At 33.0% G+C, this 72,089-nt stretch overlaps 5 protein-coding genes and 1 pseudogene across 6 annotated transcripts; 3 read left to right on the plus strand and 3 right to left on the minus strand.

The window, feature by feature from the left end:
* Nucleotides 1-11,603: 11,603 nt before the first annotated feature.
* Nucleotides 11,604-18,088, minus strand: LOC122584852 (zinc finger CCCH domain-containing protein 11-like). Its single transcript, XM_043756923.1, has 8 exons — nucleotides 17,706-18,088; nucleotides 17,480-17,564; nucleotides 16,287-16,427; nucleotides 16,086-16,174; nucleotides 15,340-15,528; nucleotides 14,642-14,772; nucleotides 14,439-14,541; nucleotides 11,604-12,106 (listed from the first exon to the last, which is right to left on the minus strand). Exons 1-8 carry the CDS (start codon nucleotides 17,871-17,873, stop codon nucleotides 11,927-11,929), a joined length of 1,086 nt encoding a protein of 361 aa, XP_043612858.1. The 5' UTR covers nucleotides 17,874-18,088; the 3' UTR covers nucleotides 11,604-11,926.
* Nucleotides 18,089-29,329: 11,241 nt separating this feature from the next.
* Nucleotides 29,330-35,705, plus strand: LOC122579206 (probable serine/threonine-protein kinase PBL28). 2 transcript variants are annotated; one of them, XM_043751331.1, is made up of 3 exons: nucleotides 29,336-29,608; nucleotides 30,080-30,339; nucleotides 35,066-35,705. In XM_043751331.1, the coding sequence occupies exons 1-3, from the start codon at nucleotides 29,410-29,412 to the stop codon at nucleotides 35,567-35,569; spliced, it is 963 nt and encodes a 320-aa protein (XP_043607266.1). In that variant the 5' UTR covers nucleotides 29,336-29,409; the 3' UTR covers nucleotides 35,570-35,705. The 2 variants fall into 2 exon arrangements, with proteins under 2 accessions (XP_043607260.1, XP_043607266.1); XM_043751325.1 differs by having other exon boundaries at nucleotides 29,330-30,339.
* Nucleotides 35,706-38,359: 2,654 nt separating this feature from the next.
* Nucleotides 38,360-42,668, plus strand: LOC122610491 (uncharacterized protein YKR070W). Its single transcript, XM_043783477.1, has 12 exons — nucleotides 38,360-38,546; nucleotides 38,694-38,815; nucleotides 39,613-39,648; nucleotides 39,738-39,811; nucleotides 39,926-39,966; nucleotides 40,045-40,116; nucleotides 40,238-40,439; nucleotides 40,537-40,632; nucleotides 40,979-41,046; nucleotides 41,486-41,693; nucleotides 41,776-41,859; nucleotides 42,248-42,668. Exons 1-12 carry the CDS (start codon nucleotides 38,434-38,436, stop codon nucleotides 42,305-42,307), a joined length of 1,176 nt encoding a protein of 391 aa, XP_043639412.1. The 5' UTR covers nucleotides 38,360-38,433; the 3' UTR covers nucleotides 42,308-42,668.
* Nucleotides 42,669-51,528: 8,860 nt separating this feature from the next.
* On the minus strand, nucleotides 51,529-53,386 carry LOC122589662 (annotated as a pseudogene).
* Nucleotides 53,387-55,925: 2,539 nt separating this feature from the next.
* Nucleotides 55,926-57,252, minus strand: LOC122589672 (protein ACCELERATED CELL DEATH 6-like). Its single transcript, XM_043761991.1, has 2 exons — nucleotides 56,866-57,252; nucleotides 55,926-56,546 (listed from the first exon to the last, which is right to left on the minus strand). The coding sequence occupies exons 1-2, from the start codon at nucleotides 57,250-57,252 to the stop codon at nucleotides 55,926-55,928; spliced, it is 1,008 nt and encodes a 335-aa protein (XP_043617926.1).
* A 6,579-nt stretch (nucleotides 57,253-63,831) lies between these two features.
* LOC122589678 lies at nucleotides 63,832-64,266 on the plus strand. Its single transcript, XM_043762004.1, has one exon. It carries the CDS (start codon nucleotides 63,832-63,834, stop codon nucleotides 64,264-64,266), a length of 435 nt encoding a protein of 144 aa, XP_043617939.1.
* Nucleotides 64,267-72,089: the final 7,823 nt, after the last annotated feature.

Below are 72,089 nucleotides of genomic sequence, written 5' to 3' on the forward strand. Positions count from 1 at the left end.
CTAAACTAATTCATAGATCTAAAAAATTTCAAATTTAAAACTAGTTTTCGTTCCATCCAAACAATACAACTTAAAATGTAAAAACATTCATCAATTCATACTATGTACACAATAAGAAATCAAAATAATAAGCTAACTAACATATGTGCAAAAATCATGTAAACTATGCTCCTATAAAACCTTCGAATCCATCATAAGCCGAAAATCCAACAATGACATATGGGAAAATGAGTATGAATCTTCTTGCTCCATATATTCTCAAACAAATAGACTAAAAAAAATCAAAGAAAACATTCACAACTTTAAAGTTCCTACAAAATAAAAATAAAAACAAAAATAAGATTAGATGATATACGAGTATTTATATAAAGTAAATAGAGATAAGATATTTATATATGTGGTATGGTATATAATAACTTCATAAGTATAGGTCTAACCCTTTTTTTCTTCCTAATCTTGCTGGTAACGGTAATCCATCAAAGACAACAAAATCTCTATCTCCAACCATACTAGGTAAATTTGAATCTTGATCACCAAATCTAAAGTATTACAACTTGTGAATAACGAATAATTATAATCTTAAAGGTAGCCATGTATAATAACTTAATAAATAATAAAAGAGATGATGAACAAAATAAAGACCATCCGATCTACAAATATAAATCTGGCTTGATGAAGTGAAGTAATGGGTAAGATTTAATTTGTATGAGATATTAGGGGAGGGTGGGGTGGGGTTGGTTGGTTGTTTTTGACACTGATTAGAGCACTAGTGAGATAGTGAAAATGAGTGTAAGTTTTAAAGTAAAAGTTACACGATTGGAATAGTATAGAGACCACCCAATTAGAAAAGCTTAAACTTTTTAAGTTTAGAGACCTGTTTTATTATAGTTAACCGGTCTCTATCTTTAATTTTTAAGTGAGAGCTATTAATTTCACCGGTCTCTATACTTGTATGTGTATAGAGACCAGTTGTATAAGTTTAGAGACCACACTTTTATAAAATAACCGGTCTCTATTTTAAAAACCGGTCTCTATTACATTATATTTGTAGTAGTGATCCATCACTATCAAAGCAATGTTGTGTTGCCCTAATTCCTCCCCAATATATATAAAGCAACACAACCGCAACTAAAACACTTTGTGTTTGTCACCATAAAGTGTGTGTCACTTATATTTTCTCTCTTAATTGTGTGTTCATTTGTTTTCTTGTAAGTCAAATTGTAATATCGACCATGTATTCACTATTTTATCAATCATATGATTAGACTTACATAGATTTTTGAACTTGAATTTTACTCTTGTTTTTGTTCTTTATCTTCTATTATTTACTTTCTTGTCTAGATAATAATATAAGTTAAGCAAATCATATACTGTCACAATTCATATAAGGACCGTAGGCATGATCATATACCTGAACCTGACTGTCGAATATGAGAAACTGCGCAACCTTCACTCGCGAGAAGAAGTCACCTTAAATGTTTTGCCTATTTAAATGCTACGAATAGTTTAAGCAACCACGAAGGTTAACATGCTAGAGTTTTCAAGTGGGCACCACTTGTTTCAAGAGATAGGTTAAGTTGCATGGAGCCTCTTTTATGGATATCAGGATATGATTTAAGTTTTCACCAGGATCTAATGTTGCACCATCGAGTACCATCTCGCCACTACAAGAAAAAACTGGGAGGGCTATTTAATTAGTTGTAGATAACAGGTCACTGAGTCGATCGAGTTAGTGAGCAAAATAGGTCACCCTAGCTTCGTCATAAATCATAATACATGTGTCACAAAAACACAATTAGAGACGAAAATACTAAAAATATTGTTCAATGTTTTTTTTTTAATTATATATGGTCATAGGGATATCAGTGACAAAAGTATGAGAAGTGATATTAGTACCACTTATTTTGATAGATTTACAACGACTGTGCATTACTGGTTTATACACTCAAGCTGTAAAACTTGTACGTTATTGTACATACATCAAAAATCATGGTAGGAATATCATCTATATCTATATATATATATAAAAAAGTTCTATCAAGGTAGTGGAAAAATTAGCGCATTCTTAACGTTTTATCAATGTGTACTTAATAAGGTTAATTAGGGTACTTAATAGGGTTAATTACTTTAGTAGGGTTCTTTAGTGTGTACGTATGAATTGTGTATATATATATATATGTTGCATTGATATTGGGATGGTAGTTAATGAGGTTAATGACCATGTTGATGAAGAGTCTCTTGTGAATTGTAGAGGTTAGGGCTTTTATTAATCTTTTTTGTTATTCTCTCTGTCCCATTTTAATTGTTATATTTTGACTGGTCAAGTCTTTTTCTTCTAACTTTGACCGTAAATATCTTTGTTTCTGTCATATATTAATTGATGAAAGTTATATCAATGAAAAGTACATTCAAATGTCAATCAATTCATATATGTTATAATAAGTGTTATATAACACAAATATTTACGGTCAAAGTTGAAAAAAAAAGACTCGAAAAGTCAAACTAGGACACTTGATATGGGACGGAGGAGTATTATTTATGATATGTTATATCTAATAAAAAAGTTAAGGTATAAATCAATTCTAAACCAATATCATCTCTCTTTATAATGATATCTTATTCATATCTTATTTTGTCTGTTAATAATGTGTTAACGTTAATGGGTATTAATAATATGATTTATATGGGGCTAATGTCTTATGTATTTGTTACCGAAGACCTTTGGGCTATCTCATTCCATTTAACTGGTATGTTTTATGTGATTGAATGTTAATAAGTCACCTGAGTGTAACTGACATACAATTTATAGGTGGACTGTTCGATAGAGTGTATAAAAAGGGTCCCGGGTTATTGTGTTGCTTTTGCTCTCATATTTCAGTTTTATCTACGACATTGTTTTTTTTTCATGCCACCTGCAATAGTATTTCACATTGCCTATTTACTATTATGTAAAGGTGTGATATTTGTTTGTTTATTATAGTGTATTGCTTTGTATGTACCTCTTCTGGTACCAAACATGAGATTGAGATAAGAAGCCACACCTGTGGTGGATGGTGCTAGCGTTGTCGCGGTTCATGGTAGCCCGATAGAAAATACCAACACTTGACACACATCATCATCAAGTGTAGTGAAGACCGATGCACCAGTATCACCTCCTGCGATGCCGGTGAACGCAAGATGCGGCGATTGTAAGTTTTGCATGTGCATGTTTGCGTATATAAGATACGTTATTGATTTTAATACTATGTTGTTGTATATTACTTTTTCGCAAATTTATACATGTTTGATATTATCTGTCTATCACGGTATTTTGTATTAGCACGTGGATGATTACGACAATGAAGATTCGTCTGTTGGTAGCGTTGACAACAACACTACCACTGCAACACGATCAACAAAGAGATGATATTATTAATGTGAATTAAGTATTTCCTGTCGCATTTTCTGAATTAATTGCAATATTGATTGGCTACTGTGTTATCAGGTTTTTTTATAAAGCGTGAAGTGGGTTTAGTATTTCTAGACGCATTTTCTGTATTCGTACAAAAATGTTGATTGGTTGCTCTCAACCGTTCTTGAAGTAGTATAATTCAAGTGCTTTAGTTATTTGTTTACTTTTGTTCTTGCCATGACTTAAGAGAGCATTTCCTTTTGAGTTTTGAAATTTACGTGATAATGGATTACTTAAATTGCATTGGATTGGATTGTACAACATGTTTGTGAATTGAAGTTGAATACGGTTATGTTATTTGGCAAATAGTTGGATTTGTAGGTGGATTTGACACTACATATGTTGGTGCAGAATAACCAACATGTAAGATTGTAAGCTTTACTTCCAGCATAGCATCTTATTTTTGAACTTCGTTGGATACTTTCACGTACATTGCCATGTCAATGTTTTCTAAATAATTAGGGGTTATGACAAAGCTGCTATTAAATGCAATGGAAAAGCCGTTCTAAAAAAAATGCAATGGAAAAGAAGCAATATTTTTCTCTCTTTCAACTGAAGTCAGCAAAGGAATGTTGTGATCGGGTCATGCATATATCATAGATTTGGCAATATGGGCGAGGTGGTCACTCTTGGATTTCAAAAGGTTACATTTTTTTAACAATGGGAAGTGAGTCGGGTTGGGTTTGTTCTGTCAACACATGGTTCTTCATTTTTTAGTCATAGGTATCGATGTATAGCATAAGTTATAAAACCTATACCGTAATAATAAATCAATGTATCCAATCAATTTTTGGTGTTTTAAGCATTTGAAATTTTTTTAGATGACTTTTGGCTAGGTTTGGTTGTGTGATATTTTCATGTTTTTGGAACAATTGTACAAGTTATTAAACTAATCGTGTAAAACTTTTTTTTCATGTTTGTTGTCTTAGATTAGGATTTGTGGGTTTATGGGTCAAAAGTTCCTTTTAAGTTTTGAATTAAAAGTGTTTTTCATTTATGTTTTATATATGTGTTTCTAAGTTGAAATTTAATAAAGTTGTCCACGTTCCTACATATAGTGTTTGATAAAGAAATACTCAAGCCGTGCATCGCACAGGATTTCACTCTAGTTTTTCCAAAAGTATTTGTCAAACATATAACCCGGCCCTTAATAGGTTGACCATAGGTTCTGAGTCAATTAAATTTTCACTTATCATCAAGACTTAATCCTTGAAAACATGCAATTAATGCAAGTGTGATCTGATGACTTAACAACCCAAGTTAATTAACGAGCGTTATTCTTAGGGACGAACCATGCAACGATGATGAAAAATGTTATACAATCGAGACAAGTATGTAAATTTATAAAGTTAAGACTCAAGAACGAAAACGCACGTATTATATATAGACCAAACCACATACATGAACTAATTTTTTCTTTTGAAATTAACTAAATGACCGGAAACCCTTATGCGCATCTAATTTAGTTGCAATTGATTATGATTACTCTCTTGATCCTTACAACAAATTTGTTGTTTGTACATACTTCTTCTACACACTACTCTTTAAAAATGTGTAAAGTTTTGTTAAGTTATTCACACTTATAAATGCGTACAGCTAGTCTACGTTAAAAAGTACGAAAAAGTTACAAGTTTCACATTTAAAAGTGTGAAAGAAAATGTTTACACACTAATAACTATGTACAATGATTAGATTTGTACACGTTTTTAAATGTATAGATCATTTTCTTCGCGGTGATTCGTACGCACTAAAATATTATTTTTCGCGGATTATTTCTATGCAAGTGCGTAAAAATCATTCGCGAATAAATGATCTCCATACTTATAAGTACATAAATTATAAATTTTGTATACACGTACTTATTAGTGTGAACAATTTTCTTCACACGTTTAAATGTGAAATTTTGAATTTATATGTAGAAATTTTATACTCATTTATAAGTACAAACAATTCAACATATTTTATGCATAAAATAAACTAATAAAGTGTGTACAATTATTGTTATAGTGTATTTTTTAAAAGTGACCGAAGTGAATAGTATTCACCGGCCAGTCTCAATTGAACTCCAACACATCGCATTCAAAGTAATGTTCTGATTTTGCAACGTTAGTAGTGTCCGCTACTCCGCTTTAAGTTTTTTCTCGGGTTTCATTCTTAGAATTTTGTAAATTTTTTTTTTTATGGATTTACGTACAAATAATACTCGTATATTGTAAACTTTCATCAATAATTCTTTTTTGTCGTACCCGTCCAGAATTTGCCAAATTTTATTTTTGGGTTTTGTTCTTGACTTCTTTCACAGTTTTTTTTTATTTTGGTTTCAAACTAACATATCAAAAACTTTAGTTTAACTTTTCTTTCTTTTATATTTGGTTTTATTTTTGAAAACTAAATATTCTATGAAAACGAAAATTGGCCAAAACACACTGTAAACTGAATTTAACACAGTTCGTTTTACTTGTGTTTTTTAAATACACAATGTGTTTATATTGTGTAATTGAAAAACACATTGTGTTAAGTTTTAAATCACAGTGTGTTTTTGATAGTACATGAAAATCAAAAAATTGTTCAAACACACTCTGATATGAACTTAACACAATGTGTTTTCTAAAAAAATAAATTAAAATACATTGTCTTAAATTCAGATCACAATGTGTTTTTACCAGTTTTTTAGTTTTCACGAAAATTTGAGTTTTAAATAATCACAACCCTTTTTAACCGCAAACTTTCGAATTTTGAATGTGGTTGTGAGTTTGTGATATCGACCACAAGTCCACAATATTATTAACATAACGGTGTGTTATTGAAGTAAACTTCGGCGTTATCCTTTTTATGCATTGTTTTGCTCTATTCTTCAATATATATGATTTTCATTAAACTTTTAAACGAACATAGCTTTAAAGAGTAGATACCTGCAACAACACCAATATACAAACAAACGTCGCCCTTCGGGCTGCACAAACCCGCTAGTTTTACCCAAAGTCAATTGTCTAACTGGCATGTTGACCGGACCGCATGTAGTTCTCTAGCTACATAAGAAATATAACTATATAAGCATAAACCTTGTACTCCATCTTCCTTAAGCTACACACAAAAATGATTTAAATTAATTAAAAGCCTCTTCCGTTCACCTAGCTATATATCTTTGATCAATACAACACCGAAATATATATATATGGCCGGTTTATTATCACAACCTCCTCCTGATGCTTCAACGACTCGAATTCAAGATCTCGAGTACTTGTATGCATCAAATGCTAATGTTTCCAACTTCCTTTCGGTGAAGCTTTCCGGCAATTCCAACTACAATGTTTGGGAGGCGCAAATGATTTGCCTTATGGAATCTCACAATATGCATGGCATCGTGGATTCCGATTCCGTTGGTCCACGATATTCGAACAAGGAGATTGATAGACAATATGAGTATCTGCTCAAAGGCTGGATTTTCAGTTCAATAAGCGAACACTTGCTTGTTTCTGTCATCAACATCCGTTCCGTGAAAGATGTCTGGGACAAGCTGAAATCCTTATGCCACCCAGCTGCTAAGATTTCTCAACCAGCAGGTATATATGATATATGGTTATATATCCCACATTTGAAGTTGAGTGCATATAATGTTTTTTTTAGTTCAATTAAATCAGACATCAGAATTTAGGTATATCATGAAATGAAATATCTCCTTTATAAAATATAGTTTTAGGTAGAATAAAACTAAGTATTGAAGTAAAACAAATAAACAATGTCAATATGTATCTCTTTACAGAAAATCATTGTGCATAAATTGATTCGTGAATCTTCGTGCATCAATTTAACCAAGGGTCAGGATTTTGTCCTATTTATTTTACTTTAATACTTGTTTTACAATACTCAACTCATATATCAATTATCTTACATAACTTACCCAAAATAAACCAGAATAACATAAATAACTGATTTGCAGATTACAAAATACAGAAGAAAGAACCTCTACAAAGAGGTGGTCTTTGATTTGTTCAATATGCAGGAGTTTGAGTGATCGAAACCTAGCTCCACCCTCCCAATCTTTTTGGTTTCATTTTTTTAATGGATTTTGAAATTTACATTTTAGTTAACCTCCCCTGGCTTTTTTTTTTTTTTTTTTTTTTTTTGTGCTGACCATCAAAATATATGTTGATTTGTGTGTTGATAAATGTTTTTCAAAAATTAAAAGAACCCATCTTGAATCGAATTTATCTTTAAACCTCAATATATGCAGATTCAAGAGAAACAAAAAAATATAAACACAAAGGAAAATTTCAGAAAGCTTGGGATGACATGTTATTTGGAACATGTAAAAAATTGTTGCAGGATGGAAAATGTCACGAGGAAGTAGAAATCGGTCATCTTCTTATGGCAATATCTCTAAAACAATACGGTGAGTACGTAGCCGATATACTAATTACCATAACCTTGAGATGTAATTAACTAATCACTAATCTTCTTATTAATATTCGCACTATCGAATATATATGCTTGCAGAATTAGCAATAGAATTGCTCAAGGCTAATCCTCGTAATGTAGATATTCATACTTCAAATAGAATGTCACTGGAGGCTATAGCTACAACTTTTCCAAGTGGGCTACTCTACTTGGAAACACTCATCTATCCATCATGTAAGTAATATTAATATTTATAGTAAGTTTTTAGTTAATTGTCTCACCGTTTGCAAATCAAGCTTAATTGATTGATGAACAACTTGTATATGTGTTATTTTCTATCTTCAAACATTTATATTGGAAGTGCAAGCTAGTAAAACAATGCATGAACATATCCTCAATAATACTGTATGTGTTTTCGACTTGTGTAAAAAAAAAGTTAAAACCAAATTGACAACTTTTTATGAATTTTGTCACTGTCTATTTTTCAGCTTTCGACAAGATTCAAGAAATGATAGTCAAAGAAGTAAAGTCATTGCTCCGTTCAGCACCATCTTTCTACAAAGATGGCTTGGCCAATTCTGGTGATAATGTGTTTTCAAGATTAATCCTGGTGTTGAAAGGTGAACCGTAAATCTTTTAATCTAATAAAATACAGTTGCTCTAATGACTTATCGACTAATCACACTCTCAATTTCTTTTGGTTGACTTTTGTTTCAACTTTTACTTTAATTTTTTTTTTTTTTTCGATCTATAATTATAATATGAATTGTTTGACTTTAATTGTTTGGGAGTTTTCCTTTTGTAGTTCCATTTGTCTAATCTATCATTTACTACGCTTCCTCATTGCAAATTTTTACTACTTATTTCTTGTGGTTTATCGACTCATGTGGGAGGCTGGAGCGAGCCTCGGTAAGACCATATGTCTTTCCCATTCAATTCAATTTATAATATATAACTCTTATCCTTTATCAACTAATAGTTTTCTAACTTACAGTTGCACCAATTAACCATATAGAGACGAAATACAAAGAATGGGAAGAAGCAAAAAAACTTCTAACAAACATATGTGATAAAATAGACAAGTCTGATCATCCTACCGATCATGACTTATATAAAAAACCAATTCTTGAAGCTGCACGTAATAATGCTTATGATGTTGCTGATGAGATTTTATCTAGAAACCGTGAAGCAATTCGGTGCGTAGATGATGAAGGGCATGACATTATTCAATTAGCAATAATAAACCGTTCTGAAAAAATCTACAACCTGGTACATCATACTGGGGGGTATAAGAGTCCTTATCGAATGTTAGAAGATTCCTCTAAAAACAATATGTTGCACTTGGCTGGATTATTGGCACCTTCAAGTAAGCTCAAACGAAGAACAGGTGCGGTGCTACAACTACAACAAGAGCTTCAATGGCGTGAGGTATATATATATATATATACACACATATGGGAAAGGTTCATGTGAGAACCATTCATATATGAACGTGATGATATTAAGTATAACTTCATCTGTTTATATGTGCATGAATTTGTTCACATATGTCATTCCCATAAAAACATCAAGTTATAATTTGGAGGTTCTCATGGTTCTTCCAATTCAAATGGTTCTCACATGAACCTTTTCTACATATTGTTAAATATTGTAACATATGTGCATTGCTTTTTTCATTAGCCAGTCAGTCTAAAAAAGTTGGGCAATTTTTATAGGAAATGAAGAAATTAGTGTGTCCTACGGTCACTACCAAAGAAAACAACTTTAAGGAGACCCCAGATATGTTGTTCACAAGGGAACACGAAAGTTTGGTGAAGGAAGGGGAAGAGTGGATGAAAACTACGGCGGAATCATGTAGTATCACTGCTGCACTAATTATAACAATTGTGTTTGCAGCAGCAATTACTATACCGGGTGGAAACAATGAAGAAGGCACTCCATTGTTTACAAAAGACATTGCCTTCACTATCTTTGCTATATCAGATGCAATCTCCCTCTTTACATCCAGCACCTCATTACTAGTGTTCTTATCGGTCCTTACTGCACGCTTTGCCGAGCAAGATTTTTTAGTCAGTTTGCCCAGGCGATTGATTATTGGTCTTTGCACTTTGTTTATCTCCACAACTGCGATGATGGTGGCCTTTGGTGCGACCTTGTTCCTTGTATTTTGTCGTCAAAAACCATGGATGCTTGCTCCATTATGTGGATTAGCTTTCCTCCCAATTGTGGTTTTTGTTTCTTTACAGTTCCCCCTCATAGCAGATCTCATCTCGTCGACAAATGTAAAGACATTTGGCAAGATAAGCAAAAGTGATCACCTTAAATTTGATCCGGATAACTTGGAGTCGGAATTTGCATCATGAATTCCATGTTTAATAAAGTTCTTTTCACATGTTCTGTCTTCAACCTCTTTGAGTTTTACGTATCAAGTAAATCACAAAACCCATTTATTTCATGAACAATGTACTATTATGCTTTTTGTATTATTTTTAATTTAATGTTTTCTGTTAATGATTCAGCAATTTTAGTAAAAATATACACAAGCCTGTTGCTAAACTCATCATCTCGTTAATATATGACTATTTGAATTTCATACATAAATTAAGTCACTATTATAAATCATTGTGTAGATTCAATGGCCAAATATCAATTTTCAGCTCATTGTATAAATGCATCACACACAAAAAAATAAAAAATAAAAAAATCCAAATAATAGTTTTAGACTTCCTACTGGTAATCCAAAGGAAGGAAATTAAGTAGCTTAAGGCCATCATCGAGGACACAAGAACATGGCTTAACAGTGCAAGTTGACATGGTTTCGTTATTAAACTTCCAAAGCCCTGGGAAGGATCTAGGATGCGTGGCATTGTTCGAAGATTTGATCATCATCATCGGTAAGATTTGCTGTAAGTAATGTTACAAATCTTGATGATGTTTACAATTCGTCTTACCCATAAATTTTTACAGAGCAGTAGGGCTCGATGTTTGGTGAAAAGAAAAGATAAATATGGCTTAGGGAAGGACCGAAGGAGAAAAACCAATGCATATGGATTCTTTAATTTTGTCTGAATTTATTCAACAATTGGTCAACACTCATCAGATTAATACATACAATGAAAATGACAATTTACCACTATAGCCTTGCAATCCAAAAAAGAAAGATTAATTGAAGATCGGATGGGATCATGATGTCGAAAAACAAGATCAACTTTTGGATCGACACAACTCATCATGCAAATTCTATACCTGTAGGTTATACATTCTAAGTTTCTAACTCATGGCTAACATCATGGCATACAGTTTGTTTTACAACATTAACCGACCATACAAGTAACCACTTGCATGCTATGCTTACATATGGTTTACTGCATACTTTCTTCTAATGTTGGGAGCCTTAGAAGTAATGTTGACATCAACAGGGGTATCACAACCCTGTTGATGTCAACATTATAGGACTCGAAAGAGAGGGGATCAGTAACATTTCATTTAAGAAATTTCATCATATATTTGAAATGAAATGTACTAAATTCGTCTATGCATTTTAAACTTGGGAACTTTACCTGACTTTCTGTAAACTTTAAATACATTTCAAGGACCATCTGATTCTGTAAGGCTCAGTATAATTTTTGGTCTAGTCTCATACTCTCATATATGAAGAAAAAATAACTAATATCGAACCCATGAGCATGCCCAAGTGAAACTGTGATTCTTTCAAGCAGCAGAGAACAAGAGCAAGAAACTTAAGCATATCAAATTTCAGAAATATGGATAGTGATCCCCTTAAAAAAAAAGAAAATTAAAACAGATTTTGGTACAAGTATGTCTGGCTGACTGGCTCGTGATATTGGTGCTTTTAACAAAACCTCTAAAAACAGATATCCGAACCAGCTAAATCATGCAAAACAAATTCAAAACTTGCATTCTACATCCCATCATATTGGACTATGAACTAAGAGAAGGGGCAAATTACAGTATAGCCGAATTACCTCCATACTAATGAAAAGGGTAGATGATGATCTCTCTTCAAATTATGTTCACTTCTCCACATGAGTGATCATGAACCTCTCAAAAAGTGACTTATTTTACCGGCTCTTTAATTTGAATAGATGTTTTGGCCAAGCTTGCTTCGAGTTCATTCAACTCATCCAAATCTAGATCATCATCATCATCATCATCAATCTCAGAATTACCTTCTTCTGAAACAGTGGGAACACTTGTTGATGTACTCGGCCCACCATTTGATGAACTTTCTGGTGCCTGGAAACAAACAGATGTGCATATTTAACAGTAACGGTATAAGTTGCAACTTCAACCAGTTTGCTCATGTATGGGATAATTTGGGTTACGTTATCTCTAGCAGACTAACATACAAAATAAAAATGTTACCAAAAAGGAATCATGTCAAATGGGTTGAATATGCCAAAAGTAGCAAAACTATATATACCATTATGCATCAAAATTCCCACGTCATTGTATCCACAAACTCATACTACTTTTTAAATTACTTAACGCCTGACCTATTATCATAATATAAAAATAAATAAATTAACCCCAGTTTGTGATCATCAGTATAATAAAAAAATACTTGTTTGGAGACTGTTCCTCGTGTGATCAACCTTGACACCCTATGCCATGCCTACTGTCCTGGAAACACTTAGCACTTCCTGACATATATGCTCTTATGAGCATTAGAGCCGCCAAAAATGACCCATATGCATATCATTGGGCATATTTGGGTGATTTTTAAAAACGTTTGGGTATGTTTGGACGGCTTTAACTATCTTAACGGGTTCAAATGGGCAGATAGAAACCACAAGTTTAGTATCTCCGGGTCCAATTGGGTGATGACGTGATGTTGTTACAAACTTTTTAGTGAACATGAAAGGAAACATACAATTAATTGTCTGCTACTGCTTGCTACCAGCATACCATATATCTATGGTGATGATATAGAAAGAGAAAGTTATGGCGGTGTGAAAGAGAGAGAGAAGATCACGTTATGACTTTATCTATGCTATCTATTAACTTATTATTATTATTTTAATCAATACTAATTACAGGTTGTTATTCTTCTTATTTAATAATCAAATATTATTATTATCATTATAAACGGTAGGAGTATCGTTTTGTAGTTTGTATGTATCGGTCTTATACATTATACAGTAATAAATTATTATTATTATAATAAATTATTATATATATAATAATATATAACATATGTATATTATACAACATCAAAAAAAACTAACCACACAATTTAAAAAGTTAAATTAACAGTTTTTTAAAAACGTCATTTGAAAATAACGATGAAGAGTCTTACAAAAAGTGTATAATTAAGCTCATTTAAAAAATGACCCGTTTTGACCTGTTTCCAAAACTATCCATTTTGACCCGAACCCGTTTTGACCCGGAGCCCAACCTGATCCGACCCGTACATTTTGCCACCTCTAATGAGCATTAACATTATTTCAAGTAAAGACCAACCATTTTTGTCACCTCCATTTTTTATTCTAGCATAGAGGCGACGCTAACCCTTTTCCTTTTCTACATTATGAACTTCAAACAGACCTGTATGGGCTAGTTAAGAGCTCTTTCGGTTCTCATTAGCGAAACAAATTCCAAACTGCTTATTACTTATATATAGGCCGATACGGGCCAGGTTGTATCTCTAGCGGACAAGTGGGCAGAATATAAGAAAGATTAACTCAAGGACAAAAGCCGCCCAAGTGTATTTAATGCAAAGAAATTAGACACTTCTAACCATTTGTCAATTTTATTAGATTACCTTACATAGTTATTGAAGTTCTGTAAGTTTTGCACTCATATGTGACAACAATTATTGAAGCTTAATAGAACTGGCAGTAACTGTTGCAAATCAACAAGGCCAGACTCGAACCATATGAAAAATTACCATTTTGACTCGTTACCCAACCTACCCATTTTGCCATCTCGGGTATCAAATTTAGATGCAAACTGAGGGAAGTCATCAGAATTGTAAAACTGTATTAAGTTATGCTAATCCTATGATTAAATGTATTAATTTCACCACCTAATATCAATATGATATGCAGACTACGTTTTGCTAATCCTACGAGTAAATCGTCCAAGCCAAAATCAATTTTCACCTTATTACATTAATCTTAGATTTTTAATCATAACGCTAAGGACAGGTGGTGTTCAAAAAACTCAGTTATAGAAGCAGAAAGCAGGAGTGGTAGAAAGAAATCCAGCGGGACATGAGTTAGCTTAGCCCATTATATAACGTTAGTTGTGGGTGATTAAAAAGCGTGTTACTACATGATACGATAGGCATGAAAAATTTTAGGAAATAAATTCCAGATTAACTTAATAAATTAAGTTGGTGATTATATGACGTGTTACTACATGATACAATAGCCAAAAAAAATTTTCTCAGATATAAATTCCGTATTAACTTAATAAATTCAGTTACTTGTATAAAGGTGAACAGTGTCTGTCTATATAAGGAGTGAATGATGTCAGAAAATCTAAAGCAACATTTCAAATAAGTAATAGAATAGGAGCAATTTGTAAATGTTTCACATATAAAATTTGGAACATCAAGGACTACCTTCTGGGCGGTATCATCAGGTTCTTCTTCTCTGTTGTACTTCTCATATGCCTCGGCATCATCCACAAACAAACTAGCATCAGAAAGAAACAGCTCACGACCACTGCATAGCCAAAAACAAGAGGAAAATAAAATGTCAGAAAATGTCCAACTGAAATTGCCAACACCTATAACTTATTCACCATATACACAAACAGACGAACCTCATTCGATCATTTTTAGCCCTCTCTGCTCTCTGAGCAGCCAGGCCAGCTTCTTTTTCATCCATCTTCTTCTTCTTCCATCCCATAAACAGATCAGTAGTCATTGGAGTTGTTGTTTTCACTTTAGAACGCTGAAGATATAAGAAAGCCAAAACTTATAAGAAATAAAGGGTTCCAATATGGAAAGGCAGTGGATGGGATACATAAAGCATGTGAAGGGTAAATTTGTTTATAAAGAAAAGTTAGACAAAATACAGATGAAAACTGGTAATTAGAAACTCTATTTCTTTTAAAAGAAAAAAGAGAGAGACTCCAAATTATTCCAACTACTTAAATGCATAAACACCTAACCAATCTTGATTTGAAATCTGTTGTGATAACCATCTTATAAAAATCAATATAATTTAATCTTCAATCTTATTAGCAAGTGCTGATTTTTTCAATGTTAGTCAACATGGTCAACTTAACAAAGGTCATCATATCATCTGACATCAATCAATTTTGACATGATAAATCTGCATATATTATCTTAAATTGGAATTTTGAAAGTTTGAGGGTTCATATTAACTTTTACTTGAGTTTAATAATTTTGTCACAGATTAAAAAAAGGTTACCAAAGCAGAAGTCAGACAAAAGTTGGTTATTCACTTATGTAGCTAATCAAAGGAAAGTATCCACTTGGTGAAAAAGGTAATCACCTGATCCTCAATCTCATCCTCTATAGCTAACTTGTTAGCCTCTTCTTCCAAAAGCGCCTTCATTTGGGACTTTAAAATGTATCCTGGAGGGAGAGCATGTCTGTAATGGCACTCTTTATTACCATTGGGACAAACCCAGAACCAACCGTATTGCTTTTTCTCCACTGCATCAAGGAAGTGTTTGCAAACCTATTGAAGATTCATAAGTTAAATGAGAAATTGCCAAGCGATTACCAAAGAAAACCTAATACTACTTCTGAATAAACATAGCTTCAATGCCAATAAACAAAATAATAGAACAGAATGTAAAAGTCCCAGGCAATAATGATCTGAAATTAAAAACCATGAATAGTCTTCTTAGCACTAGATAGATTTCCCATGAATGCTACTGCAAGTACTGTTACATACATAAGGGTTTCAATATGAAGATTTTCTCCATGTTGATACTTGATTAAGAGGACTTGAATACAACAATTTCACAAAACTATGCAAAACCAAATCATAGCTACGCTGATGGATTGCAGGATGGTTACTTATCACTTGTTTTCATGTGTTAACAAGTGTTCGCATATAACATTCAAAATATTTTGATGAAGAACAATCATAGCAACCCAGATATATCTCCAAAGTTACTTTATCATGCCATTTCACAAACATAACTGAAGGTAAAATTGGCATCATTGGTCTTAAATAAACGATTAATAACATGATGGGTTACTAGAAAATAAGAGGTTAAGAAAGTATACAATGTCAGTTGGTTTATTCTGGTTATACTCCTTTCCTTTCGATTCCACAACTTTTTCCAACGTCTCCAGATCCCAGTCCTCCATCGTTCCTAAAGTTCCAAGTGAAGAAATTGGTTACACTTTACATCATATCACTTGCAAAAAAAAGAAAACTAATAAATAGATTAAAAGTGAAGACATATAAAACCACTGGTGTATCACCTTCATCACGCTTATCACTGAAAATGTCAATCTTCTCACCCTTCCTTTGTACATTAAGATCATGAGAGAACTTGCATTTGAAACCTTTCGCACACTGGCCAGCCTTGAAAAACTCACACAATATAGACTTTGGATCCACCCCTGACCATAACCAAAACTCATGAGATTCACAAACAAGTTAATGACGTGATTTAAATCGCCATCCTCCATACAAAATAAATGCTCCAATAAGATAGTAATACAGCGAATGATAACCAGTCAACAAGATATATGGCTTAACATTATAATTTAAGCAGTTTTACAAATACCGAAAATCGAGACCAAAAGTTGCAGCTAGTTAAGAATTTGTAACGTCAACTAAGGGCAAAAATACAAAGTTGTTGTATCGATGTGCGTATATAGCATGTGTGAAAACAAAACCAAATAACCAATATTTTCCTAAAACTGATCATCAATTTACAATTTTAGATTCATCAAGCCAAATGATACTGTACCACCATGATCTTCCATTCCGTAATAGTAAAATTAATCAAATATCAGTTATCAGTGCCATAACAATTTATGATGGTTACAATGTGAAGCATGACAGATCATATGAACAAAATAACTTCTCCATAACTTTCAAAGACAAAACTAAGGATACAAAGTAATTTTGACGTGTTAACACTGTTTTTATGCTTCGTTCATCAAAAACAAAAAGATCTTTCAGATGATACTTGATTTCAGTCTCATAACTATTCAGTTCCAAGATAAAAGTACGCACCTTTATGTAAAAAAATAGCAAAACTGATCAACTTTAAACACACCCCACTTGAAAAACTGTGACCTTTACCTTAAACTGGTAACAAATCAGATTAAACGTCCTATACAGAGCACCACTAAAAAATATCAACAATTCGCAAAGATAACTTAAACGGTGTTAAGAGTGCATAGTTTTAGCGCAGGTAGCTAAAACGTTGTCTTCAAAATACTTCCAAAGCACCATGTAGCCTAACACTTCAAAGCGTGTTCTGCCAATAACCTATAAGCACTCAGTAACAGCTAAGGTAGTGTTTGAACTAAGCAGCTTTGAATAAACAGCTCGATTTTTTTACACCTTTACTTACAGTCTTAAATAACCCGAAAACACAATCAGCTTAAATAACAAAATCCAAAAAAAAAAACACACACACACAGAGAAAAAAAAAACATACCAGGGGGTACTTTAGGTTGAACAACAGCAATCTTAAACAAATCATTCAATTCTTTCTCTCTTGCTTTCTCTTCATCTTTCTTTTTCTATACATTCATTACACATAAAACCAAAATCAATATAACATATTTCAATTTAATAAAAAAAAGTAATCAACTTTATTAAATTAAACAAAAACCCAGAAGAAATATATTAAAAAACAAAAGAAATATATAAAAAGGTAAAACCTTGGCAGCAAGTTTAGCAGGATCAGGCTTGGGGACAACATTCTGTTGAAGAGCTTGAACATATTTTTGGACACTTTTACTCTTGGTTTTGTTCTTAAGACCAAATGTTTTGTCTTCAACAACTTTCTGTTTCTTTGCTACCTCGGCTTTCGATTGTTTAGGTGGCATTCTTGATTCCTTTTATTTAATTCCAAATTGAAACTAAAATTTAAAAATCAAAATTCGGGTTTGTGACTAAAAGAATTGGATTGAATCGATGATGATGATGATGATGTTTGAGTTGAGTGAGGTGGGGATTTGGGGATTAGGGTTTTGGGGAAGTGGGAAGTAGAGGCGAAATATGGTGAAGAAGAGGGTTTGTTTGGTTTATTTTGGATTTGGATGTGATGTCATGTTTTCGTATAGCTAAATTATACAGTATTAGCACAATAATTTTGGAAGGTGATATTTGTAACATCACTATTTTTAAAGGTTCAATTTTAATTTTTCGAAGTTTTTTTATTTCAATTTTGATCGTAAATATCTTTGTTTTCGTTATATAATAGTTGATGAAAGTTATATCATTAGAAAGTGTATTAAATCTCAATCCGTCCATATATTTTATATGAAGTGTTATATAATACAAACGAAAATTTTTACGGTCAAAGTTGAAAGCATAAAACTTGACAAATCAAAATTGGACATTTAATATGAGACGGAAGGAGTACTAGATTTTAGACTCGTGTCAAATACACGCATTTTACGATATCATCAATATAAGAATTAATACATGGAACAAAAGATTATTTATACATTAAATGTAAAATTATATTTAATAAGAAATTGGGATATTCAAATGTAAATATTGTATGATAAATCATGTCAAGACTGGATGGTGTAATAGAGTTTCTTTTATACAAACTATTCTATATAAGCAAAATCTTTAACTTTGATTACACAATTGACCGAGTTCTTATTGATGTCTTGCAAAAAAGTAATGTAACTTTCATTAGTCATGATTATTAAGAACAATAATAGTAGCTGATTTGTGGGTCTTAAATGATTTCTTGTATTGTGATTTTATTTGTGGGTTCAGTTTATATAAGGAAAATTTGTATCCTAATAATAATTTGATTTCAATACTAATAACAACAATGCTTATCTTGATTATAGTCTGATTACAATTATTAATAAAAATTAACTAATGATTAAGGATAGCTTAATTTGATGAAATTGAGTAATTAATTAGTCATAAATTAAACTGTTTGTATAAATATGTCATCTAAAAAACGATAAGTTAATTATATACGATCATTTAGATGAAAGCTCTTTAAAAATTTCAATAATTTGTAAATCATATAAAACTTCTTTTAATGGATGGTATGAAAAAATATACTAAAAAAAGTGTTATGTAATATGTATACATGCATAGATTATTACTAGTTTTAATACCCGTACACGATGCACGGTGGGTGCAAATTTATTTTTATATATACTCGTAAAACTTTTCATTAAACATAAATTGTAATACCATCAATTATGAGTTTTAAGAAAAAAAAAGTGTTGAGGGAATTATATAACCGGCACTACATTGAATAAGCATCATGAGTTCTTATAAGATTTTTTATGTCGTGGAATTCCTTTAGTTAATTTCCACATGATTAGGGCACTACTAAGAGTCGATGGCTTGCCATTTAATTCTTCCCAGTATGCCTTCAGTTTAATTGGTGATGGATACAACTCCATCTAGTATTAATAAGTCAAGAGTTAGAATTTAACTATAAGTCTAAAAAACAATTAAATCTATATATAATTAAAAAGCTAATTCAATAAAACAAAAAAATTAAAAAGACACATGTCAATGAAGTTTTACGCCACATGTGGTTTCAAGAATATTTCAATCATGTTTTGATTTATTGGTAGATAATATCATATGAAAATACGTATGTAAATTTATTAACTTACTAGATTATTTTCTCGCGTAATACGCGAGATAAATATATTAACTTTCTATAAAGGGATAAGTGCCTATAAATGCTGTCAACTAATGCTCAAAAGTTATTGTGTGCACAAACTCTAGGTCAGCTTTATTGTGTTCAAATTAGACCACGAAATTAAAAAACAATAACTTTTGAGTGTATAAACTAATCCCAAAAAGTTATTGTGTGCATAAACTAATCCCAAAAAGTTATTGTGTGCATGTCACGTAAGCAGTCAATGGGTCAACGTGAAAGTGGTGACCGACTAACTTTTGACCCGGTCACTTTTGCATGCTATAGGACTATTGAACAAGTTTCCTGAATACAATAAAGTTGACCTAAAGTTCGTGCGCACAATAACTTTTGAGCATTAGTTGACTGCATTTCTGGGTACTTATCCCTAAAAAACATAATTAATAATTATATATAAGATATCTATATTATAAAGTTGATGATATTATTATTATTCAAAAAATATTTTATATTGGCTACGATTAATAAAAAAAAATAAAAATACGGATAGATAGTTTTAACTAAGATAATATAGTTAATAAAAATAAATAAAATAATTCAATAAACAAAAGGTATGTCAAACAAATAAAATTTCAATATGATTGGTATAAATTAATAAAATCTAACATATTAAATGTTAATCATTTGTATTTAAAGTGTATAACAACACTTTAATGCATTGAAATTGAATAAAACTAACATTTTACATATTAGAAAATGTTAAATTAAACCTTTAATATTTCATTTAACGCGGATAAAAAAATTATACCTTTCCGTATTAAAAGTTTAGCCCCGATAAGTGTATAACTATTTAATCCACTATAATGAAATCCCTTAGGACTTCGTTTTGCAAAATCTTTATATTTTATACATATATCTCAAGTGTATCAGCATCATATTATTCATCCAACGAAAATATTTATATTTATATGGACGTTTAGTAAATAGTTCAATAACAAAAAAATATATCAAACAAATAAATTTTCAGTTTGAATGTTATAAATTAATAAAATCTAACATATTGGATGTTAGTTATCATTATTTAAAGTGTATACCACCACTCTAAAGCATTCAAACCGAATAAAGCTAACATTTTATATTTTAGAATATGCTAGATGAAACTTTTGGGACTTGTGTATAAAAATAGTTATACAATTCTATATTAAAATTTTACCTATAACTATTTAATTCACTTTGACGAAATCCTTTAAAACTTTATTTAGCAAAATTCATATATTTTTTTTCATATCACCTTATATGCCTTAAATTTACAGATGAGTGGGATATCTTGAATGTATCAGCGTCATATTTATTTATTTATTTATTTTTAATCATAATGAAAATATGTGTAGTACTTATTTAATATACAAATACATTAATTATTGATACATAAGTAACTATTTATAACAAAAATTTACATATGTCGGTTTGAATATAAGTTTTATATACGTGTACATGTGTAATTCACTTTTCATGGTTTTTGCAACTAATATAGCCTTTATTAAATTTTTGTAATAATCATTGAAATCTATGTGTACATAACATGTTAATTGTGTTGATTATGGACAATCTATTTATGTGTATATTAGTTTTGTACCCGCGCGATGCGGCGGGGCATAGGAAAAAAAAACTGGTTAATTAGCGGTACCCGTGCGATTACCAAATCACCATACCTATGGCTATGTGTGTTTTAGACGGCGGAGACGACGACGGTTTTGGAGGACGGTGGTTATATGTGTTTTAGAGGGAGGTGGTTATAAGGGAATGTATGTGTGTCTTTTGTTGTTCCGGGGGGGGGGGGTGTATGAGTGTGTTTTTTGGTATAATATGTGAGCAACTTCAGGGGAAGGGATGAGAGACAAATTGGGCGTAAGGTTTTCTTAAGGGTATTTTTGATATTTCAGGATTAAAGTGTTTGGTGGTAGTGTAAATTAAAAAGGTAAAATAGATAATTTAAAGGTAGAGTGTTTAATTTGGAGATGAGTAGTTTGTTTATATGGAGTATAGATCTCTACTACCTAATAGAAGAAATTACCCCCTTCCTTAATAAATTTTTCTGCCTTTAAAATTACTTATTTACCTTTGGACTTACCTTTTTTGTTTTTTTTCCTTTATTTTTTAATATTTCACTATTTATGAGAAAGACATTACTAATGGTCAACATCCTCACATGCCACAACAAATTGGCCATTAAATTCATTCATTCAATTCCTACGCCTACGTACAAAATATTTAGAATATAATATATTGTTTTACACTTTACTTTTTACTTTTTAATTAGTCTTCATGATCATTTTGATTACGTAATACGAGTACTAATATAATCTATATCTATATCTATACTCCCTATTTAAACAAATCCCCCCTATTAATTATTTTATGTCTTTAAAATACCTTATTTGCCCTTGGATATTTTTTATTCCCATAATACCCTTTCCACCCTAAATTAGTCACGCTATTGTCCCTCTTTTGTAACCCGCAATTTTGTGGACGCTTATATGGAAATTACTACCATCAATCGCTGTCACTTCTGCCCAGCGCCGCAGTATACCGTCGCTGCATCGTGCGGGTATCCGTCTAGTTTTATATTGAATTATACATCATCGTATTTATGAAAGTATGATGATATTTAAGGTAAATAACAAAATATATATTTGGATACAAATGTTGTTTACTTAATTGAAGATCGACATCATATGTTTTCATTAACTATCAAAAGTGTATATGTGTTATTATCATAATTCTTAAGGATTATTCTGACTAATTTTATAAAGTATAAGTATCAATGTTGTCATTGTTAAATATGAGATAATTAAATTTGATCCAACGATTTTAAATCAAAGATAGAATTCATCAAAGGGTTCTTGTTTGTTTAGGAATGAATTTAGCACCTTTTATATATAGATCGGTAGATAAGTTCATAATGCATCTTTTAACATCAATGATCAATCGGCGCTTCCTTCCCATCATTAATATGGACATATTTATATTGAAAAATTAAATTTATCAACTTATAAATATCATAGTCAAATACGTACGAATATAAATGTAAATAAGATAAGGAATTTATTAAATAGGTTTTTTTTAATGATTATATCTAAAATAACACTTGTCGTTTTAATATAGCGCTACGTGTTAATTAAAAAATACTACAATCATGTTTTAGTTTATTGATAGATAAACAAAAGTTATTTTTAAGACTTTTATTGCAACATGGATAGCTTTTAGGATATGGTTTTTTTTATATATAAATATTGAATATTTTAATTATAAAAAACATAAGTATTTAATTAGTTGTAATTGTATTAATCTAGAGGTTTTTATCGGCAATTAATTTTAGTTTTAAATAACATAACTTAATTTTAATAAATTGAATTAAGTCACGTGTTTATTTTGAAAATTTAGAGAAATCGATAATTGTGATTGGTGAATTAAGGTTTGGTTAGTTGTCTTTTAGTATATATTAAGATATCACATTCATGCATTACTGACTTGTATAGTTAACTGTAAAACATATACATTGTGTTACATTCATCAAAAGTGGTGGTAGTAATTAATATCAATACTCTTAGTTATTGGATATGAATAAACTTCATAGGTAAAATTGAATCATCTTTGTCCTTAAATTAAGATCAAAAATCAAGATTTAAATTGGATTTTTGAAACCTAACCAATGATTATAATCCAACGGTTAAAGTTGCTTTAATTTAAAAGATTTTAAAGGATCTATATTTTTTTTGGATAATATATGCAACAAACTGCATAAAGGGTCCTTATCTATACTCTATTAATAAGCAAACTACCTCACCCCCTTTTAACACCTCTACCTTTAAAATGTCTTCTATGCCCTCCTAATTTACACTACCCTATTTTTTCTCCATCACGCTCATTACACACGCATACGTTCATCCGATTTTCTCTCCCTCCCCCCTTCTCTAATTTTCTCCCCCCATAAACACCATCCACCACCACCCCAAATACCACCATCCACCGCCACAATTTACCTTCTATGTACGCTATCTCTCATAAACACCATCCACCACCGCCCCAAAAACCACCATCAAACCACCATCCACTGCCGCCGGCTTATTTTTTTTTTTCCTTTTCATCGCCGCCGCCCCACAAACCACCATCAAACCACCGGCGTTTTTTTCTTATTCTCCGCTGCATCGCACGAGTACAACGCTAGTAGAGTTATAGTTACAAAGAGTTTTCAGAAAACAATTTTCATATGAACCTTTCAAGTTTCAAAATATAGTTGATTGTTCTTTTCATAACAACACAAGTGCAGTTGCAGGGATGATTTTCCCATTTTTAATTTATTACTATAAAATATAAATTTAAATAATGGTTACAATACGTAAAATGTCATAAAATTAATAATACTTTTATTATTTTTTTAAGTGTTTTTTTTTTTTTTTTTTTTTTTTTTTTTTTTTTTTTTGTCAAACACAACATATAATTTAGTTAGATATATCTTTCTACTTAACTAGAGGAGGATTGGTGATGACTTTTTATATACAAATTTGGCAAGATATTACGATAAAGCTTTTTGATGACTTAAACATGTTTTTTAAAACGATAAACAAAACACCAATTTTCTTAATCACAAAAAAAGGCTAGCAAGTAACTATCTAAGATCCACCAAATGAAAACATATAAATACGGATTAAAAAAAACAGAAGATATTAACATAAACATAAACATAATAATCCTCCTACCAACCAATCTGGTGGAGATAAATTATGGAGAAGTTCTCCATACATCCCACAACAATCCCGTTTGCCAAAAGTCCTTTGCAACGAGCATACTTTATTCTCAAAAACTGATTCGTTTTCCGTCTTCCAAATGGACCATAAGGTCGTAAGACACACCGCATGAATAACTTTTTTTCGCTTGTCCGAAACACCCATATATTTATATAGATCCAGAATATTTCTAATATCAAATGCAAAAATTGACTTAAACATTTAGTTAGGGAGATTGGTTAACATGTAGTTGTAATTTAAGGATGTTGTTGTAATGTAATTTTTTTTTTTTTTTTGAAAGATAGAATTTCGTTTGAGAACTTCGTGTCGCGATTCGATAGCGGAAGGTCTAGCATACGTTGTCTTAACCGGGTCCGCGCTAGAGAGCTCCCTCAAAGTAGAAATGCCTATTTCAAATACCCGATGGGGAGAAAACCCCCTACTAATCCGCCCGAAGGCACGATGATCAATAGGGGTAAACCCTGCCCCTCAGACTTAAACCTTGGGTATATCCAAGCCAAGCCTTCATAGAAAGGACTTACTATGTACTTCCCAAGTCTTGAACCCAAAACCTCTTACTTGTAAGGCATGCTCTCAACCACTTGAGCTAACTATGAAGTACTATTATAATGTAACTATATATGTTTGTATTTTGAGATGTTTGCAGGAAAATGGTCATGAAATCAGAGATACATTAAATTAGAGACTTTTTCCCATGCAACCAGCCATTTATCTAAGGGTTTGTATCTCCATTTTGAGACAAAAGCAAGAATTTCTTTTAGTGAGGGTAACACTTCAACACCTAATCTCATACTGAGTCAAAGGATTTTGAAATCTTAATCTTGTTCAGCAAGACAGATTTGGTCTATACATACACATCCTATGCCCATTTCATTCATCAGTTCATCCATCTCTTGTTAGAAAGTGTGGGATCAAAGCTTAAAGCCCGTAACAAGAGAATCGGTCCAGAAAAGGTTCAAGTCCAAGAAATAGAGTTGGTCATGTTGACCTAAGTTACCATAATTTAATTTCAATTCTTGTATAAATACAAACCTTTTGTATGTCAATTTTTATCTATCAAATACCCTAAATTAATTCTATTCCTTAATATATCTCTCATATATACATACATATCCTATCCAATCTTTTTTCATCATGGAAGAAATTCCACTTCATTATATCATAGATCTTTACCTCTGCTCGTGAATTCTGGAACATGAAAGCACAGGATTATTCGTGTTTGGAAGCAAAGCTATAGGTTATTATTAGTTTATAAAAATACACTATCGATAACTATACATCGACGGATCGCCCAAGCAATTTTACAAAAAATACACTCCTATCCAATCTTCTATCATCAAAGAAATTCCACTTCATTATATCACACATCTTTACCCCTGCTTGTAAATTCTGGAACATGAAAGCGCGGGATTATTCGTGTTCGGAAGCAAAGCTATAGGTTGTTATTAGTTTATAAAAATACACTATCGATAACTATACATCGACGGATTAACCAAGCAATTTTATAAAAAATACACTATTGTAAGCCCATATTTTCACACGGGTTTTACATCTAGTAATTTATGTAGGTAAGATTTATTTAATGGTTTTTAACATAATAAAAATGCAATTATTTTGACGGAAACAAAAGTTTGTTATTAGTTTGATCAGTTTTTAATTCTATCATACTAGTCTTTTCTTCATCAAATTACTTAAAGCTTTTTGAAGCGAACCATAGATATCATGTCATTGTGTTAACACCCAATTTTATTTTTTTTTTATCAATGTTATAAATAAATTTGTTTGTAATGAATTTATGAATACGACCATATCGAATACCAAAAAATATATACTTAAAAAAATAAAATAATAACTAATGCATATCTAAACAAAAAGTGTTTCTTCAATATTGTCACTAATTATCGATGAGTAATATGACATTGTGATCTGCATGTAACTAAATATATACTTTTGATAGCTAAAAATCATTAATATTCATTTTATTAATAAAAGATCGATCGATATATACTCTATCCTAGCTAGCACGCGAACATCCTTAAGACTTAACGTACATTAGTTGCTTTTCTTATTAATTCACGTACAAGATATATCGAGCAACTACAACTTCTGGTATATATATGTTGTAAAGGACATGTCTCTTGGGTTTAAATGGATACCTAGAATTATATGTATGATTCTAGCTAATTAACCCGAATTTAACCCATGCATATTAATAAAGGTTTGTAAATAAGTATTTTCGTCATTGAAATTGTGATACAGTCTCTAGGTACTCATAATGTAAGTTTCGCTAAGTTTCAGTTTTACTCTAATCAGTTACATGTATCCCTGTTTATAAGCACCATTTGGGTACATCACATTATATCACAGTCGGCAGGTCTTATAGCTTAGAATTGTAGTTTAAGATACATTATGTTATGGCCTACACGTACGGCAACACCCCCCATTTCATAATACTATTAGCATGGTACTCACGCGTTGCATCGGATACAGAGTGTAAATGAAATAAAGAGAGAGGGATCGATATTGAGAGAGAATTTGTGTGTAAATGTCTGCAAATGAAAAAAAGATGTTTTCATACAAAGGTATTTTAGATAAATCCAGAGAGTGTATACTTTTTTATTAATTAATATAGATATAGATAGCTAGTACTGGATGTCAAGCCATGTTTACTTAGTTCTATTATCTATATCTATATCTATACTGTTTTATAATAATTATATTAACCCCCAACTTTAAAAAGCCCAACTTCAAAAAGTGTTTGAAAATGGTTCAATGCAAAAGTACTAAATTATCCCTAATAAACACCTCATATGGAAAGGGTTGTTAAAGATTACCATATTTGCTTTAATAAATTAATTTACACTTTAAACCCTTATTTTGTTAATTTACACTCTAAGTCATTATCTTCTAAAATACTTCCACTATCACCATTACATCAACTTACATGGTTACACCACTCGAAACCAATTGTCGATGTCATAACCACCCGTCACCGACACCACTATCACCATCACATCAACTTACACAGTATACACCACTCGACACCAATTGTCGATGTTATCACTACCCGTCACCGACACCACTAAACCACCTCATCGTCACCGCCACGTAATTGTGCGGGTACAATGCTAGTGACACTCTAAGGAAGCGATGTCATACTAACAGGTTCCTTAATAAACTTTTGTTCCCGTAATGCTTAGTCCTCTATTTGATGATAAAATATAATAAAGAATATTATTGCTAACATTGACTCAAGTACTTTTAGACATAGTGCACATAATGTTTGCAAAGGTAAAGTGAGTTAGTTGATTGATTTGATATTTTTAGCATGAGAACAAGGAGGAAAGTAATTCAATTATAGTATTTAGGTTTTAAAGGGGTGGGGGTTAGATTTTTCCTATATATGCAAGAGAACTAGAATTTGTTTAAGAGTGAAAATTTTTTAAAAAATATAAAATTTGTGTGTTTGGATTGATTTTTTATAGAAGTTTTCGAGTTCTCTCAATGAAACCTTCCCCTATTATTATATATGAGAAAAATGAATATATAAAGTTGTTTAGAACTTAAGTTTAACATTTGTTGTATCAATAAAAAATGACATGAGTATCATGAATTTAATGGTGTAAAAATTGATATGTAAGAAATTTAATACCTAAGCTTACGTATTGGTATGATACAATTTTATATTTACGGGGAAAAATGAATATGAGGTTGTTCTCCATTTAAGTTTAGATGACGAATCCTCACATTCAAATATTTTGATAATTTTTTGTATTTTAAATAAAACTATAGACACTTATGAATTTTATGATTAGAAAAACAAAATGTGAGTTATTTAAGCTTAGATGAGAGACAACCCCATATTCACTTCCTCTATATAGATAGGGAAGTGATATCCATACCATACAATTTGATAAATCTACCACACTGTACGCATTTTGTAGCATACTTTACAAGTATGCAGTGCACATAAGTGGTAGATTTATCAAATTATGTAGTACGGATATCATTTTTCATATATGTATATATAATAAAATACTCGATGAAATTAGAACTCATCTATACTACATTATAAAAAGAATAACTTTTTATTTATGGAAATGTTGAAACTTGTGTAATATTTACACATAACATCTTTTAAAATGTTTTATTACACTATCCACTTAACAGTACTAATTAATTTATAATATTAATCATTTATCTTACAAAATATCACAATTAACCATTTAGATCAATTACATTTACATCAATAACTTACACCACCCGACACCGCCTTCGTCAGTAACAATCGACCCCACTACCACATCGTCGCCGCATCGTGCGGGTGCCGTGCTAGTATATTTCTTAAAAACTTAGAGAATTTGAGTCAAACTAACTCCTATTCATAGAAATCCGCCGGTAAAGGGGATGAATCTCCAAGAACACAGAAGATATTCAAACACAACAAACTAAAAATAAATTCATTTCTTTCTATATGGTTTAAATAATGGTATTTAAACAAAAAGATAGTTGAATTAAAAAAAAAATAAATTAAAAACTAACCAGCTAAAGTAATTCAACTTGCATGAGAACATGGAGGAAAGTGTCAATCTAAATGTGCTCTTCGTGAATCATCAAGAAGGAATGGGGGAGATTAGGTAAAAAAACTTGTTTAGAATATTGGTGGGTCTTAACGGGGAACGTAGTCAGAATCACGTACATTCAAGGAGAAACAGAACGTAGCATAGGAAAACCCCACTGATATTATTGTCAACTCAGTGTAAATATCACCACTACGGCACTACCCCATCTCCTGGAAAATGAAAAAGCAATATATGGTACGTGTGGGATCCACGCATATGCAATTATTGATTTTAAAGCAGAATAAATGTAGGAGTAGATTGATTGGGTTTCATTTTCATTAATTTCATCATCTCCAATCCTTAATTTCCTGTTGTGCGTACGTCAATCTCATCTCGATCGATCATGTCTCTCAATAATTCAAAACCAGATCACCTCAAAAAAATCTCACTAGAGCAAATCCAATTGGCTACCAACAACTTTTCCGATGACAATGTCATCGGTCGGGGTGGATTTGGGTTGGTCTATAAAGGCCAACTCTGCCCCTCCACCAAATTAGTTGCAATAAAACGGCTGGACGAGAAGCTCGGCGGACAAGGACAAGGTGAGTTCTTGATGGAGATCAACATGCTCTCTAGATACAAACACGATAATCTAGTCTCTCTTGTTGGATTCTGTGACCAAAGTAATGAGAAAATCCTTGTTTACGAGTACGAGGCTCGTGGAAGCCTTGATAGACACTTGGCGGCCACCACGGATCTCACATGGGTGAAACGGCTCCATGTATGTCTTGGTGCGGCCCGTGGACTAAACTACCTTAATAACGGTCTGGGTGACGGACACAGGGTGTTCCATCGTGACATAAAGAGTCCTAATATCTTGTTAGATGAGAATTGGAATGCCAAAATATCTGATTTTGGATTATCTAAAATACTTGTCACCAATAAGGAGATTAATTCATATGTTAAATCGTATGCTTGTGGCACAATTGGTTATATTGATCCACAGTATCAAACAACTAATGTGCTTACAAAAGAATCTGATGTGTACGCTTTTGGTGTTGTTTTGTTTGAAGTCTTATGTGGAAGGCTAGGAGTGATCTATAAGTACAAGGCTGACGACGATCGTCGATTTCTGTCTCAATTGGCAAGACGTCACTACAAAGACGGAACGTTGGAGGATATCATCAACCAAGATCTACGAAAACAAATTAAACCCAAGTCGTTACGAGCATTCTCGAGAATTGCTTACCAGTGCTTGAAAAAAGACCGAAAACGACGCCCGACAATGGAGTTAGTCATCGAAGAACTACAAAACTCATTGGAATTTCAAATTGTAAGTTACCGTTTTTGTTAATCAAACTTAAGTTAACTAATATTGGGGATTTGTTAGACCATGTGTCGTCGTAAAATCCCTTGTGTGGCGTTATACGATATGTCAGTCATGTCAGTAAATTAAAGGGCTCTCTCTCTGACGTCTTAAATGGCGTGTAGCGGTTAGCCGTGCACAAAAACCGAGTTCGGTACGACCTGGACTCGAACCGGGTTTGACCCATGAATTGAAATCGAAACCGGGTTTGACCAAAACCCGGACCGGTTTGAAACCGGTTTTCGGGTCGAAGAACCGAACCCATAAATCGGTTTTTTTGAAACTGGGTTCAAAACTGGTTTGGATAAAAAACAGTGTTTTTTAACTACGTAATTCGACTTTTGGCCACCTAAGGGCTAATGATTCAACACTTGTCCCAAATATACTTCACAACTGGTAATATTAAGGGTATGTTTGTCACAAAAGCTTGGAGCTGAGACTGTAGTTAAAGGCTTGGGGCTGGAGCTTGACGTTGGGGCTAGGGGCTGGGGCTTTTTTTCCAACTCTCATCCTACGAGCTTTTATTTTAAAGACCTTTTGTGGCTTTTAGGAGTTTTTCAGGGCTGAAGCTTTTAATTTTTTATGTATTGCCAAACAGGGCTATAATTTTCAAATGAGCTTATTTTTAAAAGCTAAGGGCTTTTAAGCCTTTAAAAGCCCCTAAAAAGCCTTTACCAAACAGTCCCTAAGTGAATTGACGAAAAAATAGATGTAATTACTAATTAGTCACTTAAATATGGCTAAAAATTCACTAATAATTCAAAAGATTCAATTTTCTAACTACGTAATTCAATTTTTGGTCACCTAATTGCTAATAATTCAAACTTGTCCCCAATATGCCTCACAACTAATAATATTTAGTGAATTGACAAAAAAGGAAAAAAAAATATTCAAGGTAATTGCTAATAAGTCACCTAAAAATGGCTAAAAATTCACTAAAAATTCAACTTTCTAACTACGTAATTTGCTTTTGGGCCACATAATTGCTAATGATTCAACGCTTGGCCCAAATATACCTTATAGCTGGTAATATTGAGTGAATTGAAAAAAAAAAAGATTCAATGTATAGATCAAACATAAAAATCGTTAAAAGTTCACTAGAAATTCAAAAAATCCAATTTCCTAACTATGTAATTCGAATTTTGGCCACCTAATTGTTAATGATTCAACACTTGGCCCATATATAACTCAAAATTGGTAATATTTAGTAAATTGGCAATGACAAATCTATAATATTCCATTTACAACAAATGTACATATTATATTGTATATAGTATAACTCTTAGTAAATATACAAGGAAATATTCAATGTATTATTGTAGATCAAACATAAAAATGCTTAAAAATTCACTTAAAAATTCAAAGAAATTCACTTAAACATTCACACTTTTATTATTGATTAAAACTTTCAAGCAAATACAGTCTTCAATCAAATATATTGTCTTCCAAAAAATAAATAGTTTTTAGAGATACATCTTAAACATCTTCAAATAAACTAAATTGTCTTCAAGCAAATAAAATTAAATCTACATTGTTTATCATTGTTCTTCTTTGGTCTTCAACGTCTACATTCAATTCTTCATCTCTGCCGGTTCATGGAAAACCCGAGTTGGGTTTAACCAAACCGGTCTTTTTCTGGTCGGTTTTTGGTTTTTACGAACCGGGTTTGGCCAATCCGGCTTTTTTTTTGCATGTTTAGTAGTGATTAGTTATATAATTAAAGACCCCAAAATGTATGTGTATATTTGCATGTGAGAGTAAATCTTAGGTGTGTATATGCAATTGGTTAATGGAAGTCTAGTAGTCTACATACGACATGATTTTCCCTATTCAACACAAAAACAACCCATAGCGACTGGAGGAGGTGTTTGCATCAAGTAAAATATTTTTTAACATGTTAAAAATTAATATATTCAACATGTTTTCAGTTGATATTCTCCAGTATCTAGAGTAATACTCTAGTATCTAGAGTAATGATATAAGACCATCCGCAACGGTTTAGCATATTCTTCCTATAAACATCCTAATCATCATGTCACGTTATCTTTCCACTTATCTTTTTCACAAACACATTTTACCCACAACAATAACAAATTCATCTTTCCTACAAACAACCAAATAATTTCCAAATCACCAAATTAAAAAGAACATAATTACATTAATAAATAAAAATTTGATGCAGACTATTTATTAAAAGACAAACACCTACGTAATTTATATAAATAAAAGCCTTAATATAACATCTTAATCTTAATCTTAATATATACTATAAGACAGTTAAACTAATGACTTATTAGTCAATCAAATCGTTTAATTTCATCAAATTGACTTTCGCTTATGTCATCATTTGGATTAACTATAAATTAAAAATTCTAATAATCATTATCCAAATCTATTATTATATTAATATTTATATTAACTTGTAGAAAAAGTCTCATTAATTTACATTTTTTTATTTTCCATCAATAATTTACACTTTTTAACCATGAATCTTTAATTTGTATTTATTTTTAGCCATCAACTTGAGATTATTTTCTTAATTGTTTTTTAAAAGTTACAAATAGTATTTATATTTAATTTTTTAAAGTTACAATTGTAACTCAAATCAAGATTCCTAATTGTTATAAAGTAATAAGAAAACAATCGTAATTGTTATCTAATTATCATAGGGTATGTGATTGAAGATAAATCTATTCGTGTTATTGACCCGCATCGTGGTCAAATACATATATTTGAATGCCAAGTACAAGTTTAAAAGTATGTTTATAATTTAATTCTTAATTATCTTTCAGAATAATATCACATTATGAGTACAACTGGTTTCAAAAAAATCTATAATAAAGAACCTATTATAACAAGTGTCTTGTGGAATGACTACGACAAACAATTCCATCAATATGTCTCAACTAATAATGACAGTGACGAATGTGTGATTATTGTACTACAACTTGCAAAGTATAACAGTTAGAGCCGTATATCTTTAAAATTATAAGCATTTATAAATTAAATGTATGAAGATTTAAAATTAATAAATTGTAAATCCTGTGTCCAGTGTTTGGATACGGGTCTAAAATCTAGTATTATATTATACTACATTTTCTGAATATATATAAATATAACAATATTACATTAATGCCCCAACAATAAAGAATAATGAATTTAAAAAAAAAAAAATCAAAAATCCATTGAAAAGATAATTGTGGTAGCTGACATCTAAAATAAAGGTCACGTATTAGTCTCGAGTATAATAAAAGAATTTCTACTCCTACCTTTTTCTATCTTCTTCCTCCATCGCCTCCTGCAATAAAACAATGGCCCAGATTAACAGCAATGGAATTACCATTAGAAACTCAGGGAAGAAGAGAGATAAAAAAGAAAAAAGATAAAAAAGAAGAAAATTAAACAAAACAAGAAACCTCATATTCTTCATCCGTTTGAATCCTTCTCCACAGATGGACATCCTCCACATCATCACTCACAATGACATCTATATCATGGACAACCGCTAGGTAAACTTGTTTTTCCCACGGACATCCCTGTTGCGGGCAGTCTAATTGCTCTAATGGAGTAATCATACAATAAAAATCTATACGAGTAATATATATATGTAAAAAATATTTTAAGAACCCTTAAAAAGGCAAAAGCTTTTGAGAACCTTTTTTCATCATCACAAATAAGGGTAGTATTGTAATACACTAGTTAACTATTTTAATTTATACAAATTCAAAAGAAATCAAATCTTTTATTTCTCTCATTTGTTACAACAATGATAAATAGATTATTTTGATTAATAAAAATTAAAAGTAAACCAATCCTTACTTTTAACTATTTTTTTTATCATAACATCAAATGAAACATGAAATTTACATATATGTACACATGTTCATAAAAAAAAATATTGTAATTTTATTAGTGGTATTTGCATATATGTGCTCACATTCATGTACATGTGATCACCAACTATTTCATGAAATATTAATAACAAAACACTTGCATACATGTGCCCATATAACTATTCATACACATGTGATCATCAACTATCTCATGAAAATTCATTACAAAACATCTGTACACATGTGATCACAAACTATATCATGAAAATTCATTGCAAAACACTTGCACAAATGTGATCACAAACTATTCCATGAAACATTCATTACAAAACACTTGTATACATGTGATCACCAACTATCTCATGTAACATTCATTAGAAAATAACGGTATGCATATGCTCATATGACTATTCATATACATGTGATTACCGACTATCTCATGAAACATTCATTACAAAAGAGTTGCACACATGTTAAGAGTTGTTTGTATAATAAACTTGGATACCCGTTGAATTTTTTGTCTCTAGATCCGTCCATAATAATATATATACTTTTAATTGTCTTTTATTTATACATAAATGAAAATAATATTCAATTATCCAAAAACAAGTTAATGGAATAATGGAAAACCAGAGGCGGTGACATTGCTAAACATTGCATAAACATTGCGAGTCATGTTGATCTATATATTATCATATGAAACATAATAGATTAGAGTTGTGTATGTAATTGCATTCAATATAACTCGATTGAAAGTCATTATGTCAGTCACTTAATCAATAGAAAAACAAACATGACACGAATTTTTTTGTGTCTAGATCCATCCATAAACATATATGTGTGTGTTTCATCGTTTGTAGAGTTGCCAAAGAATCACACGGATCGGGTTATGGGGATCAAGCACATGTGGAAATCCATGGTCATTTCCGCTTGACGACAATCAGAAGCTTAGGCAAATAAGGATAGATCACAAGAATTGGATTTATTCCCTCGCTTTCACAACTCAGGATTCCAATGGTTTGTTGCATCATTCTCAACATTATGGTGGAGAGCATGGTGATACAGGTGGCCGAATTTCTGAGGTCAACTTTGACGCCGACGAACAGATCGTGGGGATCGTCGGAACAGTTGGAATAACCTACGGATGGCCTTTAACCACAGGTTGGGTTAAAGGTCTTACAGTAATATCCTCACTGTCTTTCGTGACAAACAAAAAGACAGATGGCCCGTTTGGTAACGAGGCGGGCGGGGTTCGTTTTTCGGTACCGTGGGATGCAGGTTCGTTTGCTGGGTTTTATGGCCGTGCCGGGCTTTACATGGATGGGCTTGGTTTCTATTTGAAGAGTGTCACGTTATTGGAGTAATTCAAATAGGGTGTTTGGTATAAATAGAATTGAGAGAATAGGAAAAGGGATCTTTTCTATTGTTTGTTACATAAGGTGAATGGAATCGACAAGTCACTTTGTTATATAAGGTGAATGGAATCGACAAGTCACTGTAGCATTTTCTTCACTTTTAATTCCTCACAAAAAGGTAAAGTTTAGAGAGAAATGACACATAAAGGAGCCCATTCTATAGTGTGAATATATTTTATGGGATAATGATAAATCAACCTAATTAGTGTGCCTAAAGATATGTCTAATAATAAGATGATGACACGTGGAAAATCAGGGGGTAAGATTAGGAAAAAGAATTAGTGAAATCCACATATCAAATTCTTAAGATTTTAGGTTGATTTTTAGGCATATAAGTTAAATTGATTAATCATTTTCCTATTTTATGTTCGACCAAGCACTTTTTGATCTTGTTATTTTTGGTTTTATATATATATATATATATATATATATATATTTTATTATGAGGTTAAACGAGCATTCTATACCCAAAAGGTATCCCACATAGGTCTTCTCCGAAACCCTCTAGTAACTAAGGTAAACAACTTAGTATATTTTGGTATATATGAATTTGACTTGTTTATTCGTTTGTTGCTAACAAAATATTTGTATTTTATATATAAGCTATATTACGAGAATAATTCGACATAATATAAGTTTCAAAATGACTTGCTTTTAAATAAGGATAAATTACGTAGATGGTATATCCAATTTTAAACACCTAAACTTTTTTTATATATTTGGTCATAAGTTCTTTACCACCTAATAAGGTTAGTAAAAATAAGACTCCGTAATAACCAATTAAAACATGAAATATTGTTCTGGTGGGCTCCACATTTCTATTAGCTTTTGACTTCTCTTGTAAATGAAAATAAACAAATGGATTTTTTTTAAACAGTCATTAAAATGGATTGATTTGGTTGATGGTCTCTATGAGGAAGGAAAACCGAAACCCCAAAGGAATTTTCTTTCGATTCTGATCGAGAAATATAGTGGCTTAAGGTATTCTTACTAATGTACAAATTTACAAACATTTTGTACAAAATTTTGTTAGGAATCAAATGTTAGAGTTAGTAATGGAGGTCTTTAAAGAGTTATAGGAAGAGGTTATAATCTTGATCTTCTATCGTACAATTATCTTATTTTTGGGTTTATCCAACAAGATGATCTACTCAACGCGTTTCACTTGCTCAATGATATTGAATAGAGAAAGGTAGAGGCAAGGAAATTGTTTGATAAAATCTATGTGAAAGGGGTAATGGTCAATGCTTTGACTTGCATTACAATATTTAATGGTATCGCCAAACAGGGAATCTTACTTAAGTACTTTGGGTATTAGATGAGATGGCCACGAAAGAAATTGAAGTAACGTCTTTTTATCGATCACTTGCAAGTGGCTTCCAAGAGAAGGTGATTCTAAATGAGGATTCTTCTTTGACTGAATGGTAAAGCTCAAGTTTGAATCCACACCAACTTTCAACACTTTGATTGCCACGTTTAACAACATAATACATAATCATTGCATATCAAGGAAGATAAAAGAGAAAGAACATCTATTAATGGAGATGAAACGAGAATAGTTGACACCTATAAAAAGTGGTCACCAGTAGCTTCAATGTAGTAGTAAATATTAAAAAGGTGTCATGTATGTTTGTTTTATTTCCTACATAATTTTATTTATAAGTGTTCAAAATTAGATTTATATCTTCAAATATGAAGATTTAAATTAATTTTATTTTAAAAAAATTCTAGAATAGTATAGCTTTAGAAAATTCTTACAAAATAAAATAAAGTGTTAATTACAAAAATGATACCTCAACTATCCGTCATACCCAAACTTATAATTTTTTTACTCGGACCATATCTGGACCAAACCTCCATTAGTTGTATTGTTAAGTGCCCCATTTCGTCCTTCTACATGCTTAGTCAGAATTACAAATCTGTAATTTTTCTATACTTCAGGTACCATCTTTGTAATCTACCTTTACTATTTTAATATTTTACTTTATAAATCTATATTTTATCAATTAGTATTATTATAATTGATAAAAAATATTGTTGTTAATGATAATAATTTAGTAAATAGTTATAACTTTCTAAATATTTATAATATTTTTACAAAATATAACATTTTATTTAGTCTATCAAAGATATTATTTTTCCAAAATTCAAATCAATTACATATTGAATTATATATATATAATGATCTTGATAAATATGTATTTTAAGATTTATTTTATTTTTTAAAAAAAATTAAATATTTATAAATATTAATAAATTTTTATAAAGTTAAATATATTGTTACTAAATAATAGTCATTAACAAGAATATCTTTATTAAATAATACTAATTGATAAAATATAATTGTATAAAGTAAAGTATTAATAATAAGGGTAGATTACAAAGACGGTAACTTAATTATAGTGAAAATTACAAATTTCACACTTGTGATTCAAAAAGAGCATGTAAAATGATGAAAATATCCCTCACGTGCATGATACTTGGGAAAATTTAACAGCAAAAGTAACGGACGTTTGGTCCAGGTAATAGGTATAGTCTGAGTAAGAAAGTGGTAAGTTTGAATACGACGGATATAATTAATAAATCTTTTGTATGATCTGTGCAATATGATAAATAGTTCAAGTACTGTTTTTGTAATTAACCCAAAAATAGAATAACTTTCTTGTAAAGGAGGTTACTCAATTTTTCTCGGGTAATATTTTTTTTCGGGCTGAAAAATCTATTAGCAAATCCCATTACCCCAAAAATACAATTCTTTTGTCTCCTAAATATGCAAATGTATACATAGACAGACAGACAGACACACAGAAAGTATGAAATTCCATATGAATAGTATCCGTACTGTTTCCAGGGTTTTAAGAAACAGATCTCCATCACTTCAATTGCATAGTAACCATGTCTTAACAGCTCAGCTTCATTCATCAAGGTTTTCTTTATTCAATTTATAAAATTATTTTATATATTGTAATTTGCACTTATTTACTACTACTATTAATTTATTTGTCTCCTATTTTTTTTCTTTTAATTTTAGTAAATAAATTACTTAAGTGTTTGTTTGATAAATGTGAAACAGCAAACAAACAAACAGGGGTGGTTCATTTGGAATAGCATTTGATATAGATGGTGTTATACTCCGTGGCCATACTCCCATTGGCGATTCCCCGAAAGCGTTGAGACGATTGTATCATGATTCTGGTAACTATTATTTGCTAAAAATATTTAGAGTTTGTTAGTAATGAGGGGCACATGTTTAGCTGCATTTATTTAATTTAACTCAAAAAGATATGTAAAAAAGAGCAACATTAAATATACAGGTCGGGTTGTACAGGTTTGAACTTTCAAAAGTTCAATTTAATACTGAATTGAATTGGAATCGGGTTTCAGCTTATATGGTTATGGGTCGGGTTTTGACTTAACATGAATTAGAGTTACAGTTAGGAGTTTGTTACCTTATTTGTTTTCTTCATTTGATTATTTGGAACTAAAGAAACATTGGTTTACCAAAATGAACAACACATTTTCGTTTAAGACTCCAAGTCCAAACCCCAATGTAATAAAGGTATAAAAAATAAGTATTAGCCAAGAATCATATTATACGTCACGATTCAATGTATAATCAATCGTAAAGTAACCTGTTTAAGTTTATCCAGCATTGGGTTAAACTAAAAACATCCCCGAAACCCGTCTAAGCTGACCTGTTTAACCCAAACCTCGTTAAGGCTGCGTCATTTGGGTGTTCCTTTTTCTTTTTCTTTTTTTTTTTTTTTTTTTTGGGGGGGGGGGGGGGGGGGGGGCTGGGGACAGCTTTTGCCGGAAACTTCCAAGCACCATTTTAGTGTATACATTTATAACGTGGCAAATTTGAGAAGATGAGAATATTGTGAGTATAGTGGTTTTATTGAAGTCTTGGCAAGCATTGCATGTTTAAACATATTCTCTCCACTTTTATCCTAAGGTTTGATTTTCGTTTCTCTTCCATTTTTCTCTTGCAGGTAGTCTGAAGATCCCTTATCTGTTTCTGACAAATGGTAAGGACATTGGAGGACTTTATCCTTGTTTTAGTGAAACATTTATCTCTAATATCCAATTCCCCATTTTAAATATTCTTATGTAACAGGAGGAGGTATTCCTGAATCCAGGCGAGCTTCGGATTTAAGTCAGATACTTGGAGTAAATATCGACCCCATTCAGGTAAGTCCTAAAAGTTTAGTATCAAAATGGTTTTTATATGTTCTACTACGTGGATATTCACCTTATGCAAGTAGCTTATTGACATATCACTATGTGAATATTCACCTTATGCAGGTAGTACAGGGTCACTCGCCTTTCAAGAACTTGCTGAAGAGGTACATCTATGATTCATATTTTGGTTTTATGATGTTAGTGAAGTGTTGTAACATATGATTTATCGTCCTTGGTTTTAGGTATGAAAATGAATTGGTTGTTGCCACTGGTAAAGGGGAGCCTGCAGTGGTAATGTGCGAGTATGGTTTCAAGTAAGTACTGTTAAGTATTATCTCCATGGAATTTGGTATGCTGTTATCATCATGTACAATAGTCTGTATATGTTCTGCATTCTGCGTATCATCTCAGTGTTTTCATTAAGTTTATGTGCAGAAAAGCCATCTCATTGGATGAGTATGCATCTTACTTCAATAACATTGATCCCCTATCACCATACAAACTCTGGACCACAAAACAACCCTGTAATGAGCAAAGAAGCTCCAGTGAGTCAGTCCCAAGTTTTGTTGTGGCTTCTGAAAGAGTTAAAGCAGCTTTTGTTGTTAGCGATCCTGTTGACTGGAGTAGAGATATTCAGGTAAGTTTTTTTTGTTTTATTTTTGAAACTCTTTTGCATTTCAATCTATATATTCACGGCGACATAGTAAGCATTTATAGTATCTATACTTTCATAGGTTCTTTGTGACATTTTGAGGTCGGGTGGTCTTCCAGGAGAAAAGTCTGATCATCAACCACATATGTATTTTGCAGCTGATGATCTTGAATATCAGGTCATTACTAACATTCATTGTTTGTTGTTGCTTGCTTATCATTTTTAGCCACCTAATTAGCAAATGAGATAATATTGGATAGTCATATAGTTTGGTTAGCTGATATTTCTGATTGATTTAAATTTAGAAAGAAAGATAAGGAAAAGGAGTTTGTCGGGGTCAAGATTGTCGTCATATTAATGTAAATAAATATGTATGTTTATAATTTTATTTAAGAAGAGTTGTAGTTTCTTAGTGTTTTATCTTTTAAGCTAAGTGGGCGGTTTCAATTGTATTTCTTTTGGAACATACTCTATGGTTTTTTCTGTATACTGGAATGCACTGATCGTGTAAAAGGTCAAGGCAGGCTGTGTTTCCTTCTGAGCGTCTTGGCATGGGGGCTTTCAGGATTGCTTTAGAAAGTATCTTTAACAGGTAATGTCTGCAATATATATATGTATGAAGATTTATGTGCGAATTTGGGATTAAGCTATTGAAGTAAATACTCCCAGTTGAACCATATTATAAAACATTACTTTGGTGGTGTAGTGTCTACAACTGGGATAAAAGATTAAAATTTTGTAACCATCAATTTTCCATGATCATACTCTGAGAATATGTAGTGAATTGTTTGTTGATAGGGGTCATGAGTGGCATGTCGCTCATGTTTGTTTTGGACGCCATGGTGCGTGTAATTTGTAGAGTCGATCTAAAATTTTGTTGGGTCGTGTGATTTTCATTGATTTATAAAATTAACCAGAGCGACAACCTTTTACCCAAAAGTAGAATTGTTTGTTGTTCTTATTTGCTTGATTTTAGCATACACACCAAGAATTGAATTTCTTGTGCATATATTCTGGCTGTGCTCATGTAGGATTCACCACAAGCCATTGGAGTATACCTCATTTGGGAAACCAAATCCTTCTGTGTTCAAGAATGCAGAATCCATATTGAAGCAACTTCAACCACTGACAAATGATGGTGATCTCAATGAAGATAATAAAGACATGAAATTAAACCATTTTGAAACCCTATACATGATTGGGGACAATCCTTCAGTTGACATCAAGGGCGCAAGACAGGTGTTCATTATATTTCTGCACTCTATTGAATTGAACGAGGTTATGATTCTATATGATGTAAATTTTTGCGCTTTCATCCCAGGCCGGATATCCTTGGTTTTCTATATTGACAAGAACAGGTGTTTTTCGAGGAAAAGAGAACCACACAGAGTATCCTGCTGATCAGGTAAGTCATAGCTGAGACTTGAGATGATGTATGGTTATTTTCATTCAACTAATATGCACTCTGTCCATTCCCCATAGAAGCAAGGAATCATGTTGAACAAAACCTTTGAATTACTGTTGAAATGATCAACCAACAAAATAACTAAGCAAGGAATCGTGTTTGTAATAAACATAAGTGATTAGTGCCAATCTCTAGTAATGGTCGCCCTATATATTAAGTGTTTAGCTAGGTATGTGGCGGCAGCAGCGAATTTTGGCATTATCCTTATGCCACATAGTTTATCCACTTAAAATTTCTCATTGGGGTTATTCAATGAAAAGTTATGATCCTCCTAAATTTTCTTTCTAAAATCATCCTTATATCACATAATAAGTTGTTTTTGGTGCAGGTTGTTGACACAGTAGAAGAAGCTGTGGAATTTATTTTGCAAAGGGAGGGTAATGCTTAGTGGGAAAACATTTTTACAAGCTCACATTTTCAGTTCTATGGAGAATTTTTCCTGAAATTTTTGAGAAAGCAATACTACATCTAAATGATGAAGAATGCAAGTGTTTTTAGTAGTCAATTACATATATATCACTTTATTCTTTAAGCAAGTGCAACTAATGAAGTTGTTCATGTAAACGCTTTATAGCGTGCTGACATTTTTTGTGAGTAACTTGGCCAATCCATTTTTGTAGCCGAGGTTGTATTTCTGCTGGATTTATTACTAATATATATAAAAAAAGTTTACTACCTTTTATACCTGGCCAGCCTTGGCCCTAATCAGTGATGATATGCCAGAAAAGGAGCCAGTTTAGACTTGTATATATGAATTAGTCCTTTCATTTTTGTGTGTTTGTTTTTCTTTGTACGGTATATATATACAGCTGAACTGATCAAGGAAGATTTAAATATCTTAAGCGATTCAGTTTGTTTCTACGCTCAAACCCTCATTGATGTGTCTGGATGGGCATATAATTTTAATGGGTGTGTGGGTTTCTTTCAAGAAAATCGGGGTGAAATGAAATTCGAGTGCCTTTAGTAAAAATTTGTAGTGACTTGATCAACGATTTTGACAAACTATATATGGGTTTTTGTATTTGCCCATTAAAATGTTACTAGATGACATAGAGCAAGAAATTTGAGATTACAACTAAAGAAAGAGAAATGTCAACTAGTTCTTAGTTTCTTACCATATTATCAGACTTCACGCACTTCATGGTATTATGGTACCTACCTAGCCAGGTTTCCACAAAACATCAATGCACACTGCACTTAAAAATGTATAATTCAAGAGTAGATCGACATCTAATTAACAATGTTTACTTTTTATTGCAAGAGACAACACGGAAAACAGTTAGAATGTGGGGTTTGGATTGTAAAGCATACGCTTTTTGGGCTTAAAGAGGTACCTCGAATCATACATAGAGCGAAACATATCCACCAAAAGAGGAAATTGTAGAGCCGCAAATATGATGACTGGCAAGGCAGCAAAAATGCCAATCAGTATTGGTACCCATTTCAACCCGTTACGATATAGTACAAAAAAACTGGCAGAAAAAGTGATCATCATGGATGCTACGGAGATGAATAGCGTTACCAAGCCTATCATCAACTTTTTAGGTAATGCGTACAAGAAATCACGTTGACGATAATGAGATGTGAGGATAGAAAGGAAAACTAGGAGTGAAGTTGTAGAAGAAAATAAAGCAATGGCATCTGCTATCAGAAACACAAAGAAGCTACTTCCACCAATGAAAACAGGAATCCCGGTTTCTTGGTTGTATCCACCTGGAACTGTAAAACCTACTGCAAATGCCACAGTGACAATAAGTGTCGCGACTACCATGCAATCTTTCATCCATTTTAAACCGTGGGAAACCAGATCTTGGTTATTCTCTGAGAATAATTCATAAGGAGTTCGGCCGTCTTTGTTCTTCATATCTCTCATAATAGGTGGCAACATCTTCTCTACTTCCTACAAAATCAAAGTTTTTCGCAAATATAAACTGTCATACTTTTTCAATAATGTATGTGTTGCATTCTTTAGGAACTAGAACTAGCATATTCGTGGAAGAAAGACGGAGTCATTTATACTTACTGACCTCATTTCTAAATTCTAACAAAGCTTAATAGCAATATTTGTCACGGAATACCTACCTTGAACCACAGTAACTCTCGTTGCATTTGTATAGATGTTCCTGACAAATTTTGAAACTGCATTTTGTTTGAGGTCATCCCAACTAAGTGAAGTATATTATTGTCACTTTTGTCTGTCTGTGTAATTAGGTCAAGATTCCTTCGGCCTATCTCATATAAAAGATTGTAGATCTCTTCGTGACGGTGCATGATAGCAATGTGAAATATATTGAGGCCATCATCATTCACCTTCCATAACAGGTCTGGATAGGCTTGAATGAGCTCAATTACAAATCTTGTATTGCCCATTTCTGCAGCAACAAATAATACTGCAGAACGGTCCATTCCATCTTCTCTGTGTATGTCACCTATATCAACCTGAGGAACTTTTGTACTAATACCCAACATAGTTTTTAGTAAACTCAAGGCTTCATAACCCTTATCAGGAGGTCCCATCTTGAGATGCATGAGACCAAAAACTGAAAGCAATAACCAAATAAAAAATGGCTAAAGTAGATGATACTAAATATACATCTCAGACTCTCAGAGTGAGAAGCCCATATAAAATTAGTGGTGTGGTTAACTATTACTCAGTGGTATCTGTATATATAATGTGTAAAGATACTTACTTGGATAAAGGATTCTCGATATGATATCCCCTTTTTTTCTATTAAGTGCACTCGGATTTCGAGCCAATGCATCATACACAAACCAGCAGTTAAACTTATAGGTAGCAAGTTCTGGACGGTCTATCAGAATTTTCTTTGCGATATCTACCAAAAAATACGACTAGTTTTTTAATGAGACATTAATCAAATTACCTGAGCTGTAACGCGAGTGTCTCATGTGATTCCCAAATTCAATCACATGGGTTGAAATGTGCAGCTTATGTGGATGCATAGATCATTTCTGATTCTCATGATTGTTTTATTGGTACGACAATATTTTGGTATGATTTACCTTAGTTATGTAAGTTGCAATATGATCAAAAATAACTTTCTCGGGCTTAGTGACCAAGAATGCATAATAACTACTTGTGTAAAATCAAAAGTGAGAAACTATAATAAGAAACGGTAAAATCAAAAGTTTGTGATTAAATCAAAAAGAAAGGTGATGTACTTACCAAATATACCAGCCCTTACACAATTGCAGAGAACCCAATTCCGATACTGATCTGTCCAAAACTCACCAGTCATCTTCTCAGAAGCATCATAAAGATATTCCACCATTTCATGATTTCCATGCAAAGCGCTTGCAGAAAGTGGCAACATTTCGTATTTACCAGGGATGTTCAGCAAGGCTTTATGCTTATTTATCATTATCATTGCCATTTTGGCACTTCCAGTTGCAGCCGCCACACAAAGAGCAGTGTCAGAATCTACATTCCTAATTTCCAAATCTACCTTTTCCATTCTATTCACTAGATTCTCTAGAAAACTTTCAATCAACTTTGTTTTTTCTCCTGAAGCCGCAACATGAAGTGCCGTGTCATTAAATTCAGTGATAGCAAACCGCACCATCTCTGGACGTTTGTCAAGGATGACCTTAGCGGCTTTCCAATCACCAGTGATCGCTGCTTCATACAACGGAAGACAATCATTCATGTACTCATCTCTACTTGCTTCTACAATTTAAAATAAATATAGAAACTTATTCTCGATGTATTCATATATCACAAGATAAGTAAAACGGTAAGTTTATTACTTAAAGCTGATATTAATCTTTCCAAAAAAAAAAGTTGTAAGCTGAGATTAACTCTCTCTGTATCTTACTCCCTTACCCCGTCTGTCCAAGGATGTCATGAAAAATATTCAATCAGATTATAAATTGGTTATCGTTAATAAATTGCATTGTTGTTTAAAGTTCAAATTTCTTTTGTTTTTCAGTATGCAGTTATGCATCACTTGATCCAACTTTTTACATGTATATATATAGTTAATCCAGCTAGCAAAAGTTATGTATCTGGAAAAGGGTCGGGCTGGTAATTTTCAAGCTTGTTAGAAGAATTTACCTCTGGCTAGACTGAAACTAGCTAGATTTACATTCTTAATATGATCCTCCTGGATATCGGTTATACCTGACTCTGAGGCAGACCTGCTTGGAATGTTTATCTGATGTTCCTGGCTCATGGTATTCAGGTCCGGTTCTGATGCAGCACTTGCAATGTTGATTTTGAGCTCATGGTTCATGGTATTCAGGTCATTGGTTGAGTCCCGTTCTGATACGGGCATGCTTCCTGGAATGCTCAGAGTGTTAATCTCTACCTCCTGGTTCATAAAACCGAGGACAGGAACAGACCCCGAGTCAAACTTGTGTGATCCATCTAGTTGCTATTTTTTACAAACCGATCAGGAAAATAGTAACATACTTGTGAATGCTGTACCAAAAGTTACTTGTTATTTCTGCATAGGATATATTGAATGAAGAACTAAAAGGATCTGTCTTGCAGCTCTGATACATATATAGATTGTGATTTGTGATAATCAAGTCAATATGGGGGTATTGTAGCTTATAAAAAGTATTAATTTTAATTACTTGTTAGTTATAACAACTTTTGGTTGGCGTTTCAATTGATTTTAAAGAATTCATATTAAGTTTGTCTTCAACCACTACAAAAGTTTGTATGATAATGAATTATACAGTAGAAGATTTTCACCAAGTCAACAGCTAATTATCTAATATATGCTTATAATTTTGTCACTATATATTAACTAAAGTCATTTTAAAAGGCGAAACTTTTTAAATGACTTTTCATATAGGTGTTCAATGTTTGATTTTTTTTATTTCGGCAATGGTTGATTTTATAAGCCTTCTTTTTTTCCGTTCATACTGGAGACGAGGTTTTTGACATCTTTTTCTTTTTTATAACATTATGTTAATATAAACTTGTAGCAAGATGCATCTGTTCACTAACAACCAAATCCATAAAAGCAATCTGGTTTATGCATTAGTCATTACGTACATTTCTACTTTCAATGGCCAAAATTGAACATAAATATACAATAGTACAGAGAATCGTGAAAACCGATATCATCGACAGTCTACTGCAAAATATAAAAGATGGAATGCCCAACCTTGGGCAAAGTAATACAATAACCAAGATATAAATTTCTATAATAAAACTGTAACATTCCAAATTACAATTACATGATCGTATTTTAGAGCACCAATCATAAAAATTCACTATTAATACATGCCAAACTATTAAAATGTTTTCTATCAAAAACAAGAAAAAAGGGGAAAAAAAGTTCTAGTTACAATTAACCTTTTGGAGGATCTGGGATGAAAAGATCGCGTTTTTTGGGTTTGAAAAGATAACAAGAATCATACCTAGACCGAAACATATCCACCAAAAGAGGAAATTGAAATGCAGCAAATACCATGACAGGCATGGTAGCAAATATAGCAATTAGGATTGGTACCCATTTCACCCCGTTATGGTACAGAACGAAGAAGCTAGCACTAAAAGTCACCATCAAGGCAGCTACGGATATGAAAAGCGTAGTTAGGCCTAGCATCACCTTTCGTGGGACAGAGGATAAGAAATCTCGTTGACCATAACGAGATGTGAGGATTGACAACAGAACCAAGAGTGAAGTTGAGGAAGAGAATAAACAAACGGCATCTGCTATAACAAAAACTATGAAGCTGCGTTTATGAATAAAGATAGGATATCCACGGTCTTGGACGTAACCACCAGGAACTGTAAAAGCAACTGTCATTGCTACAGTGACTATCAGCGCTGCGACAACTATACAATCTGCTTTCATCCAAATTAGACCTTTGGAAACAAGATCTTCATTCTCTTTGGTGAATATCTCATGCGGCGTTTTGCCAGCATTGTTTTTCGCTTCTCTTAAAGGAGGTGGCAGCAGCTTCTCTACCTCCTACAACCAAAAGTTAACAGGATATTAGAATTTGCATTGTATTTTGGAGCAATCAATCAAAGCAGTCTGGTTACTGTTGCTTACGAAAACAGAGAAATTAGTATGAGGGGGAAAGTTAAAAAGACATAATACCTTGTACCACAATAATTCTCGTTGCATTAGGAGAGATGCTCCAGATAACTTAGATCTCATCTTCTTTGAACTCAACCCGACTAAATGTAGAATATTGTTGCCATCATTATCCGTGGTCGCAACTAAGATATCTTTCAGTGAGGCTATCTCGTATAATAGGTTGTGGATATCTTGCTGACGATTCAAAACAGCAACATGAAATATAGTATGAGATTCGATATTTTTTGACCAAATCAGACCTGGAAAGGATCGAAGTAGCTCAACTATAAATCTGGTATTTCCCTTTTCTGCAGCAACAAATAATCCCCCTGAACTAGCGATCCTAAAATAATTTCATTCTTTGGCATTGTTCTGATAATCTCTTTCCAAACAGTTTTTAGTAATTCGACCGCAGCTTTCGTATGATCTTCATCTGCAGCCCCCACCTTTATATTTATAGCTCTAAAAACTGGGGAAAAAAACATAACATAACAAATACACACAATAATTACAAGTAAGCAGGCAGATTGATATTGATAATACATATCAAATCTAAAGTTTATAAGAACAGTAATAATGTTGATCATATGTATTTACCAATGAAATCTTACTTGATTTTATAATTTTCAAGATAAAATTTGGTTCTTCTCCATTCAATGCTACAGACTTTCGAGCCAAGACTCGCATTACAAGTGCATTTGAAGCAAGTTCTGGACGATCCTTCACAATTTTCAGTGCAACACCTATAAAAAGTACTCGTACCATATTAAGAAAACAAATGCAACACAAAATTTGTTATTAACAATTTAGTGAAAACGTAAAAGTAAATCAAAGCAAAAACTCTGAGTACAAAGAAAAATATTCGACACTGACTTCTGACTACCATATTACTTACCAAATAAGTCACACTCTGCACACTTCTCTACTAGCCAACTCCGCTTTTCATGTGTCCAACTATAATCAGACAACTTTCGAGAAGCACCATACAGAAACTTCACTATTTTACGTCTCCCATATTGAGCAGCAATTTGCAATGGTAAAAGACCATTACCATTAGGTATGTTCAGCAGATTGATGTTTTGATTCACCAAAATCTTAACCATTTTGATCTTTCCTGTGGCAGCTGCTAAAACAAGAGCAGTACTGGAAAGATTATTTTCGAGTTCTAAGTCCTGATTTCCCATTATTAGCATCAAATTTTTGACTAAATCTAGCATCTGCTCTGTTTCTTCTCCTAAAGCTGCAACATGAAGTGGTGTATCGTAACATTCAGTGATAGCAAACGATACCAACTCTGGGCGTCTGTCAAGAATGACCTTAGCAGCCGCCCAATTACCACTAAGTGATGCTCTACTCAAAGGAACACATATGTTGAAGTAAACTTCTCCACCTCCTATATAATAGTTATTACAAAAAGAATGTCATTACTCAATTTCACTCCAAGAAAACAAGTTCCATATAAATATATAATGCAAAGTAGACAATATAAGTCATCCGTGCAAATGATATGATTTTTTGTTTAACTATATAAGCACATTATAAACTACTCGTAGTAGTTATCATGCTTTAATTTCACTTCAATCTAGAAAAGGTACACTAGAGGGTTTTGCCATAAACGATGTATGTAGAAGATACCGTTAACGAGATCCAAACAAGGTAGATTTGGCTCCCGGTCCAAAGTATTCTGAATATCTGGGCTTGTAAGAGTCATCTATCCGGATGCTAACCTAGCCTACAGAGTGAAAACAGACTTAAGGTTAGACATTTGTTTGTTAAAAATGAAATGAACTACACTCTATCAAGAATGTCTGAAGATTCGGTACTAACAGCTGTTTTTGTAGTGTGGGTATGCAACCATGAATTCCATATACAAGGTACTTAGTTATACTAATATAAAAAAGAAACTTATTGGAATAACTTGTCACTTGTTATTTGGAATAACCTTTATATGTACTTGGAATAAATTGTTACAGTACTTGTTATGTATATTGAATATAATAAAGTTTCAAAAGCTTGGCAGAATTCATTCTAAAAGAGGATGCATACAAATGAATGCACGCGAACACCACACGAGAAACTGACAAATTTATGAAATGGGCGCCCAAAAGATATATGTATCCAAAATACGCAGCAAGGTTGATTAAAATTCAAGATAGGTAATTCTGAAAAGAAAGATATCTAATGAGATGCCCTGCCGGTAGGGTTAACGTGAAACAAAAACATAGGAGAGAACCGTCAAAACCATTAGTTTCCCTCTCTTTTTTTTTTTTTTTTGTGGTTTCTTAGATTTTTAACTTTTAATTTTTGAACTTTTTTTTCTTACTTTATTTTCTTTTAACAAAAACACATTCCAAAAAAAAAAAAATGTAAAAATCATATGGTTACATGTTGAACACATATGAATACGGTATGGACGTTGCCCTTATCCGTTCTAAATGGTTTGTCACCGGACGCATATAAGAATTGTATGGATTTGATGGGCGCGATCCAAGAGATGGGGGCGGTTGGATACAGCACGGGCTAAGCCCTTAAAAGATGGTTCCCTTAGAGATGGTTTTTTAGTAGTTCTCACAGTTCTCACTTCTCACCATTATTTTGGTTCTCACTTAATCACTTAACTGCAGTATTGTCACCATCAATCCATATCACTTGCATAGTTGCATTGTGAAGAACTCCGCAGATGAACATCTCTCTCCTAACGGCCTATTCCGCTAAAGACTGTAACTCTATAGTTACACAGCTAAGATTTAAACGGGTTAGCTAGTTAGTATATATGTATATCTACATTCTCAGTTGTAAACTCATTATTCAGAGATTCAGTCAATAGATACTATATCCAAAAAATTTGATCACAACTCTCAAGATCTTTGACATAAGTAGAGTACATCTACTTGCTTATTTTGCTTCATTCCAATTATATGAGATGTCCCCAAAGGGACACACAACCCTGCCACATATACTAACCTTCGTATATGATTTGTATATTATGAATCTGCAAAGAGAATGAGAACAGGTTTGATGGTGTTGGGATTTTATTGTAAGCGAAAATAGTCCAAGCCCGTTTCTGTACAGGTACTAAAAGAGCATAAATTGACCAAGCCAATCAATTATACCAAACTAAAACCGAACATTTAAAACCAGAGAATCACCCTGAGGTTGATCTTTAGACCATCAAAAAGACTTTGAAATTTACCTGAACACCATGAGAAATAAAAGGGCTACTGAGTAGACCAGGAGGTCATCACCGATATTGACATGGAGTGTCCCTGAAATCACCTTTAAAACTACAAAAATTCGGTAATAAAACCAATGCTTTTGTTGTCGTGAAACATCTTCAAACCCAATCCTAACCAAATGACATGTAATTCATATGGAGCAGGTGCGTCATTGAGTTTGGTCACCTATTTGGTGACAGCCCAAATTTCAATGTCAACATTTCAAATACCAAACCCTTCATGATCACGTTTGAGCTCACCAAAGAATATAGCAAGACAATTTTAATAATTACCCAGAAAATTTAAAACACAATAAAGTTAAAGATTCACATAAATTCATCAGATTCAACCCCCTAATCTAACAAGACGTTAAGTTAAACTTTTCATTACATATTTAAAGATACTTGGAAAGAATCGACTCCACAACACCTTGAGCGATCGGATGGTAACATTCACGAGCTTCAGCAAAAACCCTTTGCGCAAATATCTTGTCTTCTTCTTTCCTTGTGGTCCCCTGCACCAATGCTGTGTACAGTGGGCGAAGGTACTTCATTCGTCCTACTTCCTTTAATGTCCTCTCCACAACATTATAGTATTCACTGCATCTAGAAGCAATGGGCAGTTGGAGGAATGCTACTTTCACCTCATAGTCCTTTGATTCTGATAGCCTGTATCGACAATCCAGAGCTATAACCTGCATCAGAGAATTTTAAAAAACAGCGAATCACGTAATTGTGGAACTAATGAGATCAGATAACTAGTCTACAAAGACAAAATACAGATAGTAGAATGTGGTCAAATGCACTTGATTACAATTTGATATATATATGATTCAGCAAATTAATGCCAAACTTTCAATGACATTCTCAAAACAAAAAAATGCCAACAATTTCCTTCTTTTGATTTCGTATAGTTAATGCAAGTATGCAAAATTGTTTTTTACACTATGTTTTGATCCGAGGTTATTTTTTTAACATCAGAATCATAATAAATATATTAACAATTCTACAGGATTCTCCAATCATGTCATTGTTAAGAGTTCTTTTTTTCTGAAGACTTGCACCTAAAATAACCTATTATTTACCCAAAATGTCTCAATTGAGACTTGAAACTATAACCTTTAGATTGATTATCCACCCTAATTCCGCTAGGCTGAATGTCGTTTGGTTCTAAAAGTAATAGCATCGACTGCTTATTAATTCAGAAGTCTTAACAGTAGATATGGTCACATGGTTAACCACAAATTATCTCCGATACGTTCAGTAATGAGCTCATAAAGAATTGTTTTATATATGTTATCTAACATTATCATCTCACCATAAGAAAAGAGTCAAAGACCCAGTAACACTTCTCAGCCAATAAAAGATTGAAGGGATCAAATTTCCAATAAGTAATGACTAGGAAAGAACCATACCTGTGAAGCTTCAAACAGATTTTGGAAGATTTTCCAGATAAAGCTCCCATTCCTGCCCATGCCAGCTGACAATTTCTTCCTCACTTGGCATCCTTCCTTGTTTGAACTCATGTGCAAGAGAAACAATCTTTGTATAAATACTAGAAACCGGCTCCATGGCATCAGAAGGGATGCCAGTACCCTCAGTCCATGTTTTCAAATCAATGTCATTCTCTATTCCAGGAACATTTGCTTTCAAGAAGTCAAGAAACATGCTTGTATCAATGGATTGGAACTTAAATGCAGCAATGTATTTCTTAAGAAACTCGTCAAAAGCTGGCCTCCCAATCTAAGAATCACATACAAACCAAAATATAGAGAGCAACAATATACATAACTTATAAAAACATCAAGATATGTTACAAAAGATAGAACATATGACTATACGAGTACCTGTCGCTCAATGCGCCATAAAAACTGAAAACCTTTTTCATATGGAACTTGAGAATAAACATCATCTGGATCAACCCCTTCCTGATTAGTTAGAAGCTTTGTAAACTCCATATTATCTTTGAACCTCTCCATTTCATCAACCAACCCTTTCCAACCAATACCAATATTCAATGCAGCAATGTCCTCCCCTTGCACAGCCTCGACTATTCTCCTTTCAGCATAAGTTGTAAATCCCTAAAATTTAAAGTATGTAATCATCAGCTCAATCCAAGAAACAATCAAACAAAATAGTATCACTAATTTATCATATGCAGGCCATGGTCATCTGAGACCTTGTGGCTCAACATTATTTTAAATGGAAGTTACTACTTATTGCCCATTTAAAATTAGTGGTGTAAGTAAGTTTTGTGTCAGGTTTATACACCTCAGACTCTCAGAGTAAGAAGCCCATATAAAATTAGTTGTAACACCCCAACAAGGCGGAATAATGGGATATCACAAGAAAAGCACAGCACGACATGGAAATTAAGTAGAGACAAATCTAGACCATACAAAAATGCATAAGGAGCACGACCATCAAACGTTTACAAAAGAGAGTACAAAAGATGGTATATGATCCTAAGCATGACCCATAAGCAGGGACAATGAATCGCGGATCCACAGTAAAGTCCAAGTCCAATCCTAGCATGCAAACAATCAATTATCATCCAACATGTCTTTGATTCACCTGAAAAGTGTACTAAAACGGGTCAACATAAAGTTGGTGAGTTTGTAGGTTTAAATAATGAAAATCAAGTGTGTCGGGATAACAATCGTTAACGATATACAAGGATTAATAACGTTCAATAACGCGGGCTCAACAACCCAATACGTGAGTATAAAGATACCCATAACGTGGATTCAACAATCCATAACGTGAGTATAAAAATACCCATAACATGAGTATAAAGATACCCATAACGTGGATTTAACAATCCATAACGTGAGTTTAACAACCCATAACGTGAGTATAAAGATACCCATAACGTGGATTTAACAATCCATAATGTGAGCATATATATGTAATAACGTTTCAATAACACGTATCGCAAGCAAACAATTAAGTAGTTATCATCTCGTTCAATATCATAATCAATCGTATCAACCGACAAGTATTTAATAAACGAGTACACTTTCCACCCCAAATAAAGTAAACGCAGGGGCTACGAAACTCACCTTTGCCTTGTGTCGTCTAGTAATAATCTTAATGGCAAGTATGAACAAGTTACAAGTGTTCCGTGTCCTTCAACGATCACGACCTATCAATGTATAATATATATATATATATATACACGAGATGTACGTTAATACAAGTACGTATGCTCGTTACCATTTCCTTATACATATATATACATTTTTATATTTACATATATACACATTTGTATATATATTTTTATGCGCGCACACACATATATATATATATATATATATATATAAAAGTAGTTTTACGTTTTATCTGAACTATCGATTTAGACCACGAAAAACAACTCGAATAGACACCAAAAGATCAGTGGGTCGACCCAAAAGAAGGCCCAAATGAAAAAGCCCAGCTCAGCCTTAAGATAATGGTCTCTTGAATCAAAATGGAATGTACTGTAATTATATATGTTACATACTTATACTTACGTATGTAGTATCTGATAAAACAATAGTTATCCTAACTTTTTAAAGTCATCCAACTCAACTTAAAATTATCTTTAGATTTTGCTACATAAGATATTTCCTATGTGTCATCTTTATGAATTTTTCCCATTTAATATATATACTACATTCCTTTTTTTGTTACAATATCAATAAAATATAATCACAACATTTTATGAATAAAATAATCAACTTTTAATTTGTTTCCAAATAAATAATTGCTAGCACATTTTTTCCAATATATAAGTTTGTTAATTACTAACATATAGAAGCGTCTATATCAATATGTGTTTTATACTAAATCAATATAACAAGTTTATTTCACAAAATTGTTGTTGCTAATTGTTTGTATGTATTCTAATATTTTGTTTGTTCACTCATTTATGCAGTGGATTTGATTATTAAGAAAATTTTGAATATTTGATTTTTAAATATTTTCAATTATTCTATATAATTTTTTTATCGAAACGTTGCTTATTAGAGATTTTATTGATTCAATACTAAAAGTTTTGAAAATATAATCTAAGAGCCGCGCATCGTGAGGGGTAAAAATCCTTGTATATATATATATATACACTCACGAAGCCTCCTTCCTGAGCAACCACAAACGTTTTAGGGTTTCTCCACACCATTTCCCCAAGTGAACACGACCCAAAAAAGGCCAAGAGAACCCACAATCGGTCAGACCCAAAGCCAAGGGGAGGAAGAAAGACAAACAATTTCTGGAAAAAAAAAAGAAAAAAAACAAAGAACCACACCACCGTAAATTACGGTGGTGGTGGCCGTAAGGTAGGGTGGGCAAGAGACAACAGGCGTAAGATACGCTGTAACTGGGCGTAAGGTACGCTAGGTGGGTCTGAACAGGCGTAAGGTACGCTAGGTGGGTCTGAACAGGCGTAAGATACGTTGTATTTGGGCGTAAGGTACGCTGCCCTGGAAGTTGCAGTTTTGGCGCCCAAAACTCAGAAAATTGGCGTAAACAGAGGAAATGGGGCGTAAGTGAAAATAGAAGATGGGGAAGGGCGTAAGCTACGCCCCCATGGGCGTAACCTACGGTGGTGATGGTTCAGGCAAATAACAAGCAAGGCTTGGATCAAAATCCTCATTCTGAACTAAGCTTGATAAAACAGATACATACATAATCCAAGTGAACACTAAAACGTACCGATTAAACTTAACCAGTGCCTTAATAGAGATTTTAAACAATTACATTTGCTGGTTTGTGTCATAAAGCATACGTCTCTTGGGCTTAAAGAGATACCTAGAATCGTACATAGAACGAAACATATCCATCAAAAGAGGATACTGAAGTGAAGCAAATACAATGACTGGCATGGCTGCAAATATACTGATAAGAATCGGTAGCCATTCAAATGTGTTGTGATACATCACAAAGAAGCTTGCAGCAAAAGTTACCATCATGGCTGCTACCGAAATAAATAGTGTCACCAAACCTATCATTAGCTTTCTCGGCAACGAATATAAAAAATCACGTGGACCATAAGGAGATGTGAGGATAGATAAGAACACTAAGAGTGAAGTTGAGGAAGAAAATAAAGAAACTGAATCCGCTATTAAGAAAACTAAGAAACTAGTTTCATGAGTGAAAATAGGAAGCCCGATCTCTTGGTTATAGCCTCCTGGAATGGTGAACGCTGCAGCAAATGCTATGGTAATGATGAGTGTAGCAACAACCATACAATCTCTCGTCCACTTTAGACCTTTGGAAACCGTCTCTTCATTATTTTCTGAGAATAGATCATATGGTGTCTGACCTTTGTTGTTCTTCGAATATCTCAAGTCACGTGGCGTAATCTTTTCCACCTCCTACAACACAACAGAGATAAACTAAAAGATTACCAGCCACAATTGTCAATTATAAATATAAGGGTCACAGACTCACAGAGAAATCAGTACCAAGAGTGTGCAGTTAACTATATGTTGTGAGTTAAAATCGCACCAAGAAGTGTGTTAATTAAACATTCGTTTTCAAAATGCATATGTCTATGGATAGTAAAAGCTAAGGAAAACGCTATTTCAATTCCTCCTAGAAATCCTCCTACGACACATGCCGCTCATCTAGCTAGATAAAGCAACATAGAAGAATACAACAGTTTGGATCGGAGGTGTAAAAAATAATATATACCTTAAACCAGAGTAACTCTCGTTGCATTAGTAGTGAGGCTGCTGAGACAGTTTGAAGTTGATTCCTTTTTGAGGTACTTCCAACTAAATGAAGTATACAATTATTTTCATCATCTGTTTGCCTGGTTAGTATAGTCTTGTTTGAACCTATCTCGTACACTAGGTTATATATATCTTTGTGGCGGTGCATAACAGCTATGTGAAATATACTTAGGGGATCTCTATTTTTAATCCATAATATAGTAGGATACATTCTAAGGAGCTCAATTACAAATATAGTGTTGCCTGTTTGTGCACCAGTATATAATAGTTTAGAGAGAGTTATATCCGTTTCTCCAAAAGGCTCTCCAAGATTGTCATCAGGGGTATTAAGTTTATCCCCGGACATGGTATGAAATTTCAAAATGGCTTTCAGTAAATTCAAGGCATGAATATTCATTTCTGGAGTTTCTTTCTTCGTACGAAAGAAGGCAGAGACTGGAAAGAAAAGGAAACAAAACAGATGAAAAACAGAGTAAATGATAGAATTTTTAATTAAAACGGACATATTTAAGGGGTGTTTTGTCAAACAAGTTTTTAAATTTTTTTTTTTTTTATAAAAGCAGTACAAACCCGGTTTCATCCACGTTGGACGAAACCAGATTTCCCAAACATGGTTTCAAAAATTCCATTTGAAACCTGGTTTGCCAAGCCCGGTTTCTGTGGGTCAACCGGAGACACACATGTTGTCTTTCTTCTGTACTAGTAATTATTAAATTTTTATTTTATACGCTTTCACCCAAAACTGGGTTTGGGAAATCCACTTTCATCCTACACTGGCACATCACACTGATTGGCAAACCCAGTTTTACTGGTTTTATTTTTATTTATTTTTTTTGAAAAAAATTTGATTGACAAAACACTCGTCAAATATGTCTGTTTCAAAAAAAGATTCTTAAATGATAGAAAGTTAAAAGTAATATGATATGGAGTATTTCTTAATGATGACTAAAGAGTATTGAGTCAGTATTCTTACTTGGATCAGTGATTCTCGATATCATACTGGGCTCTGTTTTATTAAATACATCAGGCCTTCGAGCCAAAATATCTAGTATGATTATACAAGTATTTCTGCTAGCAGCAATTTCCGGGTGGTGTGACAAAACTATTAGTGCAATATCTACAAAAAAAAAAAAAAATGTGAGCAATCATTTAATAACAGAGTATAATGACTTGTGTTCATATGTTAATGGTATCGTGGACAAATTCGTTCACATATACATGAAAATATCAAGTTATACTTAATAGTATATATGTTCATATGTAAATGGTTATAACATGAACCTTCTTTTTTTTCTATAGACATGTCATTGAGTATGAAGAAACAGATGGAAAAGACATACGCACCATACATATCACCATCAATGATACAACAGCGCAAAAACAGAGCTCGATCTCTATATGTCCAAAATGGATAACTGGGCATATGCTCAACGAGATTATACAAATGCAACGTCATGTCACGATTTCCATACTCAATACTTAGTTCCATCAACGTATACACATTAAAAGAAGAAACGCTCAACAGGTCTTTGTGCTTATTCAGCATGATATCAATCATTTTAACAGTTCCACTTGCAGATACTATTAACAAGGCACTGTCCTCACAATTATTTTCAATTTCCAAGTCCTTCATGGCCATCCTTTCTATGAGTTTTTCCACAAAAGTTTCTGCCAGCTTGGTGTCTTCTGCTGCTACTGCAATATGAAGTATTGTATCGCCAAGAAGAGTGATAGCACACCGTTCCAATTCTAATTCTGGGTGTTTATCAAGGATGACTTCTGCAGCTTTCCAATCACTAGTAATCGCTGCTTTGTACAACGGAAGACAAATATTCATGTATGCATCTCCACTTGCTACAATTTAAATATAAATACAGAAACTTGTTATCAATTTGTCCATATATCACAAGGTAAATACAACGATATGTAGCTAGTTACACTTTAATTCATTACTTATTCATCATTCCAATTGATGTGAGAGGGGAATCGAAAAATGAGAGGTTAAATAAATGGTGTGAGAAAGGGTTAAAAGAAATGAAAACCCTTCATAAAATTTCTCAAACGCCGGGTAAGATACGTTTTTATCCGTTTTCATTAGTTGATTACTCAATAATGAAAAAAGACTTCATGGACAACTGCATCTAATGAAGCAATCAACATCTTTTCGTAATCACTCAATGATGTGTACCAGACCAGAAAATAGAGAAATAACTAGATGATTCACGATGATAGATAATCTGGTACAATGCTCCAGTAGCCCTAATCTGGTATAATGCTCCAGCAGCCCTAGTTCCTAAGAACAACACTTATTATTTTCTTCACGACCTAAACAATTGGCTGTGAGCCTTATTTAAAGAACCACCAGACAAAGCCCTAACTTGTCCACCAAGACATTACTATAATTAATTAACTAATTATTAAAAACGACAATTAACCCCCCCTAACTTCTGATCTATATCATTACTCCCATCCCCAAAAACACCTTGTCCTCAAGGTGTTGCTTTAAAAAATAGCCTTGAGTAATTCCGAGATCCCATGGGTAGTCATCCTCATAATAGACTTCACTTGTGACGCCTTTGCAACGAAGTTTTTTCTCTAGCGACACTTGTTCCTGATTCTCAAAATCAACATTTGTTGAACCATGTAGCTGATCAAAGTTCTTAGCTTTTGTTGTTTTTGTCACACGTAACCAACCCCAAAGCATTTTATCTGAAAACTCAACTACATAATCATATTTGTTTTGCTTTAGAACATTGCCACCACAAGCATCTCCACAGTCTTCACTGATATCTTCCTCCACTGATACACTCATTTTAGGAATTAATAAGAAAATAAATAATGTTGGGTTAGTATTGTGCAATTTAGAAGTCGATTATGTAATATTTTCAGAATTCGGTTAGATGGTTGTAACCATCTTTGATGTTTGTATAAATACCCGATGATAATCAATAGAAATTCAGTTTAGTTGTGATAAATCATTTCTTATCTCCTAAAATTCTGCATCATTTTGGTATCAGATCTACAACCGTTTATGGTGGAAGTTCCAATTCCGATTGAAATTCCGGCGGAAGTCATCTTCTCTGGCGACTCTTCTCATAAAATCCGACGAAATTCTCTTCTCTTAATAAAATTTTGTCTTCTTTTATCAATTCAAAATGGTTCAAACCCGAGAAACTTCGGAAATTGAGCGGTTAACAAAGGATATAAACCTTTCTCAAGATCAAATCATCACGATGAAGGCGGCGATTGAAAACTTGCAGAAATTCATGGCGGCGATGCAGAATTCCGGCCAATTGCTAACCCTAACCGACGGAAATCACATCCGTCATAACCGTTCCACCAAAATTGAATTCCCTAAGTTTGAGGGAGATGAAGTTGATGATTGGATTTATAAGTGTGAGCATTTCTTCAATATTGATGCTACACCTGAAACCTCTAAAATCCGTTATGCTGCTATACATATGACTTGTAGGGCATTATCTTGGCATCAAGGTTATATGAAATCCAGTGGTAAGGCGATGGAAGAGGTAAAATGGGATGAGTACTCCAGATCAGCCATGGCTCGATTCAGTATCACTCACATGGAAGATGCTATGGGGGCTTTAAAGGCCTTGATTCAAGATGGAGATTTGGATGCTTATTGTGATCAGTTTGACAGGCTTCTCAATTAGGTAACACTTTGTGAAGAGTATGCAATTAGTATTTTTGTGGAAGGCCTTAAACCTGAAATTAAATGTTACCTCAAAATGTTTAAGCCTAAAACATTAAGAGATGCATATTCTTTGGCTAAAATACAAGATCAAGCCAATAAGATGCTAGGAAAATCGCATGTAGGGAATTATGCTTCTAGCAGTAGGAATGTTAATTCCACTCCTAAGTTCTCTAGTGTTGGTAATATTGGAAAACCTCCTCTTTTGACTACACTAGTCAACTCTGTTGCACCTACTGCTATTGTACCAAAGAAAGTGAATAATAAGTTTTTTGAGGATAAAAGAGCAAAAGGGGAATGTTTTTTGGTGTAATGAGAAATTTGTTCAAGGACATAGTAAGGTGTGTAAGGGCAAAAGACAATTATTTTTAGTGGAGGTTGAAGAGGAAAACGAAGAAGAAGTATTTCAAGAAGTAGAAGATATTAGCCTGTCCAATACTACTGTGAGAGTGCAGGGAGAGCCACAAATATCCTTGAATGCCATAATGGGCATACCATCCTATTCCACAATGCAGATTGTAGGCACATGTGGAACCAAAAATCTGCACATTCTGGTGGATGGGGGATCTACTCATAATTTCATGAGTGACAGACTAGCAGAGAAATTAAGGTGTATTTTACTAGCCATTGCCAATATAAGTGTCACTGTAGCCAATGGAAATAGGATGGATTGTGTGAAACTGTGCAAGGATTTCAAGTGGTGTATGCAAGGGAACTGGTACACTGCTGACATGTTAGTAATTGAGCTTAACAACTATGATATTGTTTTAGGAGTGCAGTGGTTGGAAACCCTTACTGACATTATATGGAATTTTAAGCACCTTACTATGAAATTTACTGTGGGTGGTCAAGACTTTCAGTTGAAGGGGGTGGCTCAACATGGAGTCCACTTATGTTCTATGGAAAAGATGTCATCTTTTTTGCAAGAACCTAAGAATGTGGTTCAAGCTCAATTGTGTACTCTGCATAACACCACAAGTGACAATCAAATCCACAAGCCCACACTCACTGAATTTACCAATGATGATGAACTGCAAATCTTATTGGAGAAGTATGCTGATGTCTTTGTTGTTCTGGGCTGCCACCATCACGAGATTGTGACCACAAGATAATATTGAAGGATGACAAGTTAAACCTCAATTTAAAGCCTTATAGGTATCCCAGAGCCCAAAAAGATGTGATAGAACAAATGACACAAGAGTTGCTTGATTCAGGAGTAATTAGACATAGTACAAGTTGTTTTGCTGCTCCAGTAGTCCTAGTCAAGAAAAAAGATGGTTCTTGGAGAATGTGCATAGATTACAGGAAGCTAAATGAAAATATTGTGAAGGATGTTTATTCAATTCCCTTGATAGAAGAATTATTGGATGAATTAAATGGGGCAAGATACTTCTCTAAATTGGATCTTAGATCTGGATATCATCAAATAAGGATGTTTGAAGAGGATGTGCACAAAACAGCATTAAAAACACATCAAGGTCACTTTGAATTTCTTGTTTTGCCATTTGGGCTGACCAATGCCCCTGCCACCTTCCAAGCTTTGATGAATTTGACATTTAAGGAGGTAATGAGGAAATGCACTTTAGTGTTTTTTGATGACATACTGGTGTACAGTCATGATTTACAGCAACACCTCAAAGATCTGGAGCAAGTGTTGGAATTAATGAGGCAAAACTCTCTTAAAGCAAAAAATTCAAAGTGTTCATTTGCAGGATCAAAAGTGGAGTATTTAGGCCATGTAATTTCTGCAGAAGGGTTATCTACTGATCCAACAAAATTAGTTGCTATCAAAGATTGGCCAACTCCTACCACTGTAAAATAGTTAAGAGGTTTTTTGGGTCTCACTGGCTATTATAGAAGATTCATAAGGAGTTATGGTGTTAAAGCTAAACCATTAACAGAGTTATTAAAAACAGATGGATTTCAATGGTCTACAATAGCTCAAACAACTTTTGAAGAGATGAAGGAAGCCTTAATTCATCCCCCTGTGCTCAGCCTACCAGATTTTTCAAAGGTTTTTGTAGTGGAAACAGATGCATCATCAAAAGGGCTAGGAGCAGTGTTGATGCAAGAGGGACACCCCATTGCTTTTATTAGCAAGGCTTTATCGGCAAGACAACAAGCCCTCTCAGTGTATGAAAAAGAATTACTTGCAATTATTTTAGCAGACAAACAATGGCATCACTACTTATCCACAGCTCACTTCATCATCAAGACTAATCACCAAAGCCTCAAGTACTTGTTAGAACAAAAGATTGTCACCCCATTGCAACAGAAGTGGCTTTCTAAGTTGTTGGGATATGATTATGAGATATCATATAAGAAGGGATCAGAAAATATAGCTGCTGATGCACTCTCCAAGATTCAAAGTATTACATTGCTGTCAATGGGAGTAAGTTCAGTGGATAGCTTATTATGGGATAAAATCCAAAATTCATGGAAGAATGATCCAGAATCTCAGACTATTATTCAGAAAATTAAACAAGGAATGGTGGTGAAAAATAAATCATGGGATGGGTTGACCTTGAAAAGGAAAACACGGAATCTTCATACCAAGAGATTTGGATTTAAGGAAGGAAATTATTTAGTTGAATCATTCAACTGCAGCGGGTGGCGATTCAGGTATAGTACCCACATTAAAGAGAATTAAAAAGTTATTTTATTGGAAAGGGTGTAATAAGGATGTGCAGAGTTTTGTTAAAGAATGCTCAGAATGTCAGAGAGCAAAATATGAAAATACTTCCTCTCCAGGGTTGATGCAGCCTTTACCAGTTCCCAGATCCATATTCACTGATATCTCTTTGGATTTCATCTCTGGATTTCCCAAGGTTAATGGTAAAGATACTATCTTGGTAGTCATTGTCAGACTGACCAAGTATGGCCACTTTATTCCCTTGCAGCATCTTTACACAGCTGCAATTGTGGCCAAGGTCTTTATGGATAACATTTTCAAGCTCCATGGGAATCCCCTAAATATTGTTACAGACAGAGATCCAATATTCATGAGTAAATTCTGGCAGGAGTTTATAAGGTTGCAGGGCATCACACTATCAATGTCATCTGCACCATCCTCAATCTGATGGCCAAACAGAAGTTCTGAACAGGTGTTTGGAAGCATACTTAAGAAGCATGTGTATGGAAGATCCTCACAAATGGTTGCAATGGTTACCATTGGCACAATGGTGGTATAATTCCACATGGCATTCTTCTATCAAAATGTCACCCCATGAAGCCTTGTTTGGTATTAAACCTCCAATTCATATACCTTACATCCCTGGTGACACTGCAATTGCTGCAGTTGAAGACATCCACGGAGACAGGGAACATATGATTCAACATCTTAAAATGAATCTGCAGGCAACCAGAAATTGCATGAAGCAAATGGTTGACAAGCATCGATGTGACAGGGAATTCAGTGTGGGAGATAAGGTGTTGGTTAAACTACATCCTTTTGCTCAACATTCTTTGAAGAACCATCGTAACAGGAAACTCTCACCCAAATATTTTGGACCTTTTGAGGTTCTACAAAGGATTGGCAAAGTTGCTTACAAGCTTGCACTTTCTCGTGAAGCTCAAATGCACCACACCTTCCACGTGTCCTTGTTGAAGCAAGCTCATGGATCCAACCTGCAAGTTATTCCTCTACCTTAAGCAAAGAAGTGGTCTCTTAAACCCAAAGCAATTCTTGATAGGAAAATGAAGAAAAAGGGTACTAAAGCAACTGTGAAATTTTTAGTTCATTGGGAGGGACTGCCCATCAGTGATGCTTCATGGGAATTTGCAGAGAAAATGATTGTCCGTTTCTCAGATTTTCCTTTTTGAGGGCAAAAAGAATTCTAAGGGAGGGGTAATTGATACACTCATTTTAGGAATTGATAAGAAAATAAATAATGTTGGGTTAGTATTGTGCAATTTAGAAGTCGAGGGGTCGATTATGTAATATTTTCAGAACTCTGTTAGATTGTTGTAACCGTCTTTGATGTTTGTATAAATACCCGATGATAATCAATAGAAATTTAGTTCAGTTGTGATAAATCATTTCTTATCTCCTAAAATTCTGCATCATCCACCGCCGGCTTAACCACCAGTTTAACAACCAATGTGGTTTCTTCTTCGGGCATCTTGATACTTTCTTCCGGGTCTGATTTTGTTGAGTTTGTATCTTCAGCGTCTTCCATGTCTCTAATATCAGCACTAAAAACAAATTTGTTCTCTTTTTTTAAATCAAACTCCAAATCTTTTTTATAAAGAGAAGAAGTAGGATCAAAAGAAGAGAAAGAATCTTGCAAGCCATAAGAATTAATTTTTAAAGCCAATGACATCACATCTTTCAACTCAGAGCAGCTATACTGATGCCATTCGACAAAGATTTCCCTAATTTCAGGTTCTAAACCAAATATGAATAGGTATATAGCGTAAGTTTCAGAAATTTCTTGCAGATTTTTAACTTGATTGAATAAGATTTGAAACAAAACGCAATATTCTTTAAAACTACCTTCTTGGCTAATTGCCCTAATCTTCTCTAATCCGAATTCCATTGTTGACTGCTAATACTATCCGATGAACAAACAGTAACTTTTTTCTTTTTTTTTTTAAGAAAAAATAATTTGAACACTACCACAGGTTGCAAGAAGGACGGCTCTGAAAACAATTGGTTTTGTACTAGACCAGAAAATAGAGAAATAAGTAGATGATTCACGATAATAGATAATCTGGTACAATGCTCCAGTAGCCTAATGTAACAACCCTACTTTTTTTTAAATATTATATACGTGCTAATTAAGTTGTCTATAATCCCGCAAGCCATAGTTATACTTAAAGCTAATAGATAATGCCCTTAAATCAGCAATCTAAAGCTATTGTTAGTGTTAAGTTCAATTTAATAAAATGTCATTGAACAAAATTTTAATTAAGATTTAATCAAATTGTAAATAATAATATAAGTCTCACAAATTGAGATAACAATAAAAAAATTCTTATAAATGTCCAACAATTTAATCATCAAGCCAACAAAATAATATTTGGTCATGAAAATGCCATGAACATCATAAAAATATTTCTAACTCCTAAAGTACATGAAAGTGTTTAAATAATGATAAGTATATGTTTATATGTCTAATATAAATACAAGAATACACCCAATGAGTCATGTAACAAATTAAAAACACAAGAATACACACACACACACATATATATATATATACATACACGACATACATATATACATACTACACAAATTGTTTAATAATCACAAATAACTAGTAAATGATAAGCATGCATGCATTATATACATATAACCTATACATATACACATTATACACCTACAACTAAGACCCATTTTAAAATTTAAACAAAAATTATTCTCTAAATCCCAACCCCAAAACCGGCCCCCCATGTTCCAATACCACTCCAATTAGAAATCAACTAGCTCTTTTATTCTTGTGATTTCCCATACCAACTTCACTTAACACTTAAACCCTTTTCACTTCCAACACACACAACTTTTACTCCCTCAAAACAACTTTCTCTCCTCTCTTTTCTCTCTTATTTTCGGAAGCAACATACAAGGAAGAAGGGAAGAAAAATCCAACTTAAACTTATATAAATAATAAGGGTTTAGATTAGATAAAGAAAGGGTTACTATAAGCAAGGCTTAAGGGTTAATCTAAGGTTTGAACAAGGGTTATTTGGAGCCATATAGGTCACGAAAATCTGCATCTTTTCATCTCCAAAAGTGTTCTTCAAGGGTATATATCTTCATCCTTTTTTCTAGATTAATGTTGTTCTTGTTGTATATTAAAAGGTTTTATCAAGAGATTATATTTTCTTTATGTTTTCTTTCAAATACACACTTGATGAGGGCAAAGTTGATAGGATCTTTCTTTCCATGTTCATGCATGTTGAATCCATGAAGAAAGATCCAAGGATTCAACTAGTTTAAGACCCAAAAGTGTAGTTATAGATTATATAGCTTTTAAAGTAGTTTTTCCTTTGAAAGATGGTCATGTTTTTATATATTTTGAAGTTCTATTTTCTGGAAAAATTATGAAAAAGTAGACTTTTGTTGTTGTATTGTTGGATCTATAAAAACTTGCATCAAAAGTGTTGTTATATGTTATTAGTTTGTAAAGTAACTTTTGCATGAAAAGATGATTATGTTTTATGTAATCTTTATACTCATATTTTCTGGAAATTTTCATAAACATATGTTTTTATGTTGATGGATTTTAGATGGATAAAAATTTATTGTTAAAATGTTGAGATAATTTCATGAATGCTAGATTTAAGAAGGTTGGATTTGTTGTTGGATTATGAGATGGATATGGATTTGTCATAACTGAAAAATATGTTAGTATTGATGTTAATATTCTGGAAAAATTGATAAAATATCAAGGAAATAAAACTTGGATCAAAACATGTTAAAATAAGCTAGAAATCATGAACCGAAAACTTGCAAAAGTGCATTTTTAGCACAAACTTGCACAATGATCAAATGACCATAAAAATTTCATGAACTTACTGTAAATAAGTGGTTCCATATGTATAAATCTCAAGTCATATGACTCATGGCAATAACAAGCTCAAAAATCACCTTTTCGGGTTAACTAATCACTAACCGAAAGCACAAAATTGCACATATCACACAACCACCACTACCACGACTTGGACTATCAAAATATGATGAACTTTCTGGAAATATTGAAACAAGGACAAAAATCCAATTTGAAGTACTTAAATTGCTTAAGAAATGAGGCTTAAAACACGTTTTCGGTAAACGATTTTTGATCATAACGTCATCAAATAAGCAAGACAAGAGAGGTTGAAATTATACGAATTTGACATGTTAAAAGTTGCCTAGAAAGGCCTGGGATTTTTATACAAAAGCTTGTATGGTGATTTCTAAGTTTTTTTTGTGATTTAATGAATTAAAATGGTAATTAAAGGATATATAAATTACTAAATAAATTATATAAATCATAAACTTCATTAAATTTACATCACCAATAGTAAAAATAACAAAAACCTACTGGAGAAAAATAGTTACAAGTGAAGAATCAAGTTTCATACAATTTAAAGGTAATTTATTAAGTAAAAACCACTAATTAATCACTATTGTTAAATAAAATGAAATAATGCATAAATAAATGTATAGATCATAATGTTATAAATCAAAAAGCATAAAAATCAGTAAATAATCCATGTATAATTACTCATGAATTTTAAAGACAATTTAAGAACTTAAAAATAATTATAAGGAATTATATAATTAATAAATCAATAAAATAAATCAATAATTAATTAAATAATATTAAATTAAATAAATAAATAAAAATCAGAATTATATATTAACATTTATATTATAAGATCATAAATGTCAAATATGATTATTAAACAAAGTATGCAAAAGAAATTATATATAAAACAAAGTCAAACTACCGAAATTTCAATAAACGTACAAAATTTGTATAAATGACCATCACCACCAAATATCTTCCAACCAAATGATGTGAACAATATAATGAACTTGAATTCCATAATTAAACAACAACCAAAGATGAGAAAGTCTACTAGCATACATCTCATGATCTAGCTTACTAGTTCATGTAACACACACTTACGTTGTGCATATTTAAATACCATGGTTTAGGCTTGCTTGAGGGACGACGCCACTAGACGAAGATCACGCATTTAATCAGCCCTTTCTCACTCCCGAATCAAGTGAGTCATAGCCCCCTTTCAAACTATTTTATGTGTTTAACTTTCGGGGTGAAAAACATGATATATAAATAAAATTGCTTTCTATATAAGAAATGATTCTTGATAGTATGACTATGAAATGGAATTATGATGTATGTTCAATGTGATATATGATATATGATGAGCTTGAGTTCTGTCAAACTGTTATATTTTGGTACACTACTATTTACTCCGAAAGGGGAGGCATGTAGTTAGAAGGTTGCACAACTAGGAATCGTCCACCCACCCAGAGCGTAAAGGTGGAATGTTGGCCGCCTTTGTGACGACCTTCACTTCCAGTCCGACCAGAGGGGTGCTCTATCTACCTTAAATTTATATGGTCGTCTCTATGGCACGACCCCAATTATAATTGAAGCACTTGATTAACAGCTTGTACTATGAAATGAAATGAAGTAATATATTGTTTGGACATGAAAAGGTAGTAGTAGTGGCTCAAGTATTTTCTCATCAAAAACTATTTAAATTATGCCCTTATGGCTAAATGAAATTGATATTAATATGATTAGAGATTTTGATTTGAACATACAGTTTGGGTATGAGTATTATGAAGGAATACTTGAAAATTTTTGTGACTTATTACCCTTGAATATGGTTGGAAAATAAACATGTTGTTAGTTAAAACCTATGAACTCCTCAACTCCCGTAGTTGACACTTTTTCTTCATGCTTTTCAGGTTTAAAGCAATAGGTTCATAGCTTGGCCGCCTCTTTGTTGCTCATTATGTTGAATGTTCGATGGTTTGTAATGCAAACAATTTATCTTTTAATTTGGATTTGTGGTTATGTAATGGATTTAAACGTCAAGTTGAACTTGTAATCTTTTGGGATTTGAATGTCATTTGGAAACTTGTGTTGATGTTTTATATTTAAATCTTTTGTATCATGTCGTTCTGTGGCACTTCGTGTTTCCGCCTTAGTCGGGGTGTTACACCTGAATCTGGTATAATGCTCCAGCAGCCCTAGTCCCTAAGAACGACACTTATTTTCTTCACGACCTAAACACTTGGCTGTGAGCCTTACTTAAAGAACCACCAGACAAAGCCCTAACTTGTCCACCAAGACATTACTATGATTAATTAACTATTTATTAAAAACGACAATTAACCCCCTAACTTCTGATCTATATCACTCAAGTATTTCTTTTAAAAAATAACGGGGACTTTCAAATGACTATCGGCACCTCATTTGGAGGCCCATTATATTGAAACAAGGAGGGCAGTGCGCTCCCGTCTCCCAGGTTCATTTGAATACTAATCGCGTCTATATCATAATTGAAAAATTATTCATTAGAATATTAGATACGGACACAATTGAATATTTATATTTCTTTGTAACATTGCATATCCATGACATTGTGTATCTGTGTGATATCATCGGAGCGTTCATAGTGGTATCTATTTTTAGATATTTCGGGACGATTGAAAGGACACCAATGCTAAAATCAATGCCAGCATTGAGCGGAGATTTCACAGTTTCCTTGTATGACAAATAAAGGTATTGAACGCCTTTGTGAGAATGTATGTATTTCTTATATAATCATAATGGTTGAGTTAGCAAGAAGTCTATTTGACCTTGTTATTTTCCAAAGTCTTTGAGGAAAGTAAAACATGGTTATTGAACGCATTTGTGACGGTGTTTCACACTCTTTAGAGCATCCTAGTGGTTGCACTACCTCCACCGTCATCACCTGCCGTAAACGCCACCACCATTGCGATGGCCACCAAGGGCGGAGCCTGATGGCTTGCCCGACAGCTAAGGGTGCCACCTGTGCAGCTGAGGGAGCCCCCTATGTAGATCAACATCACTAACCACCCTCCATCACCGATCAACGTTACCAGATACCCCTTTATAATACCTTAAGGACGTAGCCCAATAATAGCCAACGTGTTTGAATCAAAATGCGTTTGTAGTTTCCAATCACACTATGACTGGAACTTACAAAAGAAAAATAGGTTGATTCAAACCACCATCACCATTATAATGTGTTTGGGTGGGGACGATGGCGATGCGATACAAACACATTCTACCAATGTGATAGGGACCTCCCATCAAATTTTGTTTTCTTTTTTTTTTCTTACACTATCTTATCTCCTATCTCTCTCTCATCTCCTTTACTCCCCTTTCTTCTTCTTCATTCTACCAACTAGATTTTTATCTTAAGTTCATCTTAAATTCTCTAAATCTTGTGTTCATATTATTAAAGCAACTAAATCTAGTAACCATAACAATGATAATTATCATTCTCCAAGAATTTCAAGAGGTCAATTGTTCACCCTTTCTCAAAAGCCCCAAAATCCGAATTTGAAGTCTTAAGGTGTTTTGGTAAGTGAAGCCTAACTAAGTTTCTCCATTTTATATCATTAAACATGTTAGTCAAATCTTACGAGTTCTTGGCCAAAAATGAGTTAAAAACAAAATTTAGGGTTTTCTAGCGTTTGGTTTGGGTCAAGAATGATTTTGGAGATGATTTGATGTTTTGGATGAAAATTATAATGTGGGTTATGTTTATTTATGTCAAAATATGTTTAATTATGCTTCAAAATGAGTCTTGGAACCTCCTAATTCGATTTCAAGGTCAAGAATTGAGTTTGGGTTGAGTTTGGTTCGTATTTGGCTTGATTTGGGACTGATCTGGGCTGAATCGCGTCGTGAGTGGCTTCCCTCGCAGCGAGGGGTTGAAGTTCGAGCAAAATTGTGTTCAGGTCAAAATATCGCGTCGTGATATCAAAATATCGCGCCGTCATGTCCAATTATCGCGCTGTGATACACTACAGGAAAGTCATTTTCAAACGTCCATAACTTTTAAACCATAAGTCCGTTTTTGACAATTCCAGTAGCCACAGAACCGTAAATGAGTCTACTTTCTAATGGTATAGGTCAATTATCCCAGAACATAACTTGATCATACTAAAAGTTTAGAGGAAGAAACAGTGGTCAAGTCCCGACGAGTCATTACGAAACAAAACGTAACGTTTCCACTTTGGCTGCATCAAATCTTTATAAAATGGACACAATAAGGCTCCTTCCGAATGTGTATCGATTATGGAAAATTTAAACAAACTCACGTCGAAGAATCGTTGTTACCTTCCAAGAAGTTATGACTTATTTGATCAACTCCTAGGTGTCCGTTTCTTTTCTAAGATTGATCTACGGTCGAGTTACCATCAACTACGTGTTCACGAAGATGACATTCCCAAGACGGCCTTTCGTACACGTTATGGGAATTTTGAATTCACGGTTATGCCTTTTGGGTTGACTACTTGGATGAGTTGATGAACCGGGTGTGTTCGCCCTACTTGGATGAGTTTGTCATTGTTTTCATTGATGACATCCTTGTCTATTCCAAGATAAATGAAGATCATTCAAAACATTTGAAGGAAAGTTTTAGAGTTAAGAGAAAACTATAGGACAAGTTCTCCTGTGAATTTTGACTTGTAGAGGTTCACTTTCTTGGTCCCGTAGTAAGCGAGGAAGAAATTCATGTGGAGCCAAGTAAAATTGAAACGGTGAAAACTTGGAGGTGACCCCAGACATCAACCGGGATTCGTCAATTCCTTAGTTGGTGGGTTATATTAGACGATTCATTAAGGGCTTTTCGAAGATTGCCCAACCTCTAACTTTGTTGACTCAATGAGAAAGACGTTTGATTGTGGTGAGAAGCAAGAGCAAATAATTGTTGAAAGACAAGTGGGGTGATGCATCCAGGAAAGGGTTGTG

This window comes from Erigeron canadensis, chromosome 1 (assembly GCF_010389155.1).
Source record: "Erigeron canadensis isolate Cc75 chromosome 1, C_canadensis_v1, whole genome shotgun sequence".
In the NCBI taxonomy this organism is placed as follows: domain Eukaryota; kingdom Viridiplantae; phylum Streptophyta; class Magnoliopsida; order Asterales; family Asteraceae; genus Erigeron; species Erigeron canadensis.

Excerpts from the sequence above, each read along its gene's own strand:
- LOC122584852 (XM_043756923.1), bottom strand. The coding sequence starts at position 17,873 with ATGCCACCTAAACAATCGAAAGCCGAGGTAGCAAAGAAACAGAAAGTT. Across the intron at positions 17,565-17,705 it reads CTGCTAAACTTGCTGCCAAG|AAAAAGAAAGATGAAGAGAA; the intron begins GTTTTACCTTTT and ends ATGAATGTATAG. Across the intron at positions 16,175-16,286 it reads CAGTGATAAGCGTGATGAAG|GAACGATGGAGGACTGGGAT; the intron begins GTGATACACCAG and ends TTGGAACTTTAG.
- LOC122579206 (XM_043751325.1), top strand. The coding sequence starts at position 29,410 with ATGTCTCTCAATAATTCAAAACCAGATCACCTCAAAAAAATCTCACTA. Across the intron at positions 30,340-35,065 it reads ACTCATTGGAATTTCAAATT|AGTTGCCAAAGAATCACACG; the intron begins GTAAGTTACCGT and ends CATCGTTTGTAG.
- LOC122610491 (XM_043783477.1), top strand. The coding sequence starts at position 38,434 with ATGAAATTCCATATGAATAGTATCCGTACTGTTTCCAGGGTTTTAAGA. Across the intron at positions 38,547-38,693 it reads GCTCAGCTTCATTCATCAAG|CAAACAAACAAACAGGGGTG; the intron begins GTTTTCTTTATT and ends AATGTGAAACAG. Across the intron at positions 40,633-40,978 it reads CTGATGATCTTGAATATCAG|GCTGTGTTTCCTTCTGAGCG; the intron begins GTCATTACTAAC and ends AGGTCAAGGCAG.
- LOC122589672 (XM_043761991.1), bottom strand. The coding sequence starts at position 57,252 with ATGTCCGGGGATAAACTTAATACCCCTGATGACAATCTTGGAGAGCCT. Across the intron at positions 56,547-56,865 it reads GAGAGTTACTCTGGTTTAAG|GAGGTGGAAAAGATTACGCC; the intron begins GTATATATTATT and ends GTTGTGTTGTAG.
- LOC122589678 (XM_043762004.1), top strand. The coding sequence starts at position 63,832 with ATGTCACCCCATGAAGCCTTGTTTGGTATTAAACCTCCAATTCATATA.